We start from the raw sequence: 72,089 nt of genomic DNA, 5'->3' as shown, positions 1-72,089 counted from the left end.
GATTTCACTGGTCCAGATGTAGCTGGAAAAATATGGGTTTCATTGGTTCAAAATTGTGAGTAAAAAAAAAAATCCAATGGTTTTGAGGCCCTACAGGACATGTTCTTCTCTTCTGATACAGACATCCCCAAGATGGATGGAATATGCCAGTATGCTGTACAGACCAGATATTGCCTAGAAAATTTGTCTAGGCCTCAGCTTTGAAGCCCAGCTCAATCGCAGCCTGTCTTTCATGTGGAAAAGGGCAAGACGAATAGGATGTCATCAATTCAAATCCTCTTGGTGAGGCTGCTGAAATTTTCCTCACCTGATGGTTAATCTTGACCTCTTTCTCCATGGTTTCATTCTGCCCACCTTAACCAGAGAGAGGAGGATAACAGATTGGGCAAGATAAGACCATTGTCCTGTGCAGGCCTCCTGGAGCTGTGCAGCCCTTAGGACATCAGAAAACGGCAGGAAAGAAAGGCAGAGATTGAAAACAGAAGCAGTGCAGTATTTGGTTATGGTTAAGTTTATTTATAGGCCGCCCTTTTCCCTGAGGGGACTCAGGGCGGCTTACAACTTATATAGGAAGGGAAACATACAATGACATATAGGACAATACATAATTAAAAGAATAAAGCAACATTCATTCAACATTCGGCAGGGATGGATTATAATCTTTACCCCCAGGCCTGTCGGGATAGCCATGGTCTTGAGGGCTGTGCGGAAGGTCGGGAGGGTGGTGAGGGTACGAATCTCCATGGGAGATCGTTCCAAATTTCTCTCGGTTTGTCAGCAAACCGAGAGAAATTTGGCCAGGGCACTTCTAGAGCAGCCACTGCCAGCCATGTCAGCAGTGAGTTAGCAGGGCTGGATTAAACTGTGACAATGTATCAGTGTGGAACATAGATTGCACAAAATGCCTGCAAGGCTGAACGTACCCAGGGCTATAATTTGAAGTCCCCTTAGAGAAGGTTATTGGAGACAAAAGTGTGACCTTGTTTTTCCAAGTTTTTGGCTTTGATTGTTTTTTTTTTGTAGAAATATCTGCAGCTGCACCAGGGGAAGTTTATGCATTTATATGTGAATCATCATAAATCAATAGCTGTCAACAGAATAGACACATTTCTTGATGCATACCAGCACAAAATGAATTACATACAGTACATCTGTGCTATCAACTTTTTTCTAATTTGAGAATACATAACACTATAGAGAAATCCTATACACTCCCTCAAAATTATTTTCCAGTTTGAAAATGAGTATGCATGCATGTACTATACGTACAGTATATACTGTACACACACACACACACACACACACACACACACATTCTCTCTCTCTCTCTCTCTCTCTCTCTCTCCAGAAAGCTTCAGATTCAGTGGAGTTGGTTTACAGATAAGTAAGTTCAGAACTGCAGACTCAAATGATTTTCAGCGGTTTATTTTTTGCACTACCTGCCTAAAATCGAAGGGGAAAGATCCCTAAAAGATGATTTACAATTTTGTGCTGGTCTGTGACTCTACTAGATGATTAATATCTTCGATTTTTTTTCATAAAAGGCTAAAACTAAAACAATGGTTTACTGTCTCCCCCGTTCCTTCTCCCCTGCCCTCTGGTACTGTGAACCTTTTATAAACCATTGATTGAGGCCAAATGTTTGTAGAGACGGTGGAATAAAGAAGGTAGTTTTTCATGTCATAAAAAAAACAAATCCAGAGTTCTGATAGATTGTGTCAAAGAATGGTTTAAAAATTAACTTTAATGTTTTACAAAGAACCTTAGTCCATTGTTAAAAATATTATTCTGATCACAAAATATATGTACACACAATATTTGTTGATTTACATTATGAAAAAAAGATGTTGAAACTATATGGAATCCATAATTTCTTAAATGTTCTATGGCTGTTGACATGAATTGCACAAAATGACTTATTTCCTGATAACAGGCCTCAGATGATGCATTCTTGAATTGCATAAAGAATTCTATTATCACTAATGGCAAAATAATACATACTATCTATTTGGTGATTGAAAGATGGAGGCAGAGAAGGAAGAAGAAACCAAATATTAAGTACACTGGCTTGTGAACAACACATTTCAAGAAGAATTAGACCGATGGAATATTATAAAAAGGAAATAATTTATCAAAAGAAACCCTGAAATATGAATGATTGATAACAATAACTAAAATAATTCCAGATTTCAATAGTTCTAGAGGGATCAGGTGAACTTTCCAGAAAAAGTCTGAGCAACCTCTGTAACATTAAATATTTGAGATACACAGCTTTTTTTCCTGAAAGGAGTGTGAGTCAAGTTAATCCATTGTCAGTACCTTGACCTGATTTTGTTAGTATATGCAAATATGATGAGAATCTATAACAAATAAAAAAGTAAGCTGAAAACTCCCTCAAGCCAGGCTCAGCTCTGGGTCACTAAAGGAGATAAGAAAAGCTGATTGATAATTAGATGCATAATTGGCTAGTAAGCAGGGAGGGGGAGCTGTACGCTGATCTGAGAACTGAAAGAACTGTCCAGAATATTCTAGAAGGCGATAGAAACCATAGTTTCCACAAATATTGTATAGGCATCAAATTTAGTTTGAGAGAGTCCTTTTACTTATGTTATTTTCTTCAGAAATATTTGAAACGAATGAACATAGTATAACCCTTGACTGAGTTGGCAGAAGATGGTGAAACTAACTGGATTGATTAGAGACAATGGTTTGGACAAGTTTATGAGAGATTGGGAACCATTTGTGGAGTTTCTGTGAAGTGCAATAAATAAAATATAATAATGGATTGTTAACAGAGGGCTTTGAAATTAATTTTTTTAATATAGAAGTGTTAGTAAGCTCCCGTTAGGAGAACGAGTGGTGTTCAGAGAAGTAGTGTGAGAGTGGTGTTGGAAAACACACAAACCAGCATACAGACGCTGCAGTTTAAATAGGTTTGTGCTTTCGTGGAAATAGAGGTATCAGAGTCCATCAAACAGTCCAAGTCATACATGGTAAGACAGTCAGTCATCAACGTATTTCAGTTAAGGGATAATCCAAATAACATAGTCCATAATCAAACAAACAATCCGGTACCAAAGTTTGCTAGCAGTTGCACAACTTACAATACTTCACGCTGATCACTATATGGCACTTCTAACAGCCAGCTTCCAAACACTCAGATCTAGATCAGCATCTAACAGTGATTCTGGCTCCATCTTATGGCCTATTGAGGAAACAGCAACAATCACATTTTAACAGCATGATTTAAAGAAACTGGTACAGCATTGTTACATGATTTATATATTGCCAACCCAACCATTAGATTATATTCCTAACAGGAAGGGTTAACAGTAACAGCTTTCTATAGTAAACAGATATGTTGGTCAATTTAATTAACAAACAATAGATTTGTATATTTGGAATATTTGTTAAGATAATAATTATGTCAAATAGTAATTAAGCAGCATAGATGGAAAATGTTATAACTATCTGTAGACCCATAATGCAAAGGGTGGGAGACCTATTAATTTTGTTTGAGATACAAGTATCAACATAAATTAGGCTGGAGGTAATATGTTTACTGTTAATTTTATATTTGTTACACACAGATTTTTTCCTTCTTCTTTTGTATCTTGTTTGTAATCCTGTTTCGTTGTTTCTTGTTTCTGTTTTTATTTTGCGTTTTGTATTTATCTTGAAGAAAAAATTCAAAAATTCAAAAAGGAAACCATAAACCTTCAGTCCTAGAGAAACATAGGCAGATTATTCTTTTCTTTTAAAGCAATATGGGAATTTTCGGTTTCTACATATATATGTCTATTGCTGTTCCATTAAGTGCTCAGTTGTCAATATCCAGGATTTGGTCTTTAATAAAGGGAACAATGTAGTCAGACTTGGCAATGGAGCCCGAGGCACCATTTAGCTCCCCAGCTGTGACACTCTTCCATGTTGGGCTCACACCCTGGTGTCTTCAGGCTTGGACCAAATGTTAACAATGTATCCCATTTGCCTTCCCATCCTGAGAGTCTTGTGACTTGGGTTAGAATTAAAAGAAAATATCCCCCACTTGAGAAAAGCAACAAAGAAATATGAAGTAAGCCACAATGTTGTCAAAGAGTATACATAATAAGGAAAGTGCAGACAAAAATATGTGCATTATTCCAAACATGTACAATAAGGCATACCTTTTACAAGGTGGATTGCGTTCATAACTGTATCCATCAATAGGCATTTTCCTGGGGGCCAGCTTACCTCCAGAGTCAAAAGGAGCTTCTTCCTTGGAATATTGCAGAGATTCCTTAAAACTTGATCATTCTTAAAGGTTGTGAGGGACCTAAAAATTGAAAGAGAGACAACATCACGAATGAACATTATAAGGGTTGTTTTACATCTTCTGTTGATATTGCTTTGTCTATTGTTTCTAATGTATTGCTAGCCAGAGTTGCAACTGAGAGTTAGGCAGCCATATAAATCAATTTCATAAATAACCCAAATCAATATTACTGTTTTAATAAAACAGTATAAATATAAATTATTCTTACAATGCCTACATTGTATATTGTGGGATTGTGGCTGCACTATAATCAAGGTGGTATAAAGTCTCATTGAGACACACATATGTAGTCATTTTTTTAATTTTACCCTTTTTATTGCTAAAATAGTGAAATATAAAAGAAAAAAGATTCTACTGAATGATGATAATGGAGTGGAAAACCCTAAACAGTTCATGTAATCAAACTAAGTAAACATAACAGAAAAAATTACAAAAAGAAAGCTCCATAAGGTACATGCTTACTGTGGAACAATTGAATTAACTCAATTGTTGATCTTATCATTAAAACTGACCATTTAACAGCACATAGCTAATAGTTGACTTGAGCTTCCACAAACTTCCTTTGCCTACAATTTCTTTTTCTGCCTCTGTAGAAATTTCTTGAGTGCTTCATATCAGTAGTGTTCAGAAAGTAAATAAATCTTTCAAAATTTGGTTGTGGTTTGACTGTTATTTATCCCTAAAATATATAGACTGTGATTTCTATGCATAAATTTATATCTGTTTTGCAATACAGTAGGGCATAACGAGTTGGAAATGGCTCTAGAAATCAAACCACTGTTTTGCAAACGTAAAGTATCATTTACAGTGATGGAGTAATTCAGTAATATGTTGCTTAATGGACACAATTGTACTGTAATGTTTTAATCAACATATTAAGCAACAATAAGTTTGCTCTCCTTGACAACATAGCACTTTCTAGTTCTCAGTGGTCTTATGAAATTGCAGATACAGTAATATAGCAAAATTTGTGAATTTTGTTCCAAAAACATTTATCAGAATGCCATGTCCCGATAAAGCCCAAGATGGAGTGAAAAACTTCCTTCAATTACCCTTTTGGTACCAATTTAATGGCACTCTGCTGATGAGGCAGGCTGAAGCCAAACTAGGTTTATGAAAGTTTTCCTTGCCATCATGGCTGAAAATCCCAACTCACAGTATATGGAAGAATCTTCAGAGGTTGATGACCTCTGCACTCCAGTTGGCCCCTCAGGACTGCTATGGGACTGTTTCCTGCACTCTGGCTGCTGAGAGGGCAGGAAACAGTCCCATAGAGTCTCTGTCTCTATGATCATGGATGTTTGGCTGTCAGAAAGACTAGAAAATTAAACTCCTCTCCTCTAGAAAAGAATAAAAGCTAAGTTTTGGCAATTGCGGTCATGTGATAGCAATATGCTGCATTTATAAAATGTGGATCATTTGGAACTGGGTCATGAGCAGTGGTGGGATTCAGCCAGTTTGCACCACTTCGGGAGAACCGGTTGTTAACTTTCTGAGCAGTTTGGTGAACTGATTGTTGGAAGAAATCATTAGGGCAGAGAACCAGTTGTTAAATTATTTGAATCCCACCATGAGTCTTTTGGGTGGTCTGCTAAGTGACTGGTCATAGAGGGTATAGGCAACATGTATAAGACCTCTCCTCTTCCACTGCTTAAATGCAAATTATAAAGTCTTTACATCTTGCAGGAGTAAAGTATAAACTCTTATAGAACACTCATCCCCTGTGATTGGAACAAAAGCATGATGCATGCATAGGCTCTGCTTCTCATAGAATTCAAGTGCCTTCATTCTGTTCTGGGTTTTGGGTCTTATCCTCGTCCTCATTGTTTGTTTTTTATTTTAGCTCTTTCGTTGGATTTTGGATTTGGATTTTGCCCAAATGAAAGAAGAATATTACATACATTCTAGTTGAAGCTTAGTAACATTTCTCCTGAAGTATGGCTTTCAGGAGAATGGCTGCATTCAGCTCATACTCAAGTGTCCCTTATTGAGAATTAACTGCAAACCTTAGCTTCAGTTAGAATAGAATAGATAGAATAGAATAGAATAGAATAGAATATAGAGTTGGTAAGGGACCTTGGAGGTCTTCTAGTCCAAGCCCCTGCCGAGCAGGAAACCCTACACACTTCAGACAAATGGTTATCCAACATCTCTTAAAACTTCCAGTGTTGGAGTATTCACAACTTCTGAGGCAAGTTGTTTTGGCTGATTAATTGTTCTAACTGTCAGGGAATCTCTCCTTGAACTAAGTTGCTTCTCTCCTTGATTAGTTTCCACCAATTGCTTCTTGTTCTAACCCTCGGGTGCTTTGGAGAATAGCTTGATTCCTTCTTCTTTGTGGCAACCCCTGAGATATTGGAACACTGTTATCATGTCTCCCCTAGTCCTTTTTTTTTTATTAAACTGACATACCCAGTCCTGAAACCGTTCCACATATGTTTTTAGCCTCCAGTCCCCTAATCTTTGTTGTTTTTTTCTGAACTCTTTTCTAGAGTCTCCACATCTTCTTTACAGTTTTGGCAATCAAACTGAATGCAATATTTGAAGTGTGGCCTTACCAAGGCATTATAAAGTGATATTAACACTTCACATGATCTTAATTCTATCCCTCTATTTATGCAGCCTAGAATTGTGTTGGCTTTTTTAGCAGCTGCTGTACACTGCTGGCTCATATTTAAATGGTTGTCAACTATGGATTCTAAGATCCCTCTCATAGTTACTACCACCTATACTGTACCTGTGCATTTTGTTTTTCTTGCCTAAATGTAGAAACATTACTTTTTTCACCATTGAATTTCATTCTGTATCTTAAGCCTATTTTCTGGAATGTTGGATACTCCTGCCAGATTGATGTCATCTGCAAATTTGATGAGTTCCCCATTTATCCCTTCATTCAAATCATTGATGAAGATGTTGAAGAGCCTTAGGGTACTCCACTGCATACTTCCCTCCATATCAATGCACTTCCATTGAGGACAACCCGTTGAGTGTGGTTGGTCAGCCAGTTATGAATCCATCTGATGGTGATGTTGTCTAACCCACCTTTTTCTACTTTATCTAGCAGTAGGTTATGGTCTACTTTAATCAAATGCCTTACTGAAGTCCAAGTAAATTATATCAACAGCATTGCTCTGCTCTACTAATTTTGTCACTTTGTTAAAGAATGCAATAAGATTAGTCTGGCATGATCTGTTTGTGACAAACCCATGTTGTGATTTTGGTTATTACTTTGTTTGCTTCTAGGTGTTTGCTGATTTGTTGCTTGATTACTTTTCCAGAATCTTCCCTGGTATTGAGGTCAGGCTGATAGGTCTATAGTTTCCTGGATCTATTTTTTTTCTCGCTGTTTTTGAAGATGGGAACCACATCAGCTCTTTTCCAGTCCTCTGGCAGTTCCCCGGTGCTCCAGTTCATATCACGGTGATCCTATAGCTGAAATAGAAATTGCCCTTGTTATTTTTCTGTTCATAAATGAAAGCATAGGATGTACAGTATATCTACATCTGCAGCATAAAACCTAAGACAGTGTTTTCTAGTTGCTCCAAGTATTTATGGCTATCTTATTATATTGAATCAACATTCCTGCAATAAAAACCAAAAATGTAAACGTTATGTTTCAGCTGACAGGCCAAACCTGGAAATCAGGTCTTGTCATAGAAATAAAATTATGGAAGTGATTTGGACGTGTACAGGGCCCAACTGCTGAAACATATGCCCTGTTTTAATTTCTGGGCTAGAAATTGTGGGGAAGTGAAAGGAGTCTGTCATAATTCAGAGGGGAAAATGTCAAGAAAATAATGTGGGTAAATAATTTAGCAGAAATATTTGTAGAAGGGGGAGGGTTAGAACATTATTCTGTGTACAACTGATTAGCAGGTGCTTTCAGCACTTCTGGTGGTGGTCATCAGTTGTTAGACTACCTATTTTTAGAAATGTAACTTCTGTTAACTTTTATATCCAAATCTGTATAAAATATTTTACAGGGTGTGAAGTGAATCGGGCTGGAGAGGTGGAGCAAAGCGTTGAAACTAGCTCCAGATTTTGTGAACCCACAACATTGTCTCTCCTCAAGAAATAAGCTGATTTATTTTTCAGCTCAGCTCAGTGTATTTTAAACTACAACCCTGCTAATATTTTCTTTTACAATAATTTAAAATGGTGAGTTGTAAATGATCTTATTTTTCCCATAAGTAGGTAGGACCCACTTTGCTCATCCCACCTCTTGTCTCCTAATTCCCAGACCAACTATTTTTAAACATACACAAACACACACACACACACACACAAGAGAGAGATCCAGTTTAGAGTGTATTTTATTCAAGGGGGTTCCATTTCAAGGCAGCCCTCCCCCCCCAAAAAAGTTCCAGTAGCAGCAGCTTTGAACCAACATGAAGGAAAAACAGACGTAAATTTGCCATTCTTACCTCAGCATGCTCTTTGGCCTGGGCTACTGTGCAACTGGGAAGAATTAGATGGACATGAAATGGGGAAAATAGCTTGGATCAGTCCCCCATGGCACTTCTCCATTTCCATCACAGCAGTATAAATATGGTAGAAACTATTATGAAAAGAATAATGATTGTAAATGCATGCATAGCTTTATTTTAGCTACTGAAATAAAATACTTAGTATTTCTCAGTAATAACAATGAAGCCTATGAAATCTAAAAGAAAAAAGAAAAGTCTCTTAAAGCCAGCATTACCCAATACAATACCATAATATTAAAAAGTTCAGATTTTTTTAATAGGAACTCTAATAGTAAAACCTAGGGCCAAATTTTAATAGAATATAAATGCTAATATGCTAGTTTTTCAGTTTATATACTTCAATGTGTTTCATAAAAAACCCTTGAATTATAATTTTTCAGCTAGATAAATTATCCTAATACAAACTCTCCTATTGTTATTTTTTGGCAAATGGCCACAACCATATGACTATGAGAAGCTTTGATGGAGCATTTCATTTTGATGAATATTTGACTGGAAGCTCCTTTTGAAGTAGCTCAAAGAAAAGAATTATTTTATAGAGTGAGGAGTGAGGAGCAAAGTAATTGCCTAACTGCTCAAGGAAACATGAGGTGCTCAGATGCCACTGAAGCTACTTCCTTCAAATGAGGATGCTGTTGAGGCAAATTAGTCTCATCTCCTTACTTTTAAGCCAGCATTGAAACGGAGGCTGTTCTTTCTCCTCAAGACATACGATTGCTTCTGTTGCAGAAATACAGTATTCTGAAACCTATTGTAAGCACCTAACATGGGCTCCGAAATGTGGGATGGAAGGAGTCACTAGTCTGTGACTTTTCTAATGTTTTTTATAACATGGAAACAATGGTAATTTATTATTATTATTACTCTGGGAGCTGCCTAAAAGAACAGGGACGTTGTGTTCCTCCTCTAGATTACCATAGAACAGGGCTGTGAAACTTACATTATTATGGTGGCGTCACGTGATGTACCAGGACTCCCTCCCCTTTTTTAAACCCAGACATGGGCATGGCCAGTGCATGACACATCTGGCCAGCGGGCCACAAGTTGACAGACCTTACCTAGAAGGACAACTGACTACTACTGATCCTCTCTGTCATTCTCAGCATTTCGTCCATTCTCGCATTTCAAGATCAAAGCAATAGAGCAACCAGATGTGGATGCAAATTCTGTAAATGTAGCAGTTTTCTCATTTGTTGCCTACCCTGTAGTTATTAAGGCAGATGAGCCCTGCTGGTGAAAAATGGTGGCAATGCCCTCTCAAACTTACTCTTGGTGAGTGTTTTTTCTAGCTCAGCTACACTACACAAACATAAATCAAACCAATCAGCACTCTTGTTTTCAAACATTTCACATCCGCTTCTGTGCAAAAGCAACTTTGAGCAACTGTTCCTGATTTTTGCTTCAGCTGACTTTAATTTTACTGCATTCTTTCCCCCCCAAAAAAGTACAAATGTGCTTATTAAAATAGATTTTCTGGTAATAGGATACATGCACATCTTCATGTGCTCCATGTCTCTTGTTACCAAATGCTGCTTATTCAAAAAACCTGTTTCCATCAAAAATACACAGTAGCCTCCACCTTGGTTCAAAAATGAAAAACAAAGGCGGGGGGAAAAATTTACACCTTTCTGCCCTGATCAAGATACAGTACAAGAAAAAGATGTGTTATAAAAACATATCAGGAAAATTGTTACGGCACTTTTTTGGGTTTCTATTTTCCCCTTTCACACCTGGTGTAGAAAATAAGGAAGATAATCTTGATGAAGATAGACAAGATCTGTTATCAAAGGGACTTAGGGTGACATGTACCTTAGGTCCATATGTGGGAATAAGTTTTGAACATAATTTACAAGCATATAACAACAGGACAAGGCACAGCAGAATCAACTTCTATTAGCCACTTTGAATAAAAGTAGTTTTGAATAAAAGTAGTTTTAGCTTTCCTATGGAATTAATTTACTGGTCAGGCCCACCTAATGAGGCTGACAGTTGGTTTCCCCAATTAATCTCCTTCAAACTATTGAGTTACATATCTTGAGCCTTTTTCACTATTATTTTTCATAGGCCACATCATCTCAGGACAGTCATTCTAAAGGATACCTGAGAGACGCGCCTCCTGCCGATTACCTCCCATAGACCGGTTAGATCTCACAGGTTAGGTCTCCTCCGGATTCCATCCACCAGCCAATGTCAGCTGTCGACCCCCCGGGGAGAGCCTTCTCTGTTGCAGCTCCAGCCCTCTGGAATGATCTTCCCGTCGAGATCCGGACCCTTACGACCCTCCCGGCCTTCCGCAAAGCCACAAGTCCCTGGCTGCCTCCAGCAGGCCGGGGGGCTTGTGAAACATCCAGCCCCACGAAATTGTGAATGTTGCGGTTTTTGTTTTTAAAGTGTTGTCTTTGTCCAGTTTTCCCCTTCCATTGTCTATTGTGAGCCGCCCGGAGTCCTTCGGGAGTGGCGGCATACAAGACAAATAAATACAAATACAAATACAAATACAAAATCATACATACCTTACCTAGATAAGATTTTTGTAATGACAACATTTTTGGAGTGCAATTTAAACCCACTAGCAGCTTTATATATGGCTTTATATTATTTTTATATCAAATATCCAGAATCCGGTCATGTTTTCCATGAAAAGCCTCATTCTCAGCCCCAGAATCTTAAAGTGAAATTGTTGCCTCCATCCTATCATACTTAGCATTAAAATATGATCATTTCACCCCCATGTAAGTAGTTTAGTTTGGAGTCTAAATGCTGCATTTGATGGAACAAGGAGAAGGAGATCATCAGCTCTACACTGCAATAGACAAATTGTTTCTTCTTCTAAATTGGCCTAAATTCAATTTATTGCCCTTACTTCCTCTGTGCAGTTGTTAGTGGGCAGAAGACAGCAACAACCAGTATTACAAATAGTAGCTTCCCACGTGAAGCAAATGGCAAATTTGCCTGAGCCCTTTCTGTTAGGATGGTAGCATAGGAAGAATGAGTTTAAGCCTCCTCATACATCTTGATAGCCTCTTTGTCCTTAAAAGAAGCCCTTGATGGTTGGGCATTTTATCTTGCTTTGGATCTGAAGGCATTCTTCATTTTTTGAAAGAATTGTAATTCAAATATTTTTGTAAGGCATGTAATTATATGATGTAATTTTATTGATTTATATTTCATATTTCTTAACGCCCATTTCCCTCAGATTTCACACTTTGTTTGTTTGTTCCATGCTGCTGCTCTATATTATTTAGCACAGGCTAGATGAATCATCACATTAATAAGTTTTATTTACAGCAGCGGATCAATATTTAAAATCTAGCAGGAATTCATGTACCGTCCAAAATCTCTCTCTCTCTCTCTCTCTGTGTGTGTGTGGTGTGTGAGGAGCGGAGAGAGAGAGAGAGAGAGAGGAGAGAGAGAGAGAGAGAGAGAATGAATAACTCATGGAATGCAGTGTTTCCACTACAAGAGATATTAAAACTCATAAATCTGTTGTCTGCCTGCATATCAGGGGAAACATTTCACAAAATCTACTGTCAGTCATCAAGGGCTCTGCTGCCGAAACTACAACTTGGGATTTATGAAAAATAAATACATAAAGCCATTAATGCCTGCACAATCTCAGCGAAGTAGCATCTGCTTTCACCTCCAAGTTTTCACCTCCAGGCCAAACACTGTACTCCCAACAACCCAGGATAATTGCATGCAGCTGAAATTCCATGTCAGGTTCTTTAGGTCGTGTCACCTGACTTCAGAATTTTTCTACTTATTATCAGTCTGATGTCCATTTGAAAAGTAATGCAGGCTGGATGCTTTCTTGGGGATCTCGGGGATCTAATTTTGGGTATGCAAACATAGGGCAGGACTACAATATTTTTAATTTATTTATTTTATCTAGAGGTTTTTTATCTCTCTCCTTTATTGTATTTATCAATAACTGAAGGCAGCAAACATGCATAATATTCTTTCCTCCTGTTTTTCAACCTTGTGTAACAACCTTGTGAGGTGAGTTGGGTTAAGAGAGAGTGACTGGCCCAAAGTCACCCAGCCGGCTCTCATGGCATCATATCTGAGCAGGTTAAAAATAGCAGGAAGAAGAGGGCTGGGCTATTTCTTGGAGCTCTGCCTCTAGTTATTTATTTGCTAGATTTGCATCGCCTTACCTTTGGAAAGTTTTAATATGGTGAGCTAGATAAATTGATACTCTAGCATCGAGTCAATCCAGATATAAATCCATTCTCAGCCAAGGAAATTCACTGGGGGACTTGGGATCAGCCACTTAGTTCACAGGAATATCACTGTGGGCCAAGGAAATGAAAGATCTTTGCATTCCTTCAATGCTTTCTACAACTTGGGAAGAATAAGCTTGGTAGAGAAATTGCAACTGGTCCAAAGTCGCCAATAAGCTTCTATTATTGAGGGTTCACATCTAGGAGGCCTTATACTCATGATTCTATTTGACCGAGTACCCTGCTTCTTCACAACGTTATATGACGTTATTTATTCTTATGCAAGAAAATGTAAAGAGATGCTTTCTACACTCATACTTGTTCAACACAGAGAGGTTGGAGCATATAAGCTTTTTCTTAGGTGTTTTTGAGGTTGCTGTGGCAATAATAGTTTGCAGAACTATAGCTCGGAAGCACATCAATTAACCCTAAATTCCCATGACACCTCTGCAATTTGTTTTGCTTCCATACAAAACTTGGTAGTGATCTTTGAGTCAGTGAACCAGAATTTAAATTATAGTTTTACTCTGGACACACCTATTGACTATCAGATCAATGCCCATGCATTTGTTAAGAGTTGATTCAGATCATTACAGCATATTCATAGGTGCCATAAAGCTATGTTTAAAATGAAACATTGCACAAGAATCAATTAACACAATTGGTTCCCTCCTAAGTCATGCACTTAAAATCATGAGAATGCATCTCTTGGTAGCTAGCTGATTTAAATAAAATCTACATATCTGAAAATGACCCCACATTATTCAAATTATTATTATTTAATTGAACAAACCAAGTATAGTTTACTGCCATATTTCTTCATGAGAACCTATCTTTTGACAAGTAACATACAAGTACACCTTGACTTATGAACACAGTTGGATCCAGAATTTTTGTTGCCACCATTGTTAAGCAAATCACAGCAAATATTAAGTGAATCATATGATTATTAAGAGAATTCAGCTTCTCCCATTGACTTTGCTGGTTGGAAACTGGCTGGGAAGATTGCAAACAGCAATCACATGACCCAGAAATGCTGCAACTGTGATTAAATACATGCCAGTTGCCCAAATTTTGATCACACGACCATGGGATGTCACAATGGTCAACATGTGAGTGGCAGACATAAGTCATTTTTTTCAGTGCTTTTGTAACTTTGAAAGGTCAAATGGTTGCAAATTGAGAAGTGCCTATACCTTTAATTGACCTAAGCCTGCAAATGTATTTTTCCACTGCAGGGTTACATTCTATGTGATATCATAGCCAGAATTAGTTTCTCCCATCTCCATGCTTGGCAAAATAAACATAAACATTCATATATGTAATTATTCACTAATCATGTGGATGAGATTCATGCAATTTATTTGATCAGAGCATTTCTCTCTAGGAAATGGATCTCATCTAGTTAAAATCAGCTACTACATATATAAGGGAACAAACTACATTTTTAGGAAGTCTGGCCCTAGTTGTAGAAAATCCCACAATTTTCAAGATGAAACATTCATTGCATCTGACCTAGAGTGTAATATTGGCACTAAATCCAGAAGCAGAGAGCTAACACTAGCAGGATGTCTTGAGTGCACCTGTGCCAACTTGAGAGCTCCTTGAGCTGGCTTTAAGAAGGACTTGGAGAGGAGCCAGGTGATACAATTAAGAGTAACAAAATGAAGCACTTGAGTCAAGTACATACATCTGCATGGTTTGAGAAATTTTTCACACAGAGAAGTAAATGTAGCCAGTACATTGCTATAGCTTTCTCTTCAGTCAATCTCAAAATGTCCTCTGCATATTAATGGTGGCCTGTCAAGTAGGAAAAAACTTATAAAGGTAAAGGTTCCCCTCGCACATATGTGCTAGTTGTTCCTGACTCTAGGGGGTGGTGCTCATGTCTGTTTCAAAGCCGAAGAACCAGTGCTGTCCGAAAACATCTCCGTGGTCATGTGGATGGCATGACTAAATGCCGAAGGCACACAGAACGCTGTTACCTTCCCACCAAAGGTGGTTCCTATTTTTCTACTTCCATTTTCACATGCTTTCAAACTGCTAGGTTGGCAGAAGCTGGGACAAGTAACAGGAGCTCACTCCATTACGCGGCACTAGGGGTTCCAACTGCCAAACTGCCGACCTTTCTGATCAACAAGCTCAGCATCTTAGCCACTGAACCACCACCTCCCCCCAAAAAAATCATAGGTAGCTATTAATTTTTATGAATCTGATCTTGTTGAAGCATTGGAGAGAAAGATACCACATGCAATAATATTCACAGATTATCAGTTTAGTGTTTACCTGGGGTTAAGATTATAGGATAGCATATGGTAAAAGGATTTACATCTCTATGGCTTTTGCATGGATACATGTTCCAGTTTAATCCAGGTATGGATTCAAGTTTCAGCACCATATGCATGTGGAAGAACTATCCATATTTCTTTCTTTTTATTCCTAGTAAAATGCAATGAATTTTTAGAAAGGAAAAGGAGAGGAGAAGAGAGGAGAAGAGATAGAGAGAGAAAAAATGAAAGAAGGAAGGGAAGGGAAGGAAGGAAAAAAATTCCAAATAGGAAGCCCATTTTGCTGAAGATTCCCAGGCTATTTTCTACAAATAGGATAATTTACAGGTTAAAATTAGATAAAGGGAAGAGTCTCTAAAGTAAGGGTAACACCTTCATGAACACGGCCTTCAGGAAAAATTGCTTTAGGTTTTTCCTCATTTTGGTTTCATTCACTTCTCCTTTTGTTTCCAATCCTTCTGCACATATGAATAAACCCATAAAAGAAAGGAATGAAATAGTGGACTCATTTTATGTAGCAACAATCCAAGAGTTGCTCTTTTTTTCAGTATAGCAAGACCTTTCTCCTTCATCGCCACAGCTTTGAATAATGCCTTAAAGGTTTTTTCTCCCACAGATTATCACCTCGCTCTTTCCTCTTATCTTTTCCTTTGCAAAAAAAAAAAGGAATATTTAATAAACTGAGATTTAAGGAATGTTAATTGTGTGAATAGTAGTTCACTAAATGGTCATTGTCTGACAATTGTCTAAGAAACCTGCATGTACTGTACTTGCTTTTTTACATATCTTGTAACTTTGTCTATATACTTTTCTTAGAACCAAATCAAAGATGTCTGAATGGCATATGAAACTACTTTCTTAAAAACTCACCTGTGTCAATTTCTCTTGTGAACCATGTGATTTTTTCTGTATGGATGTTAACATTGGCAAAAAATTCCCAAAGAAGCAAGCAGATGACTTAATACTTCTGCATTCCAGGGCAGCTTTCTAGAATCCATTTTCTCTTCAAACATGGTATACAACACCACTCTGCCCCCACTAAAATCCATAAAAGGAAGTAAGTGAAAACTCTTTATTCTGCCAAAGGACCAGTATTTCATTCCTCAAATATATCCGCGGTAACTAATTCACTTTTTCTTCTTAGAAGTGCAAGTGTCACCAACCTCTAGCTTCAATTTCCATGCCCAATAGTGACGAGAATAACTCAAGATTAGAGATGGATAAGGATTTTGTTTGGCATTATTTATTATTATTATTTTTAATCAAAAATTGCAAAAATAGGAAAACCTTCCCCTGTTCAAGATGATAAGAATCTGAGTTTCTAAAACTAATAAATGTATTCATTCAGACTCAGTCTGTTTACTTTGCAGAAAGCTATGTGAATCTCCAGGACTATGCTTATTACATTTTGATCTCTTTTTCTAGCAGGTCTTCTTCACTCTTTAATAAACAAACAAGTAATGTTTTAACTCATTTGTTTAATTGGATTCTCTTTATCTATTTTTAAGGCTTGCTTGAAAAACAGATTACATTTTAGATTACCGATATATTTATAGCCAACAAATGGACAGCAGTAGCACAAACAATATGGCATCCAGCTCTCTGTTTCATCAGAGGATCCAATAGTAGTGTGTAACTTTTTCTTCATTTGCTTTCAAATGCTTTTGTGGAAATACTTTTTTAAGTGTTTTTCCCATCCCGAAAGGGAATTTTAGGGTGCAATTATCATGGCCAAAGTGCAAACCTTTATCTTTATCATAATCAAGGGGTATAAAATTGAAACATGTCCTATCTTTCTTTGCACAGATCTTTCTCCTATGACTTTACAGCCATTTGGTTTCCAGCTTGCTAGTAAAATGCAAAGGGAAAATATAATGCAGGAATTCTTTCCATGAGTCTTATTCAGATCAGGGAGTTTAATTACCCAGAAAGACAGCAGTGGAATGGAAAAACATGTAAGGTTTGTTTTAAAGCTCCACATAATAATAAGCTACGCTTCAAATCTGCATCAAATGAAATCTGAAAGAAATTCCAAAGCAGTGAAAAACAAGTCATTTTCACATAAACTTTGGGACGCTGGAAGAGAGAGTTGGCACAGTGTTAATGCTCTGTAACCGAAAGAGAGCAATGGGCAGTAAGGTAGTTAGGAAACTTGGACTTCCTCTCCATCTCTGTATTATTCTGAAAAAGAGTCCGTGAGGTCAGAGAGGCTTTCAAGGGTTTAAAAATTTTGGATGCCTTCCAACTCCTGAGATTTCTTGAAGCCAGGTTGTCCTAACACCTGCCATAGGACACTTTCCAAAATATGAAAGAGAGTCATTCAATGGTCTTGTCTCCTTTTCTGCTGTAGAAAAATAGTGGAATCTAATATGAAAACTGATCCCGGTACAATTGTCTACTGCAGGACAAAGTCCTTATTTAAAAAGCAGAGATTTTGCTCACATGCCAAGGATAGTACATTCAGAAAAATTTTCTCATCTTTTTAGTACTAATTGTTTATATATTATTTATTGAATGAATGTATCACCTTCCTTCCAGGAGTTTGAATACTTCATGGTCCAATTTTATTCCCACAAGAAAAATCCAATAAAACCCCAATCTCTTCTTCTTGTAAAGTACCTTTGCTTCCACTATGCCCATGCACCTCTTAAAACTTTGCCATTTACGCTTAAAATGTCTCAGATCTTTTCAATGTTTTTTCAATTCCATCCAACCATGACATTCTTAAGCTTACTTTTTCATTCATTTCCTCTTCCTTGATTTCTTTTATGCTTTGATTTCTGTCCATTCTCTTTTTATTACTATTATGTATTTCTTAATGTATTTCTGTCCTTTCTGTATTTCTTAATTTATTATTTAATGTATTTCTGTTCTACTCATCATTGACTTTAGCGTTCAGTCTGTTTATTAACTACCCATTACTTCTTGACACTATACCGTACCTGGTTTTTATGTATGCCATTGAGTCAGTGTTGACTCCTGTCTGGCCAATCCCAGGCAGTTTTTAGTAAGGTTTTTTTGAAAGTGGTTTGCCATTATCTCTTTCCTAGTCAGGTATAGATGAAATTAAACTAGGAGTGGTCCTCAACTTACAATAATTCATTTAGTGAACATTCAAAGTTACAACGGCACTGAAAAAAATGACTTGTGACTGTTTTTCACAGTTACAAGCTTTCCAGCATCCTCATGATCATGTGATCAAATTCAGATGCTTGGTAACTGGTCCATGTTTATGACCTTTGCTGTGTCCCAGGGTCATGAGATCCACTTTTACGTCCTTCTGAAAAGCAAAGTAAGTGGGGAAGCCAGATTCACTTAACAATCAGGTTATTAATTTATCAACTGGAATGATTCACTTACAACAGAGGCAAGAAAGGTTGTAAAATGGGGCAAAATTCACTTAACAAATCTCACAACAACAGAAATCTTGGGCTCAATTGTGGTCATAAGTCAAGAACTACCTGTATACTGGTGATGAATGGTTTGCTCTTACATCAGAAGCAAATTGGCACCCCCATAATAAATGTATGAATATTCCATGTGTTCATTCATTGCATGGAAGAAGAAATCTTTATATTTCTTGATTTGAAGAAACTGTACGTTAAAGTGAATAAACTTGAATTATGGAAAGTTTTGCAGAACTGTAAAGTTGAAAGTTGATTTTTAAATGTGATAAGAGTATTGTACAATGGAAATAATCATGCCTGAACAGGGAATAATAGAAGGTTGAATTATATTTAACTCATTTATTGATCAATGTATTGTCTAACCTCCAGAACTTCTCATCACCCTTTGATTTTTTCCAATTATTTCAATCTTTCAAAATAATCAAATCAACTATGCTTTTAGATTTATATCATTTTCTCTTCTGCGTATAGATGCGAACATACTTATGCTTCTACTATACATTTGGGACAAACCTTATTCCCAATGGTTATTCCCTTATAACCACTGTTATTCATTCTTCAATCCCCAAATCCCCAAATCATATTTTCCTTACTCCCTCATCTTATTTTCTTTAGGAAATATTTAGGAAAAGAATGGCTTACTAGATATACAAAAGAAATTGGCTGAAGTTTGAAAAATTAAAGGGAAACTACAAATGAGAAACCAAGAGAATGACCTGGGAAACGTTTTCTTATTGGATTTATAAGAGACTTGATAAAGCCTTGGAGAAATCTGTACAATGCAATAAAAAAGAATGGAAGAGAAATCAAAGTCCAAATTAATGTTTAATTGAATTAAAGATTAATACTGTTCTAAGTAAAGAGAAGTAATATAAACTTTGTTTATTTGATCAATATAAGATTTTTTTGCAGTATTCTGGTATGGATTTTTTGCTGTCACCAGGATTAAAATTAGGCTTTACCCTAAACTGTAAATAGAACAGACATGTAGATTCTATTCAGATCGCAATATTTAAAGTTTGCTGCCCAATGGAGTAATAGAAAGTTCAAGTTCACACTCAGCAGATCTAGAAATCTGGGAAGCATGTTCCACCAGGTACAAGGCATTCTGGCCTCTAGAGTAGACTTCTACTCTACTATAATTAGATATAAAAGCAATTTCTCTTCTCCACCCCATGGGTGGTATGTGTCTTTCTAAATCTCAGGTCGTCTACCACAGTATCCGCACAGTATTTTAGTTGTTCCAAGTACTGTACTCTTCTGGACAGAGACCTCTGATGTTGTTCCTGGAATCTATCAGAGTTGCTCTCCAGCTTAGGTGTCACATAATATGGTATCTCTTGATACATTTCACCATTAATTTCTATTAGACCCCCATTTCTCTGAAGTTCTGCTTCTAGACTTAGTACACAGCAGTATATATCCAGGAAAGATCAAAGATATATTAATATAAATTTTCCATTGTATATATTATTCCAAATGATGGGTATTGCCTATAAGGTCCCAAAAGTCGGACAACTGAATGGTAAAAACAACAATAAGTCCATTCCATTGCATAATACACAGCATGCACAATGCACAAACATTATTTCATTGTTTTATAATCTTCCTACTTAAATTTATATATTCCGACCTTCACATAACTGTGTTTGCTCAAGCAATATATAATTTATTGCAGTATTTATGATTGCTGACACCTGCCATTAGTTTAGACCACTTCAAAAATTAATGAGCAACTCCACCCAAACGCACAAGTCTTAGCGTGAGAAACTGAACATCTAGAAGATGTTTCCCCCGAGGATATTAAATTGAATGCTTATTAATCCCTAGTGAGTTTTAAGGAGAACAGCTAGAAATCCACCCAGTTCCATAAATTTTATGAGTAACATATATGGAAAAATGTAGTTTTACTTCAAGTGACAAACCTAAAACACATACAAAACCCAGTAGCTTTTCTTTGATGGGCTTTTAATTCCATTTTGCTAATCACACAATATGAATATAGAATGAGAAAATAACAATAAGAAAGTGAACAAATCACCCTATCTTCTTTTTCAATTTATAAACACCACTCTTACAATTGTTCTAAAATTAAAAGTGAAAATTAGATTTTTATGTTAACATACGTCTTTTTCTCCAGTATCCCACAATCATCTACATATAAGATTTTTCTCAACATATGCTGGGATGAGTCACAAGTATCCATCTTTCACTGTTATAAATAGATACATTGATTATCTATCTCTCCAGCCAGCCAGCCATTTGTCCATCCATCTATCCAGGATATGTCAGAGGTCAGGCCCCTAGGTCAACTATAATATGTTTTGTTAGTATTTTTTCAGAGAAAATGTTACTCTTTTAGGAATGCTCAAAGGTCATGCATTAAACAAGTACGGAAATGTTTATAAGGAAATGATAACCAATGTGACCATTTAATATAATTTATATAACAAATTCTCTATGGGACCTGACTTCTAATAGTCTCTATATTCTTCCCATTCTACATTTTCCCTATTTTAAAAGAACTTTGTACTCCTATTAAAGACATTGAATTAGGCAGCTACTTATAGCACACAAATCCTTTGACCTGTTTTTTTCATTTTACCATGGATAAACAGTGAACTGCTTCAGTACGAATTTTGGATCTAGAAGTATAAAAGAAATATTGCAAAGCTTCTTCTCCGGTAATATCGTACTGAAAACTAGGGCATACAAAACCTTTGTTAGACCAATTCTCAAATACAGCTAATCTGTCTGGAATCTGCACTGTATATCGGACATTAACACAACTGACCAAGTCCAGAGGTATTTCATGAAGAGTACTCCACTCCTCTGCTAGCAACAGAACACCTTATGCCACCAGGGCTTGAAGTTTTGGGCTTGGACAACCTAGAATTACGCCACCTACGGACTTAAGCGTAGTACACAAAATTATCTGCTACAGTGTCCTACCTGTCAATGATTACTTCAGCTTTAACCGCAATAATACATGGGCAAACAATTGATACAAACTCAAGGTAAACCGCTCCAAACTCAATTGCAGAAAATACGACTTCAGCAACAGAGTGGTCAATGCCTGGAATGCACTATCTGATTCTGTTGTTACATCCTCAAACCTCCTCAACTTTAACCTTAAACTGTCTACTGTTGACCTCTCCCCATTCCTAAGAGGTCAGTAGGAGGTGTGCATAAGCACACCAGCGTGCCTAACATTCCTGTCCTACTGTCCCCATTTATTTGTACCCATTTCCTGTGTTCTTATTCATGTTTATTCTTATTCCTGTTATCTTCTACATGATTGACAAACTAAATAAATAAATTAAATAAATAAATAACTTTCTGCATTAATCTTTAAAGAGATTTCTACAAACCCAGAACTCAATAGTAAGGAATATTAAAGACCTGCTTGTCTTTAATATGAATCTTGCTTTCATTCCAAAATGGGTTTGTTCAGAGAAAGTTGAAAATTAAATCAATGAAAAATGGAAACATTAAAACTGAAAGAAATCTTTTCTCCTTTGCTGCACACAAATGGGACAGGCCTCTTAGCAACTACGTCGCAGAATGAATCACATACTCACATAGTGTGGGAGATCACACTGCCTCTTCTCTGCCCAAGAGAAAAAAGTGGTCACTAGAGAAGAGATAGAAGTCCCTGCAGATGGATAAACAGTCTATGAACCTGCAACATTACAAAGACAGAAAAATGTTCCATTAAATTGGACTCCAGTAATCTGATTCTTTCACCTCATTATTTAACAACTTTAGCAAGGCTACTAGAAATTAATCAGAAATGATGTTGTGTTTATTTACTTACAATGCTTACAGCCTAACCTAATCAAAAGTTTATTTGTAGTTTATGCCCAATGACCGAATTTAATTTGGCTTTCAGTGGCAGCTGAATTACTTCTGGAAAAGTGGACTTCTTGTATCCAGAGAAATAAAAGAATGGTGTTAAGTTTCCTGGAATAGTTGAGTTTTGAATGATTTATAAAAATAATAGCTCAGAAAGCCGAGCTGTATACCCTGGAGAGAGACAATCACAGTGCAATCCAGAAATTACACAACAGTACCACAGTGATCACAATGGAGGTAGGAGAAGAACTCCTTTCCTCTTTTGTTCTGAAATTTTAAAACATGTATTTGACAGAATCAAACTGTGGTTACTAGACACACCCTTCTGGCATAATTAAAAGACATAATTTAGCACTTTTAAACCAGCTTTAAGGAACATTTCAACAGATGAATTACATGTTTGCTACAATTCTTGGGCCCCATGATCCATCACTGTATGAAATGAAGCAATGTTTAGGAAGGAGTGCTGAATCATGTTTATATATGCAGAATTAGAACATGATTGCAGCTGCCAAGAGTTTAGCAGATACACCTTGCGATAAGATCTTTATCATCACAGCTAGGAGCAGAAGTTCCTTTCTGTTCCTTTCTTTAATGCTCCACAGTCAGCCTACTTCTTTCTTCTGTATTCCTTCTGTAAGTAGCTGTTTTATTGTTTTGTGTACTTATTTTATTCTTATTTAAGTAGTAAGTGCACAAAATAATACATTTCCCTTTTTTATATCTTCTTTTTGTAGGTCATTCTTTGGGGTAAAGAATTCAGTGACATCGACTTGACCACTCCCACCCAGTCACACAACTGCCAAGCCACTCCCACTCAGTCACATGACTGTCAAGCAACTCCCACCCAGTCACATGATCACCAGGCCACTCCCACCCAGTCCCATGACCACCAAGCCACTCCCACAAAACAGGCCATACCTACAGAATACGTTCTAAAAAATTTTGAAACCCACCACTGTTGTGGTTGTATGAATCTATAGGAAATAAACCTTGCCAGTGCACTTAAGGATTCTTGAGGATTTTCTGTCACATTCTGAACACATCTCTTCACAGGTATTGCTGCTTCACTTGCTCTTTTTGAAGGGAGAGGCAATACATTTGCAGAGTCCTACAGTGCTTTTCCATAGCCCCTGTGGTGATTGTTCCTTGTCCAGGGGCAGAATTATAAGCCACATTGAGGCCATGAAATCTGCTCCTCTAGGACCATGATGACAAACCTATGGCACATGTGCCAGAGGTGGCACACAGAGCCTCTCTGTGGGCACATGCGCTGTTGCCAGCTGCTCTTCTGGGTTCCGGCAGCTGCGCTCACATCAGAATCCGGAAGAGAGCAGCTCTCCATTGCACATATGCACATGCATGGGCCAGCTGCTCTCTTCTGTGTTCTTGCACTCCAGCCGCATGCAGGAGTGTTGAACCTCACTGCTCTAGGATATAAAAGCTCTTCTTGATAGGTGTAGGACTTTGTACTATATTAGTCCATCCCATCTTGTCTCCATATATCTTTCTTCTACCTTTTCAAAATAAGGGTGATCAGTTATGATTAGAACCAGGGTATTCCTCCCCCCTCAAATAATAATCATGCTAGTATACTCTTAAGAATGAAAGCCACATTCAGTTGGCTTCTGATATGCAAGATATGAGACTATATCTTGTAATGTTTAGGGAAAAGGAGTAGAACCATATCTATTTTCTAGCTTTTTCAGATGAAACATGAAGAAAGAAAGAACTGGGAGAATTAAATGATTACAAAAGTATCTGTAAGAGAAACAATTTTTCCTCAAAGATCAGTTTCATGAATTGTGCATGCTACAAAAATACAATAATCTAAAAAGTGGGCCATGATATCTGATGCCCCAACATTGATATTAACAGTAATCTCTTCTTTCCTTTGACAAGCAATTTCTAAGAATTTGAAAAGAAAACACCATATAATTTTCTTTTTAAAAAGGTCTATGGAGATTCTTAGTCATCCAGGTCATAGTTGTCCCAAAAATGTTTTTTCAGGAGGCAACTGGACTTTCTTGTTGTTTTTTTTCTTTTGAAGATGTTTCAGAAACACGGGAATGAAATGTCTTCAAAACAAAAACAAGAAAGTCCAGTTGCCTCCTGAAAAAGCAGCTTTGGGGCATTTAAAAAGGTGTTTCAGTGGTGAATGGATATGTATTTAGCTTGATTAAAGTAATGAATGTTTTGTTGTGATCTTTACTGTGCCCTGAATAAATCTGCTTCTTTTGCATGAGACCTTTTAGTCATCCTTCTTAATATTAAATTATAGTAACAGAACTGCCTTCACATTTTGCATTGTGTATGGTGAAAGTCCATGGTTACTAGTCAAGTATAAATATTTAGATTCTCTTCCCAAGCAAAATAATGTCTTTGAAAACCACACCTATGAATATGAAGATACACACCCATTCTAGGCGGGAGCGCATCAACCTTTGCACGTTGAGTTTACAGACAAGAGTTCATTTCTTCACAAAGTCAACCAATTATATTATACTGATAGTTTAATTTCTATTGTGTCACATGCAAAATATTAGAATGGATTATATTGCTACAAGTTCAGAATACTGATACCCTTTTACATGTTTCTCAGCACCCTGGTACCTATAGGTTCTTGCTTTTCCCAAGAAATGTCAGCCAAGCCAAATCTAGGTTGAAAAAGTCAAATCAAAGTATACTCAAAATGGCTTTCAAGAGGAACCAAGATGGTGAGCAGTTCCACATTTAAATTCCTCCCAAATCTTTTTAAAATCTTTTTTAATCTTTTCCTTTTTATTCTTTTGTCATATACATTCTCTCCAGAATTTCTACTGACATGGATAAGGACATTATCCAACATATTATTCAGCTAGTGGGTGGGAAAAGTCAAGGTTGTAAATTCTCAAATTATGTTCTACCCAAAATTAAATGATCTTCACTGTGCTAGATAGCCAAAGTGTACTTCTGTAAACACTATTACCATTGTGCAATCAATTTGCTTAGGTGAGTACTAGCAATAAGTTGACGTTTCTAACCACTCCCTTTTTATCATATTAGAATTAACAACTAAATCTATTACGGTTTCTGAGTCATTAGTATTTTTCATGGGGCGATTCTTCTTCTCTCTGAAATATTTCAGACTTGAGATTTCCCTAAGCCCATGATTCAGTTTGTGTCCACCATGAATCCTTGATTCACTGTCCTTTCTTCTCTTGCCAATGCAATAAAAACTGTCAGCACTGATAATTGTCCCCATGTTTATATTTTTAAAAAAAAGATAAATATGACATTGAGCTGACCAATTCTCTTTTTCCTCCATTTGTTCTTTTTACACTCATAGGTTTCCCTTTTCCTTCCTTTTCCTCCTTCTTAATGAAAAGCCTTCTAGCTGTTCATTTTGCTGCTAATTTCCTAGATTTCCTCAATAAAGTTCATTTTCTGTAATAAAAAAACGCTACTGTTTCTATCCTCTACCAGTCAATATATTATGATGGCTGTTTACATACATTTGGCTTTCCGTGTTTTATTTGAAAGGTACTAATTCTGGGACTAGGGAAATGGGATCACCCCTTCTGTTAAATGTAACAGCAATACAGTGGCAATTAAACTTAAGATAAAAAATGAACACGCATCAAGGATAATCCACATTAAGCAATCTAATTACCCATCTTAGAATATGGTCTACAGTCTTAATTATTTTTGCTTTTGTTTTCTAAACTGTGAATAGACTTCAGTGACCAATAATGTAGTACTTGCTAGAATAAGGTTTTATTACGAGAAAAGGTATCATGTCACTTTTTATGGGATGGGCAGCCATATAACTTTGATGTATTAAAAAAAACAATGTATATCTGCAAAACCAGCAGTAAATGCTTGAGGCAACAAAAATGTTCAGGATCTTAAGGGCAACAATTTAGTATGCCAGTGTTTGAAATCAAGGGTTAAAAACATAGAAAGAATCTAGTACCAGTTTCTAAGTCAGCTGGCTTTGCAACTAATAACCATGAAAAGTCTAGGAGCTTAATCTGAACAATTCAAAAAAAAAAATTAACTTATCAAAATTCACAGCAAGGCAGAAGCCTGAAAATGAAGTAAAAAGCAATGATTTGTCTCCAGAAATTCAGAGTTATAAATTTCAGGGTGAGACTGAAACACATATTGTATGATATGATCCTGAAAAAGAAAGCACCTGATCCTACAAGATCTTCTAGAGGGCATTGCTGCACATTTCAAGTCAGCATTTTTTCCCTTAAGCTCAACTAGTTCACCTGAATCAATTGTCACATTTTATAGCACTGCTTAGTTTAGCTTCCTCTCCATCTGGAAGTTATGAATATTCACTACAGATTTCTCCTGGACTTGATTTTCCGCTTCCTGCTCTCTTTCAGATGAAAAAAAAAACTTGAGAGGAGACAGACCAATACTATAGTGGGTCCCAGACAGGCCCCCGTTTTTGTCGTTCCAAATGAGCAAGTTAGTCTCCTGTGCTGAATGAGTCTGTTCATATCTTTGGGGGATTTCTGAGGTCATCCCAACATGGACAGGCAATGATTTTATTTCCAGATATTGTTCTTCTATATAGGGTTCTCCAAAGAATCTTGATTCTCTTGTTCTGTATTGATATACTTAGATAAGGACAAGCACAAACTATAAGGACAAGCCTGATCTACCAAGAAGAAAGCAACTTGCACCAACGCAGACAGGATAAGCCACTTAATGAACACAGAACAAACCCCACTCCCTTCTAGCACTGAAGATGTTATCCAGTTGGGTAATGAAATGTCTGCAAGTAAACAACCAACCTCAGAAAGCACAAAGAATCTCACAGACATGCACACAAAAACATTAATTTGCTACATGAATATATGATGGCCTGATTGCACACATGTGGAAAGGAAAACAATACAAAACACATCTGGGGAAAGTCAATTATTTCCAGTGTGGCTTTCTGAAATTATCTAGAAGTTCATAATTGAGTAAAGAGAAGAAAAGCCTTACTATCCTGAGACATTCTATTGCTGCCAGCAATGAATGGCAGCAGTTTTCAAGCAAGGATAGTTGGACTCTCTTTCTTCTGATGTTAAAACTAATGAAAGCAGATTTTGATGACAGAAGTGTAATGATTAAATATTTCCCCCCCTTGGCAAAACAGTTAGTGAAACCAAATTTCAATTGTTAAAATATCAGCAGCAGAAATAATGGAATGCTGCATTTGCTCATGTTACAAAACATGAAGAAAACTGTGCTGGAACAAATCAAAGATCTATCTAGCTCAGCATCTGCTTTCTAATGAACCCAAACCATGAGTTCAGCAGCACCTATCTACCTATGTTTTCCAGGAGGTGACTCTGCAAGGTATAGGGCTTCTAATCCTGAAGGAATTTGCAGCAATCACAATAATTAATTAATGATTTTATCATTAATCATTAAGACAGATAAACCAGACATATTGTTAGCACAGAGTTCTGTTTTGTAAACAGCCAAATATCTATTCATTCGCTAGTATATTCATGGTTTAATTTTCACCATTGGGCACTGTCATTAAGAAACTTATGTCCCAAGGACAAATTCTTGAAAAGAATAGCTGAAAGGAAAGTTCACTGGAATAAATGTTGGGCTTGTTATCCATTTCAGGGAGGGAAAGATTGAATGGGTATGTTTTTCATTACGCTCTTCTTTCAAGAAGAAAGACATTAAGTTGCAGTTATTAGTAGTTATACAGACTTTGGCTTGATTGTCATCCAGTTAGCATTGAAACACTTTTGTTGAAAACAAGAATGAATGAAACCAACATCTGTCAATATCTACCAACTGAAAAGAATAGTAACAATATTAACAACAGGAATACAATACTGTTTTCTATCTCTAGGGAAACATCACATAGCATTAATGTCTCCATAATAGTTTAGGAGAAATATCCAAAATGATTGTAGGAAAATCAATGTTTAAACTGAACATAAACTTTGCTTCATGGTAAGAATCCTCCAATTCTTAGGAATAAAAATATCAATTAAAAGAAATTAAATTAAAAGATTTTAATTTCCCCTAATTAAAAGAAATTAAGCCAAGCACCTTACTATGAAAAACACTTGTGATATAAATTGGTATGAAAGTTATGGAAAAACAATGTGAAATGTCTTATTGGATCACACATAAACACAATCTGAAGCAACAGCCTGCCTCCAAGACAGCTACAGCAGAATAGATGATGATGATCCAATTATTATATATTTTCTCTTCTCTTTTCCATTCCTAAATTTGGTGTCTACAGCTCCTTCTATTAATAGTCAATCTCTCAGCCTAGCACACTTTTAACATCTCACTGTGGGCACAAAATAAGAAAAACTGGAAACTTAGATTTGTGACTTTCTGCTGTGGACTCTACTCATTACAATCTAAAGATCTTCCACCTATTGCATTGTATTACAGATGTCTGCAAAACAGGGCAGGTTTCCCAGCTTGGAAAACTATGTACAGCCACAACTCTGAACACAGAATTGGTCCTGGATTCAAGAGCTGAATCCCTAAGAAATTTCCCAAGCAGAATCTCTTCCAGTTCCTATAACCATGATGGTGAACCTGTGGCATGCATGCCAGAGGTGGCACGCAGAGTCCTCTCTGTGGACACATGTGCCATCACCAACTGTTATTCTGGTTTCTGGTGTGCACATATGCACTGGACAGCTGGTCTTTGCAGGTGCCAGGGCACTGGAAAACGGCCAAAAAAACCAGCCAAAACCCAGGCCATTTTCGGGGGTTTCTTGGGCCATTTTTTAGGACTCCTGCCTATTCCATATTTCTTCCTTCTTTCTCTTATGCCTTGTCTCCCTATTCCTCTTTATCTCACCCCAAGTTGGAATTCCATCTGCAGTGCTGAGCTAGCTTGCTGTCTTTCTCTTCTGGAGAACCGGTAGCGGAAATTTTGAGTATTTTGGAGAACCGGTAAATACCACCTCTGACTGGCCCTAACTCCATCTATTCTCTGCCTCCCGAGTCCCAGCTGATCGGGAGGAAATGGGGATTTTGCAGTATCCTTCCCCTGCCACACCTACCAAGCCATGCCCACCAAGCCATGACACACCCATCAAACCACAGCCACAGAACTGGTAGTAAAAAAAATTAAATCCCATCACTAGTGTGATTCACTTCCTTCATCCACAGCCACAGTGAGGACCACATTCTGTTTGCACATTGATACCTGATTTTCATCTTTTGATTAACGAGGTCCGGCTGCACATATGATGATGCAAATACAATAGCACCCAATGGATGCCAATTATCCACAGTGCTCCTATCCATTATGCAAGCAGCATTATCTGAATCCCAATAATCAACCTGGATATAAGTGAGTTCAAAAGGCTTGAATATTGTTTAGGTTCCAGATATCAAACAGGCCTCCTCAGTTCCTGTCTCAGATGTTTGTCTTCACTCTCTAAGTAGAGTACCTTAGAAGACATATTGCTTCACAGAATCTGGATTGGTTGCCATGATCCTATTTTGTGATTATTATTTTTTTGATACAGGATAAGCAGAGAGATAGTGAACCCATGAACCTAACGCTATAGAAATTTGCAGATAAGTCTCCTTGACCCTTCACTTCTTTGGTAGTTCCTGCTTAGGCTGTTCTGCTTTTTCTTTCCATGTTCACCATTTCTGGATGGAGCCAGCAAGGGGACATAGTGGCTCATCTATTCTGTTTTTGAATAACATTAATCACTATTGAATAAATAATAGTGATGACTTGTAACACATTTAATCCCAACCAAAAGCAAGAAAATAAATCACAAGCAGATTTGTCTGTTGTAATCTCTAAATTCATATGCTAAGCCTGAGAAGTAGGACATGATTGTTTCCTTATTTCTTTCCCAACCCAGCCATCCTTTGGAACCTTGCAGGGTTTAGCCTGAATTTTTCATGTCTTAATTTGTTTTTTTCCACTAAACTATGTACTAAAAAAACAAGACAATAATTTGATGGTCACTAGGTGAGTTTTGTCAGATCAGTACGGGATGCATTTCATTTGCATGTTTGCTGCCATGACCTCTGACCCTAGAGTGCTTATTTTCTGGGAGAAGCACACACACAGTGAGAGAGGCACACATGCATACAGACACAGACACAAGCACTTGAAGGTACAGAAGAAGCACGTCTTGGGAAAGAAGGAAACACAGAGATTTGCATTAATAAGCCTCAAGGATATTCAAGATGTTCCAAGCATGTCAGCAGCACGTCTCACATGAGTGGGAAACATGCTGGGGAGGGGGGGGAATGGATACATCATTCATTATATTCTTTGTGCGTGTGGTATGCATGTACTCCTTAAATTGCCAGCTTCAGACATTGGAAACAATATTGGATTCTGAAAGGAAAGCTCTCATAGTCATGTAATTAATTAAGAAGGACAGCCCATTTTTTCTGGTTTCCTTTTGCTGAATAATTAATTCATGAATGTTGACTTATCAAAATCACTCTTTTTCCATGCTCTGTGCTCATATTCACTACAAACAAGGGAAAATTGAATTCATATACAGGCATGGTTTATGTGAGTAGAAAAGGGTATCTCTTAACTATTCTATACCATATGAACTTTTATTTTGCACTACCTCTGATATTATCTTGGTAGATGACCATTTCATCATGACATCTTGATTAATAAGCCAGTTAAGTGAATGATGATGAATTGGGTAGGTAGATAATTGTACTCAAAAAGTGCTCATCAAAGGCTTCTTGTGGAACTGGGTAGAAATATCACCTGGTATGTCTCAAAGTTCAGGCTTAGATGTCCTACTCTTTAATATTTTTATTAATGACTTGGAATAAGAAGATTGAGGAAATGAGAATTGCAGATGGCTGAATAATTGGCTGGGAGAAAAAACAGGCAATTTTAGATTGGAGAGAGTGGCTGAAAGTAATTAAATGAAATTTAACAGAGTTAGATGAAAAGTTCTTCCCTTAGGAAATAATAATAATCAAACACACATGTACAGAATGGGGAATATCTGGTTTGGTAGTGATATCTGTGAAAAAGTTCTTAGGATAGTTATTGATTACAGCCTGAATTTGAGCCAGCGGTGTGTTCTGCATGCAAAAAAAAAAAGACAAATCCAATTGTGGGTTGAATCAACAGATGTACTATTTCCAAACCACAGAAAGTAATCATTCCAGTTTATTCAACTTTGGCCACATACTACCTGTGTTTTCAATGCCACCCTTTTCGAATAATTCAGAGAAATATGAGGAGGTTTGGAAAAATGCAACAAGAAGGATGATCAGCAAGTTAAAATGCAAGTCTATGACAACAGATTGAAAAACTGGATATATTTAGAAAATATGACTAATAGGGAATATGAAAGCATTCTAAAGATATAGCCTGTGAACAAATGTCATGCAGAAAAAGCTCAAGACCTGTTTTCTGTTATTAAAGAATATAAGATATAATGGGGTTAATTCAGGCAGATTCCAATGGAACACAAGAAAAACTTCCAATAATAAAAATAGTTCGACAATGGAACCAATTCCCCCCCCCCTCAAAAAAATGATGGCCTTTCTTTCACTCAATTTGTTTACGTGGGGGGGCTAGATAGCCAGATGTTTACAATTTTTAATTTGTATTTCTACATATTGAAGAGGTTGGACATAGTGGCCTAAATGACCTTTCACCTTTAGAAAACAAGCCTGGTCCCCCCCCCCCCCCATTCTTTTGTTTTCACCTGCAACAACCCAGAGATTCTCAATGGGTTACAGCACAATACCTATTCAAGCCACAAAAAGTTAAAGACATAAAGCAAAAATTATACAAAAGCCAAGCAAATATAAAGAATAAAGATGGAATCATGAAGCACTTGCGTTTTTTCCCCTTCCATTTTACTTTGAAAGTAGGTTCTTGTTCAACTGGAGCACCACAATACTTAGCAGAGAGATCTAATTTTTTTTTAATTATTTTAATTTTATCAATTTCATATATACATTCACAATGATCTCATAACTGTTATTAATAATATGTATTTATAACAATTTTTCCCTACTGTTGACAATGTACTTGAAGATTGCTTTTTTAACATTCCATAGATCCATCTTATCTTACAACGGTCCTACTTCTTCTTCCCTCCCTCCCTCTTTCCTTCCCTCGTTTCTTCTCTCCTACTCCCCTTCCTTCCTTCCCTCCTTCCCCTTCCCTCCTTCTCTCCTTCCCTCCTTCCTTCCTTCCCTCCTTTCTTTTCTCCTTCTCTCCTTCCTTTCCCCCTTCCTTTCCTCCTTCCTTCCCCCCTTCCTTCTCTCCTACATTCCCTCCTTCCTTCCCTCCTTTCTTCTCTCCTTCCCTCCTTCCTTCCCTCCTTGCTTCCCTCCCTCCTTCCTACCCCCTTTCTTCTCTTTCTTCTCTCCTTCCTTCCTTCCTCCTCTCCTTTCCCTTCTCTCCTTCCCCTTCCTCCCCTTTACCCTTCCCCTCTTCTTCCCATTCCAGAGAGGTCTAATTTAAACAGATCACAACAAGGAATTTGATTTGTAGGATTTCAAATAGTAGCTACTTCCAGAATCAACCAGATTCTGATATCCCTTTGGTACTGAAGTTTCAAGAAGAAAAAACTAGAACCGGGGAAGTTGCACTTTCACTATAGAGCACAATTTTCCAACTATTTCAGGCAAGTGAACCTGTTAGTTGAAAAAAAAATGGAATTCCTGATCAAGACATAAATCAAAACATAAGTGATCATCAGTTACAGACCTCTGACTCACAATGTGAGGCAGTCTCTGACCGGAGGTGGGCAGACTTTCTTGTCCCCTTCATACAGTCCCATGGTTTGCTCCAACTCTAACCAGTAGACATTAAATTATCTTCAGTGTGCTTCCTACAAAAAATGACATCATGTAGATGTCGAAGACTAGAGAAACATATGCTTTCAATCACCACTCCCACCACAATGACGTGATAAAGTGTTTACACATAGGGAGATATTTCATAGGGATGGCTTGTTGGTGGAATTCCATTTCTAATAACCACTGAAATTAGTCTCATGTTAGCATAAATAAAAAAGACAGATATCCTGCACCAAATTCATTCATTCATCTAATTCAACATGACTCCATCAAATCAAGCTTGATTACTGAAGAGTTGATTCTTGGCACAAGAATGGAAATGGTTTTTCCAATGCGTCCTTTCTAGGGTGGTGGTTTTTTTTTTTTCAATTTCCCAGTTCAGCTCTGAGATTTTCTGGTGATCTCCACACAAGGTTAGATTGTTCTAGATTGTAGGTTGTCATCAGCCAAGTCTGATAAGTGTTGTTCCTGCCCCCAATTTTAGTGGTGGTCATTATACAGTGATAATGCATTGCAGAATCTGCAACACAGTATGCTTAGATTTCAGTGTGTGGCAGAAAATGCAAGGCCCAGAGCTGCACTCTTTAAAAGGGGAAATGCCAACTAATTCACTATCCTCTCTGAAAGGAAGCAGGTTGCCTGCAAAACTTTGAAATATTTCCTAACAATCAAAGCATCAATGTTATTCTGTGCTAAATTCTGGAAGCTGCCATTCACACTTAAATCCTATACTGTTAGGATCACTTGTATTCTGAACTCTCTCCAGCTCTGTGAGGTTAATGCTATCCTTTCCTCCAGTTTTATCCTCAATAGGAGCCTTGTGAGGTGCATTGACCTGAGAGCCAATGAGTTTCCCAAGAGTTTCAGCTAAAGGGGGTTTTCTGACAGATTGCACCCAGGTTTCTTTGGGGGGAGAAGGTGGAGGTGGGGGAAGAAGGCTTCCTTTTCATTCCGTCTTTCTCACCTTCATATTCTCTCCTTACATTGTGAGACCCACGAAGATACTTCGCTGCCTTAAGCAGAATCAGCTATTTTTGCCCGCTGCAAGTCCCTCCCTTTGGAGGGGGGAATTGCGAAATTGTTGAAAGTAACTGAGTCTATCTGCATATTAATGAGTCAGAGGAAAAGGGCAGCAGGAGCTGTTTTAAAAGAGGAGGAAAGCCTCCGTGCTCAGGCAGAGAGGAGCTGAAACTGGCGGGACGTGCAGGAAGAGACATAACAGAAACCAGGAGAGCAAAACCGGACGAGTCAGTCACGATCCGTCCTTTGGCCTGGCATCCCTCAAACGCCATCTGACCTCCTCTATCTGAACAATCCCGGGGGCAAAGAGAAAGCAGGTTAACCCAGTGAGACCTAAGTGAACCCATTTCTAGGCTCTTCAGGTCTTACTATGAAGCTTTTGACCGCAGTTCTCCTCATATTGGTCCTTGTAATCTGCTTTACCAGCGTAGAAGGTAAGTTACAGGTTCCTCACTAACCACCGTCTCTCTCACTCACTCTGGCGTTTTTCCCTTTCATCCCTCACCAAAACAGCAGATTGAAATACAATTGTGGTCCTTGGAAGGATTTGGAAAAAGAAAAATGACAAGAGACCGTAGAATATAGGTTTGCAAAAAATGAGAAATTTTTGCAAAGCTCCCATGAAAAGCCATGGGTAACCCTGGTTCGCATTTAATTTTTCAGCCAAAGTTTACTTCTTGCAATGATCAGCTTTGAAGGGTGAACTCATTCCAGGTTTTGTACAGTGGGAAAAGTGAACAGAACTCAAACAGGTGCAGGTATCAAGAATTTTTTTTAACATTTTGGTTTTGTTGGAAGGCTTGAATTGCTTGTGGTTAAATTTCTCTTTGGCCCAGCTTGGTACTGTGTTATTTTTTGAAGTTTGTTGAGTGTAAAATGATGAATTTGGAATGCTTTTGGCAAACTCTTTTAATATGTATCAAAAGGAAAGAAATTAACATCCGTGAAAGTCATTGGTCATATTGTTTATTTTCCTTAAACTTTTCTTTGTCATTAAATTTCAACACAGCAGGTGCGTAATTAATAAAATGGGGTTGTCACATGGCTTGTTATACACAAAGGTTGCAATCCAGTGGATTTACTTGGGAGTTAGCCCTACTAGATCTAATAGATCTAATTTCTGTATATAAACAGACATTCACACATCTTCCGTCTACTTCAACTGAATGTAAACTGCTTAAGCATATGAAGGATTGAAGCGATATAAAAATGTTTACAAATATAGCACTTGTTTTTTAAAGTGAAACTATAAACAAATAAGATGTTTCTGTAGATTTTAAAATAATATCTGAACTTAGTCCATACACAAATGGACACATACATTTTGTCTTATAGGATCAAAATGCAAATGCTTAAGAAAGGGTCCGAAAATAAGATTATCTGATATTCAGAAACTTGAAGAGCGGCCAAAATATCCATATTGCAAGGAACGAATGATCATGTAAGTTTTTTTTAAAAACGGTGTTATATCTAAATCTAATTTAAGTCTGCTTTTCTGCAAATGTTAAAATGATTAAAATAATCTGTTTATTACAGAAGCATATCATATTTAGTGTAGCAAAATAGCTGGAAACTTGTTTTTTCTCTTACATTTAGGAAACATTGTTGATTTGTTAAGTGTAAACTAAAAGTGCAATATGAAGTTAGAAATGCAATAAATCTTTTCAGTTGTTTATATACCTGTACTTATTTATTTGTGTATGTCTGGGCATTAAGAGTTTTCATACTCTGAATCTTAATCTTCACAGAAGCAATTAACGCAAAATCTTTATTATACAATGCTGCAAGACAGCAACTATTTCAATCCCATTCTCTTAAGTGACTAAAAACCTTTAACTGTAATGTAATATTGAGTATATTTATTTTTTAGTCCATTAAGCTCAGTGAGATGTACTGCTAGTAAAGATTTGCACTATACATAAGGAATATCTCTTAGCTGAGTAAAACTGCTGATTTCAGTACCCAAAATCACCTCTACCACTTTGGGAATTTGTGCTAAATAGAATCACTTGCCAAGTCATTGTTAATCATGCCAACTTTATATAATACTCACCCCTTTGACTTCCATACCAAAAACATGCTAACGAAATCTTCCTTTTAAAAAATCCCACATAGAACTTTTTAAATGGGCTCTAAAACCCACGTAACAAATGTAAATGAACTGGTCCTACTTTTAAAAAAAGGATAGTTTTAGTACATCACAGCTCACTCTCCTCTGTGTCAACTGATGCAAAAAACAGAACCCTTCTGCATAGGCATTTAGCAATATTTCCTTTTCTTCCAAGTGATAAATCAAATATGAGAGATGGAGGAAAGTAGCAATAGCTACTTTCAGATCACATAACATCTTTCTTGTGTATTTCAATAGTAGACTCTTCCCCCCCCCCCCGCACCTGAAAAATGTTTACTAGCTAAAGTATATAATGCGAAATATCCGGTGGCTTCTTTCATTTTAGACATGCACCACAATGATATAACTCAGGACATCACAGATATTAGTTCGAAAAAGTTGGCAGAAGTTGGGGAAAAGGCTCTCTTGTAGAATTAAGGTTCACCTGCTTCATCAACTTTGAGGAAAGGAAGTGGCCAGAATGATGTTTTTTCCATACTGGATACTACCATATAAAAACAGTTTCAACAGTAAAGATATTAAAAAGAATAATTGCCTGCTCACTTTTATCACTCTCTTGTGACTCCTCATTGAAACGATGAGTGATCTATGAACCGAAAGGCACAGCTTATCCCACTATTGTGTTGGAATGATGGCAAAAGCAAACACTACTCCACTTCTTAAGAAGTATTTTTTCCCCACACTGTCCTTTTTTTAAAAAAAAACAACACATTGATTCTTTTGCTCTAGCAGGAAGAGAACAAGTTTGTCCCAGGAAACAATGTTCTGTAAGCCAAGAAGGATTTTATTTTTCATTGCCATTGTTTGAAAACTCCAAACAACACTCTTCCTTTTAGTTTGTCTTCGGAACCAGTTGTATTTCTTTGCTAGATTTAATTGCTGGTAATCTCAGATTTTTCATATTGATAACTCCAAATGTTTCTTAGGCAGACCCATATATTACATGTGGTTCCAAATTTATTAATCTTTAAGGCTTAAAAAATACTGAAGTATGAAGAAAGACAAACATAAAAAAGAGTCTTAAGATTTTCTTTCACTGAACTTTTTCTTTCTGAATCCTTCTGGTTAGATATACAAATATTTTCTAAGGCTAAATCTGTTGAAGAGTGGGAAAATGGATGAATTCAACACCAATACAACTAACTTACAATAATAATTAAATATTTCATAAGATACTCATCAAAGAAATATACTAATTTGTAGTCTGTTTATTAACTGACTTCTGTAGTAAAAAAAAAAACCCTGAGCTCCTGCATCCATAACAGTTATTTAAAATGGTGCTTTTATCATTTCTGACATCTTATTTAATTTGTCTTCATTGTTCTTCATTTCACATGCATTTTCTATAATGTGCCCACCCACTCTTACCAGGACCGAAATAGGGATTAACAGATGCTCATTTTTTTTATAAATTGGCTTTGCACTCTATTTTATTATAATCTATTAGGATCATTCCTAAAATTAATTTTGGAACTGGCATATACACACATACGCTTCATCACAGTTCAAAGTTCAGAGATGGGTGATATTTGGATTATTCATGCGCTGTGCATCAAACTCCTTTACCTCTGTGCTCATTCAACAATCGTGAAGCACTTCTGCACACAGCTGTAACGAGTGAGAGGAGGAAAAAAGCTAAAATGTTCAGATTTTAGAGGATAATGTATGCCTATAGAGATTTATGCAAAATCAAGAAATTAAAATTAGAATTGCGGTGGATTGTTAATGTATTGTTTCTTTGCAAGCAATATCAAATTGTTTAATATACACCATAAAAATATTTCTTGTAGCAAGGAAGAATGTGCCTTGCCAAAACAATTTCTTCCACTCTGCTCTGAATCACTATCATTTCTTTCTCAGCTCTGTACTCGGTCTGGTATATATGGCTGTTACATAAGTTGATCGTCAATATTCAATATTCATAACAATCAAATTATATATTCAGTCATTTGGAAGTAAATCCCTTCAATTCATAATTTCTCAGTAAATTTGAAGGCATTCAAACATAGCAGATTCAAGATTTTCTGATATATTATTTGCTTAAAATAATATCTGCCCAAAGTTCTAGTTGAAGCTATGTAATAATAATAATGCATTACATCCATAAAACAAAATGAAGCTAGGGCATAAATTTGATTCACCTGAATAAAAAAGCCAAAGTGAAAATCAGTTTTATGGAAGGAGCGTAGGTCAATAAAATAAATAGTTAAGTGCATAGAGAATCTTTTCTGACCAAAAACAGGTCTTTGCATAAATTAATCCAATAGCATAGGCTTCTGGGAAGAATATTAACCCTATAACTTTAGGCTGAATCTAGCATGTTGTTCCACAATTCCTTTTACCAAAATTGTAGAATTCAGAGTATGCTCTCTCTGAACTTGATCCTATAGTAGCCTTTCCTTAATCTACCCCCCCCCCCCGAAGTGCTGCAATTTTCCTTTCACAAATTCCCAGCCACCAGAAATAGTCTGGGAATTACAACCATCTGAAGAGTAGCAGTTTAGGGATATTTTTTTGTGTGGCTGTATTAAACATTCTGTGTTTATTGAGAAAAAAACAAAAACAGGGATATATCTATGCATAACTGTTCAAATCTGCAATACACAGGGGTGATGATCAACTGAGAGTTAATGAACATGGATATGGGATAGGGAGAAGGGAGGGGAGTGGAATTTCAGAACTGCCTTGCCCTGAGGTTGTATACCCAGCCTTTGTGGGCAAGAGAGCTGAGAATCTGTGATCCAGACACCAGTATGCTAATATGATAGTAAGTATATGGTAAATGCAATATTATATTTGAAGACCAGCCACAAAAATGTAATGCATCCATCCAATGCATCTATGGCCAATAATCTTAAAGCAATATTCAAATGTACTATGTGCATAAGTTGACTTACTCCGTTGCTAATACACAGCAATGGTAATCACACAAAAAACTGGCACTTAAGAAATAACAGAATCAGGGGTAAAATTCAGCAGGTTCTGACAGGTTCTGGAGAATCGGTAGCGGAAATTTTGAGTAGTTTGGAGAACCGGCAAATACCACCTCTGACTGGCCCCAGAATGGGGTGGGAATGGAGATTTTGCAGTATCCTTCCCCTGCCATGCCCTCCAAGCCATGCCCACAGAACCAGTAGTAAAAAAAAAAATTGAATTTCACCACTGAACAGAAATATATTATAGAAGAATCTATATAAAATTTTGACAAATAGGGCCAGTGCAAAAATGTGTGCCCTACCAACTCTGCTTCACAAGGATCATGCAATCTCCCAACAAGAGAAAGTTGTCTTTAGAAATTCTCAGAAAGAAAGAAAAATTGGCTCTCTGAAACAGCGATTCATTGGCATTTGTTAGTATGGAATCCTCAAGAGCTGAAATTTTGGATCAGAAAATGAATGGCTTGGCCATCCAGGATTTGGTGGGGTGGAGAACTACCTTTTATGAGAAATAAACTCAGAAGATAGCTTCATGGACAGGAAGGGAGGGTGTCCTCCTCCCTTGCTCCCCCTCCGTATTCCCCAAATATCAGCTTTCATTTGAAAATCAGGAAAGGCCTGTTCCAACTGCTTCTGTGGTCCAGTGTGCCAGTGACCTCCTTTTTCTGACAGGTCCTGAGAAATGTTCAAACTTCCAGAAGGTATGGAGGTAGCTCTTTCCCAGTCCGCCTGCATAGACAAGTTATGTCTCCATTACATCAGTGACCTGAAGCTGACAAAAGGTTCAGAAACGTGCATCAGCATAACAAAAGCAGTGCGAGGCTTTCCTGCCTGAACATTGGCTGCCAAGGACTCGTCTGGGCTGCCTGATGGGAAAACCAAACAACAGTGTGCTCTCACAAACAAAATGCCAGTAGAAGTGGGATGTTGGAAGGCCAGCAGAAAAACAATCACAAGCTTTTTTTAGGATGGGCATGAGGGAGCTGTGAATGCCAGACTTTTAGAAGCTTGGCCAGATCTGGCAGTTGAAGGGAAAAGGCAGAAGTTCTGAGGTAGAAATATAACTGAAATCCCTATTAGAGAACATTTTCCCTGTTTGCTAAAAACAGCAAAAAAAAAAACCTCTCACAATTAAGCCTCTGAGCATGCAGTCTTAAGATCCCTTCTATTTTTTTCTATTTTTCATAACACAAAAGCACTTTTTTAAAAATTGGATCATCCTAAAGCTTAGTTGCCTACCAGCCTGGTACATTTTCTCTTTCTTTCTGTTTCTAGTTTTTTCTTCTTCTCTGTTGCAATGCAAACCTTGTCTAAACAGAATTGTTTTGAATAGGATGTATAAGGTTGCAATCTCAAACTAAATTCAACAAGACTTCAGAATTGAAAAAGTTAGGACTGTTAATGCTTTTATATGTTAACTCAATGTCATTGTATAGAGTGGATAGATAGATAGATAGATAGATAGATAGATAGATAGATAGATAGATAGATAGATGATAGATAGATAGATAGATAGATAGATAGATAGATAGATAGATATAGATAGATAAATAGATAGATAGATGATAGACAGACAGACAGACAGACAGACTTCCTATAACAAGTAATTTAAATCACAATCAGGGAGAAAAATATTGTAAAATTTACTCTATCAGGACTTCACAAGTTAAGATATGTCTGTCTTAAAGGCATTCATGTGATATGTGAATACAATCAATCCCTAGATTGATTAATTCTAGTTCATTGAATAACCATGATTAGTAATTTCAGGCAACCTGCTAATCTATAAACCAAAGATTATAAGATACAAAGAATGAGATAATACTGCTCACTATGCGTAATGGAACAAAATGACTTTATATGATATGAAGTATGAGCTACGTTACTATCACTCATGAATAAGAAGCTCGACAGTTGCTCTTTTTACAAGCACAACTGAAACATTCTATGTGTGTATATGTGTACATATACATAAAGTGCTGGGATTCATGAAATTTTTTTAACAAAATGATTGTTTGGTATGGTTATGTTGTTCTAACATTTTACACAAATTTAGAGAAGAAGGGGCCAAGAGGAATGAGGCCATAGTGCACCAAAGAAATCCATGAGAACATAAGTAGGCATTTGGTGTGACAGAAAAAACCACAAGAACTAGAGTTGCAAATATTGTCAAGGTGGTTGCTACGGCAAAGATTAGGAATGTTATAGTAGCTTTTTTCACTTTAAAGTTATGCTGGGATCTGAGAGCCACAGATTACTAAAAATATTCTGGTTCTTAGGAAGTTTCATTATATAGAACAGCAAGATACATATATACAATTTTCCATTGCTGACCTGTTATTTACATGCACCAAAAATGAATGTAATGCATAGGAGAGCTTGTAGGGTATAAAAATAGACCCACCTAGCATCTGAATCTTGCCAGGGGTGAGCCATGCTGCTTTAGAGATTTGTTTTTTTCTCTACCATTTAACAATTTGTTTAGTTAAGAGCTTGATTGCCAGAAAGATGAACCAAGCACATCCAGACTTTCTATTACTCCAATTCTCTAACAGAATTTTAACAGCAGTAATGCGAATGACACAGCAGTCTGTTTACCAGTGAATGAACTATGACTTACTTGAAGTGGAAGGTTCTGCCTAATACAAAATCGCATGCAACAATGCAATAAAGGTTTCAGGTGTGGAGAGAAAAATAGAACATGTACAGCCATTACACAAAATAGCTCTTAAGAGAGTAATGAACTACTGTGATTTTCCAGATGTCCCAATACTCCATATATCACAACAGTCCCAGTCAACATGGTCAGTAATAAAGGATGTTTTGAGAAATCTAGATTAGCAACACCTGGAAAGACAGTTTGCCCAATGCTTGTAGTAGAAAGAGATAGTTAACTAATTATGGTTGTCCAAAGGTGCTTGTTTCAAGAGGACAACTGGACTTTCTGGTTTTTCTAAAGACATTTCACTTCTCATTCAAGAAGCTTCTTCAGCTGAAGAATGAGAAACTAATTATGGTGTTAACAAATCTTGTTTGTTAAAATTGTAGGAGCCACTCCATTCTGTACTCACAAATTGGTTTTTATTTCAGAGTCACAATGAAATCACGATTCCGAGGTGGCCATCAATACTGCTTGCATCCTAAACTCCCAAGTACAAAAAGATTACTTAAGTGGTATACAATATGGAAAGAAAAAGAAAGGTGGGTTTGATTGATTATATACAGGTGACGACAATCATATAGCATTATTATAACAAGAGGGTTTTCTTGTTAACCAAATTTGCTTATTTAGAAAAAAGATGTCTCTGACATATGTTTGATTCAGTATTACAGTGACAAGCATGCTAGGTGTCACTCTGTAGATACAGCCTCAATCTAACTTGAAAAAACTTATCCTATTGAAAGAGTGTAATACATTAAATGACAGATTATCTATATTTCTGCTGAAGTAGATTTTCTTTAGAAAGCCAATTATATCTAGGCTAGAAACTGTGGGAGACCATGAGTTTTAGCGTTGCCTTAGATCCAAAACCAGTTGAGTTATCTTAACCCCATCACTCCCCCACCCCTCAACTGGAGCAAGGAAGCAATGGCAAACCACATCTGAAAAACCTTGCCAAGAAAAATGGAGGACTACTCCTGGAGTCACCTGGAGTCAAAACTGACTCAAAAACATACCCACACAAACAAAAAGCTTCTGCTTAAGCCTGGAGCCAGTGTGTTAAACATTGCCTACCTACCTTCTTACTGACTTAATATGCCACTCCATATTTTAATTATTACTTAGATCCAACAGCAATTTATGATAAAGTGTTGATATAAGGATGATCATTAATGTTTTAGTCATGTTTTATGCATGCAATATGAAACATAAATTATGCTTGTCTTTTCCTTGTGTGTGTGTGAGTGTGTGTGTGATAAGTGGTCAATGTGTAGGGAATGAGCAGGAAGCAATGTTTATTATTTTTCAGAAGCCGTTGCAAATGCAATGCATTCTTCATTTCTACTTCTGCTACATAATTCTGTTTCACAAGACTAGTTTTACTACTCTCTTGCAATGGATGCAGGGGAGGATTAAACCAAAGATTAAAGAAAAAAAGAGTTCCGCTCAGTTTTAATTTTTTTTGCTACCCATTACACAAATAGAGTCTCAACTTTTTTTCCTGAGAAGAAGACGGCCCTGGGGAGAATTTTTTTAAAGAAAATAAAAACCTTCTGGGAAACAGATGTCTTATCCTTTAAATTATCTTTCTTATTATGCTTGTGTGGTGAATTGAAAAAGATCCTCTGCTTATTCTTTACTAGAATCCTTTAATAAAATCAAGTTCTAAAATTTAGCTACAACCCTGAGTTAGGCTAATCATAAGATCATTTCTGATTCAATCATTTTGCTTACAGATTATATTATGCACACAGCTCAGACTGAATTCAAGTTAAACAGCATGCTTCAGGAAAGTTCACCTATATCTGAAATTTCTTCACCTATAAACAAAGCTTTAACCTAATCAAATGTTTTAAAAATCTCTCCATAATTTAGTAATTTCAGATGTGCTGGGCTATTATTTTCAAAGTTGCCATCCATTTCTTCCTAGTTGTGCGGTAGTTGACCAGACACATCTGATGGGCATTGATTTTGGCAAAGCATTGTGACAATATCTAAAGATGAAAGCAAAAGTTAAAACATCTTCTGGGTCGATCTGAACTTTATAATTATGTTACAAAGCAAATTGCTTCAGTGCTCCCAGCAACAGGTTTAGAGAAGTGGTTCCCCCACTTCATCCAGAACCCTTTGGACTAATTGGCATAATCCTGCTAGAGATAACATAGTTACAATCACCAGACCTGCATCACATTTGGAATCCTGAGAGAAGCCATTTTCTTAGGGACACAAAGCTGATATTAATAGGCATATATAGCCCCTGAACTAAATGATTTTATAAATGCCCTCTAAAAAGGCACTTCGGCAAGAACTCTCCTTCTCTCTAATTTGGAGGGGGAAATTATTTGCCCATGTGAAACATTATCAGCCTGAATATTTAGAAAGTCTGAAATTAAATTTCTTAGCTAGGATCACATAGAGGGCAGTAGAGCAAAGGGATATTCTTTAATTTCCTTAATTTATCAGTTTGAAGTGGCCATTCTAATTAAAAGCATAGGAGCAGAACGTTGTTATAAAATCTGGAAAAGTCACAGAACTGGGACACGTTGTTTATTTTTTTTAAGTATAATATCATTTGTCCAAGGTGAAAAGGAAGTCCTGACTAATATGGATATTCATATTGGGGACATTGTTTTATTTAATGTGATCTACCTGGTGTGCTGTTTGGCCAGTTTCTGCAGAGATCACATGTTTTGGCCATATCTTACACATTGTAAATAAGTTTTATTTATATCTGACCAAGAACCAAGATTTGTAATAGGTTCAGCTTTGGCAAAGGATAAGAAGTTTTGAATGTTCAGTCTACGTGCCTGAAATAAATAATAATAATTACAACTATATCCCTAAACATGAGGAGAAAACCTGTTTATTATACAATATACACTAAGGATCTGTCCTTCCATTCAGCTACTGCAGAGCCAGTCAATTATAACTGCAAGTACAATCTTTTAACATTAGAGTTCAGGTTTTCTGGAAAATCCTAAAGTTCTACTTTTAGAATTATGGCATGTTGCATCTAGAACCACGTCCTAATATAGAATTGTGAATTAGAATTGAGATTAGAATTGTGAGTTCTGATATCATTTTAGGCATGAAAGCCAGCTGGGTGACTTTGGACCAGTCCGTCTCTCTCAGCTTAACTTATCTCACAAGGTTGTTGTGGGGAAAATCAAAGGAGTATTAAGTATGTTCTTGATAACCTTGAGTTATTTACGAAAAATAATAAAAGCACGATAAAAAATATAGAAGAATTCTAATACTACATCTATTTACTGCATCTCTGGCTTAGCAATTGTGCACCAGTATGATAAATCTTTGTCCAGCTACCCAATGTAACATAAGTATCTTTCAAAAACACCTTCCTAGGTGATAGCCCCAGGATCACACAACAAAAACCCTTGTGGTTAGAGAACAAATTAAATGCCTGTTTCCCAGGTGAAAAGGCCAGAAGATTGCTTCTCTGTATAAAAGAGATGAATAGAGACTTAGGTAAACAGCTATTTCCTTCAGCATTCTGCTTCAATAAACTTTAGCACACCTGCCCTGAGGTGAAACAGCAGAAGCAGATGAACTTCTAGGAACAAAGGGCCTGCCTGATTGCCTACCTAGTTCCCCTTTGATAAAAGCTCAAAATACAAGCAAAACACTGAAGGTATTATTTGGAGAATATACTCCTGCTCCCCAAAAGAGAGGAGGGTTTTTTTTTCAGCAGAAGTTGGACAGAGCCCAACAATTAATGTTTAAATTGTATATTGGAAACTTTTGAAGGTTTTAAGGATCTGCAAGTGTCATATCTAGAAATAATCGATAATTTTAAATTATGATTTTGCTGCTTTTGTAAATGGATAAATGTAACAGTGGGAGGTGTGTTGTAACAAATTTGCTGCTTTTTACAATTTAGTCCCACTTATAAGGTAAATAAGCTCGCATTTATTACCTCACTTTTTAAACTAATGAACAGCAAATTTTGGGTCCTTAATGGCATTTTTGGTGTGCCTTTCTGGACCAAAAATAGCAGTTACATAGTCAGTGCTGAATTCTATCAGATGTGTCACAGATTATTGATATCTGTAGTGTGAAAGACCTTGGGAGACAGGGCAAAGAGATGCTGCCTAGTTAATAGTCACACAAGAGGCAACATAGCCTGCAGCTGCATAGTGGGTGCAACAAAGCTTCAGAAGAGACCCTAAGTATTCTACGGGAAAATTGTACTTTCAGACTTGTAAGATTCTGTTAATATTTAGCAGGGATAAACGTGTATTGTGTCTGATGGCTTACTTGAAATGTGTCATAGAATATAGTTGCCTCATTGTCACAATATGTGTGGGAACATCAAATAGGAATGGTTGACTTGGTCAATTTACCCCCTGAAGCATAAGGTCAATTCTAAATGTGTCCCATGAGACACAAATGTAGAGTAATTCCAGCCATGGGAAAAATTAGTAAATTAGCCTGTTTTGCATATCTTCTCCTTTAAATAAAGAAGTGGAAAGAAGGAACACCTGAAAAAGCAATAATATTTACAACATTCACTCACAGCCAAGGCCTAGCCATTCAAACATTTCAACCAAATGCTGATTACCTGTCGTGGCCAGGCCCAAAGCTGTCTGCAGGAAGAGATTAAAGCAGCATTATGCCATTGTAACATGAGCTCTGTCCCTTCTTTATGATGTTGTCAACTCATACATGTATATAAAGAGAATAGAGCTTGCATCATATTCGTGCAACAATCCTTTGGTCATTTGGACAAAAAACATCTAATCTTGTAGATGCCTCTGACTAAACCATACCTATTGTTGCCTATATGACAAACAAGGAAGGGCTGGTATCATCCAGATTGCCCTTACTCTCCTGGCCCTCCTCAGAAAAAGTGAGTGGGGATTTGAGATTCTCATATAGACCTGCCAAGAGATTTGGCTGTGGGAGTGACCGACTGGGTTAAGGACATTGTAGGAACAGAGCAAACAAATCTAAGAGACAATTCACTATGAATTAATACAATAATATATGAAAGGAGATCTAATTCCAAACACTGAACTTGGATTCACAGCTATATTTTGTACAGTATTTACATCTTTGTTTTATTAAACATTTTGCCCATTCTCAGTATTTATAGGTTTCTGATATGAAAGGAGAACTAATTCCAAACACTGAACTTGGATTCACAGCTATACTTTGTACAGTATTTACATCTTTGTTTTATTAAATATTTTTGCCCATTCTCAGTATTTATAGGTTTCTGATCTTAAAATAAAAGCTATAAATTACAGCAATTGCCTATAAACAAGCAGACTTCTACCCTGAATCAACTGCTGTTGAACCTAAAGAGTTTAATTTTGAAACACATGTCCAAGCTTCTTGAAGATATTCACAAAGCAGCTTCTAGATCTCTTCCTATATTAAATCTCGCATTCTGTATTTCCTAATGTATTGTTGTCCAACTGTTTACATATCTTTCAAAACAGTTTAGATATGCAACGGCAAACCACAGCAACATAACAAAACTCATAATTAACCCAACACTGACAGAACACAAAATATTAGCATTGCCTTAAACATATATAGAAAGCTAATTTTATTAAACACCATTTTAAGACGCAATATGCCACTGAATAGTACTAACTATTGAACAGTAATAGTAGTAGACAATAGTGGGAACTGATATTGCTGTTCACAGAATCATCATATATCACTTTTCACCATCTAGTCCAATCCTCTACCCAATGCACAAATTTACTTCTATAGCATCCCTGGCCAATGGCCATACAAATTCTGTTTTAATGCTTTAAGTTGATTAAGTAGCATAAGATTTAGAAAGAACAGAAGATGTTAAATCCCATCTGTCCAAGAAGGCTGAAGGATCAGTGCTTTGAATTTTAGTTTACTGAAGAGCTTGTGGGGTTGTTTCACAGTTTTGTCAGGCTTACTTTTATATTTCCTTTTGACTTTTTGCTTTTATATTTTCAGAGTTTATGAAGAATAAGAGAGTGACGTCTAGTAGAAGAAGTGGGATTGATTAATTGATGGGCATAAGAAAGATGGACAACAAAGATCACTTCTCACAAGACACAACTCAACATCTATGTTAATTATAAAGCACTTTTCTTGTTACCAAGGATCACTTTTTACATTTTATAGCTGTAAAAAAAGCCACCAGATTTCGTAAGTGTCTTTATATATTAGATCCTATACATGGCTCCTTTCTAGTGAAAAATATCATGAATCATAATCTTCATTTAAAATGTATTTGTATAATCGTAATTTCATAACCTCTGTTCCTATGACTCTATATTGGGCTTTATAAGCTCATAAAATGAATCTTAATTTCTTAAAAACAAAATCTAGAACAATCACTCTTTTTTAGCATGGGGAGGGCAGGTTTCTAGTCCACAATAAACCTTTTTGGTGTGTCCTTTTCTATGGAGTGAGAGGGGCTAAATTAGGGATTGTTCTGTACTTTGATATCTACTGCTGTAAAATTTGGAAATAAGATTTCTCATTACAAAATTGATAAAAAACTGTTTTCTAATCCCTGCAGATGGGACAATATAAATATACTACTCATTCTCTTTTGGTGGATAAAAATATTTCTAAAGCAGTTTAATATGGGAAAGACACTTTTTCTTTACCTGAAGTTCTTCTGAAGTTTGCAATTTTGTGTTGTGATATCTTCAGGTATATTGTGTATGATTTCTTAGATTTGTAGCTTAGAATTATCCAAAAATGTACCTTATTATTGGGAAGGGATAAAGTTTCTGGTGGGAGAATGGACATTTAACTTTTAGTCATAAAGCAGCAATCTGTTATTTCGAATGTAATCGTTTCACTGGTAAGCAGTACATTTCTCTTTATAAAAAATACAAATAACAAAACTACCTTTTCAATTGTAAATATACTATAGGACATTTCCCTATATTACCTTTCTGTATAATGTATTGTACTGCTAAATTATCATACACTATTTAAATGTTTGAAATATTTAGGGAGTTGCATGCAGATTTCATATTTCTTTCTATGACAAATGAAACTTAAGGAATAAAATACATTTTAAAGGCTGGTGGCTAATTTTCATTGGATTCAACATTTCGGGCTCCAATAAACAATTTCTGGATTAGGCTGTTGTAAACATTAAAGGCTAATATCTTACTATTAATGCCACTAGAATTTGGAGAAACCCCCATATTCACAAGAAGTATCTTGCATTTAAGTGCACTTACCCATATTTTTCAAAAAGCTATTCAGAACATTAAAAAAGAATGCCATCAAATCCCAAAGTGGAATTCATATATTTTTTAAAACTGTTATTACTCTTTCATTCACTTGTTCTCTGGTTTGTCTTTGCCTTTTACAACGTTTATCTAGTCACACAAAGGAATTTAATAAAATCCTCCTTTTTTTTTTGTATTCCACGTGATGCAAATACTGCATTTAGAATAGAATAGAATAATAGAGTTGGAAGGGACCCTGGAGGTCTTCTAGTCCAATCCCCTGCTTAGGCAGGAAATCCTACATCACTTCAGACAAATGGTTATCCAATATCTTCTTAAAAACTTCCAGTGTTGGAGAATTCACGACTTCTGGAGGCAAGTAGTCCCACTGATTAATCGTTCTATCAGGAAATTTCTCCTCAGTTCTAAGTTGCTTCTCTCCTTGATTAGTTTCCACCCATTGCTTCTTGTTCTACCCTCAGATGCCTTGAAGAATAGTTTGACTCCCTCTTCTTTGTTACAGCCCCTGAGATATTGGGGCACTACTATCATATCTTCCCTAGTTCTTCTTTTCCTTAAACTAGACATACCAAGTTCCTGCACCGTCTTCATATGTTTTAGTGTTCAGTCCCTAATCATTTTTGTTGCTCTTCTCTGAACTCTTTCTAGAATCTCAACCTCTTTTTTACACCGTGGTGACCAAAACTGGATGCAATATTCCAAGTGTGGCCTTACCAAGGCATTATAAAGTGGTATTAACACTGAATGTGATCTTGATTCTGTTTATGCAGCCTAGAACTGTGTTGGCTTTTTTGGCAGCTGTTACACACTACTTGCTCATATTTAAATATTTAAATGGTTGTCCACTTATATTCCAAGATCCCTCTCAATATCATTTCACAACATCAAGTGGATAATGTACAGTTCATGTGGAGTTTCCTCTCCAATAGTGGTAGTAGTAAGGCAAAAGTACACACACTTGTAACCTACAGGATCCATGTGTTCAGTGTCACACTATTCAATAGAAGACCCTCTCTGAAGCATATAGGAAGAAATGAATCTATTGGGTGATATTGGCTTTGCTCTGCCACATACACAAGTGCTTATAAATTAAGAGGAAAGGGAGAACCCAACAGAGTAAAAGCAGTTGGGACGGCAGGTGAAAGGAACCAGTGAGGAACTAAGATAAAATGAGGTTGGAATACTTGAGGATCTGCAGGCATTTGTGACGTAAAATTTCTTTACTAACAAAAAAGTTTGGTATCAGGATAAGAACTGGCAGGGGCCTCCTGGCTTGATCAGAGTCCAAGGCTGGACTATTATTCTATCAATGAATATTGGTCTGTCCACTTTCTTCACCAGCAGCCTCTCCTCACTAGGGATCCTTAGAGGTCATCTGCGAGTTACGATTGTAATGGAGTCTGCCCATTATAATTGATGGTTATGGCCGTTAAGTGAACCACCCCATTTAACACACACCCAATCCCTGCTCCCCACAAAGCATTTATTAAATGTGTGGGTCATTAAGTGGAACACGGAGTGCCTCAGGTGGTGAATGCTTAGTGCACCTAGTGCAGGCCCACCTGATTTGTGCCTCCCCTCACACCCTGAGATACGCACCCCCATGCTCTGTTTCCTGCCCCTTGGGGTCCACATAGCCACTTAGATCTCCTCTCTACCACATCCCCTGCCACAATCGCACATACTTCTCAAAGAGCTCATGAATTTGTGGTACGGAAGGAGGACAGGCTGCTCCATTGTTAGGCCATGTGGTACAATCCCAAAAAAGTGGCCATGTTTCTCTGAGTAAAAAATAATACTGGCAAACTAAGACTAGCATTAGTGAAGGAAATATTGTACAAACAGCTGTATAAACTGTTGTATAAACAAGTTATATGCAGGGTTGTATAAACAGAAGCATAGAATCAAGATCACAAGAAGCACTAGAACCACTTTATAAAACCCTAGTAATGTCACACCTGGACTACTGCAACCAATTTTGGTCACCACATTACCAAAAAGATATTGAGACTTCAGAAAAAGTTCAGAGAAGAGCAACTAAGATGATCAAAGTCCTGGAGACTAAAACATATGAGGCTGCAGGATTTAGATTTGGCTAGTCTAAAGAAAAGAAGAATTAGAGGTGGCATGATATCAGTATTCCAGTATTTGTGGAGCTGCCACAAAGAAGAGGGGGTCAACTTATTCTCCAAAGTACTAGAGGGCAGGACAAGAAACAATGGTTGGAAACTAAACAAAGAGAGAAACAACCTGGAATTATGGAGAAACTTCCCTAACAGTGAGGACAATGAGCCAGTGGAATGGCTTGCCTGCAGGGATCATGGACTCTCCATTGTTAATGAAGCTAGCTCTAGTGAAGCTAAATGCTGGTGGAGCAAAAGCTAGGATTAGCAAGGGAAAAAAACCCTCAGTTTTCCTTTCCTCACTAATACTAACCTTAGCTTCACCAGCATTATTTTTCATTCGGAAAAATACAGCCACTTCTGGGATTGTGCCACCGGCCCAGCAAGGGAGTGGCCTGTCTTCCTTCCCCACTGCAACCTCCTGAGCTGTGCAGATCTTCGAAAAGTAAGTGTGCAATTGTGACATGGGGGTGGGTGGAACATGTGAAACCCAGTGGGGTGACAAAGGAGATCCAGTGCCTGTGGGAATTCGGAAGGGCAGAGTGTCAGAGAAACAAGCAGGTGTGTATGTACACTGCAGAGTCATTGCAGTTGGTCATGACAGCGAACGACCACAGAGGTTGGAAGTGATGTAACTTTGCAACTGGGTCGTAAGTTGTTTTTTGGGGGCTGGGTCTGCCGTAACTTCGAACGGTCACTAAGTGACTACCTGTAACTGCTATATTGGGATAGTATCGCAAGATAGTGAAGTGCTGTACAGAACCCTGGTTGCTGTCCAGGCATCTAAAGAAAATGTACTGTCTTCACTTATAGGAAGAATAAACAGGGAGCCAACTAATTGACGAATAACCAATTGCAGGTCTGTTTGGCAGAAGATAAGGCTGATAGATTTGTGCTGCAAAAATCCAGGCAACCACTAGATGGCAGCAGGGAGATACAGGAGGTCTGCTGCTAGTCAGTTTCTGGGGTTTTGCAGGTCAGGTCTTGTCATATTGTTAAGGAATAATAATGCCAAGGTGGCGCAGTGGTTAAATGCAGCACTGCAGGCTACTGCTAGATCAGCAGGTCAGCGGATCAAATCTCACCGGCTCAGGGTTGACTCAGCCTTCCATCCTTCCGAGGTGGGTAAAATGAGGACCCAGATTGTTGGGGGCAATATGCTGACTCTCTGTAAACCGCTTAGAGAGGCCTGAAAGGCCTATGAAGCGGTATATAAGTCTACTGCTATTGCTATTGCTATTGCTATTAATGTAATGTAATAATAATAATAATAATAATAATAATAATAATAATAACTCCGCCGTTGCCGGTCCCAAGCCCGGATGAGAAAGGAGGAAGGTTGGGATCAGGTTGGCATCTGGTCCCGTAAAAAACCCCCCGCCAACCCATACAATATGGTGAAAAAAACGAATAAGAATTCCATACCGCATCGGTCGTCGCGCGGGTTAACAAGGGCCGCGGCGGATGTTGGGGTCCCTGGACATCCGTCGACAAGTGGGCTACAAGTGGACCAGCCAACAAAACGACAAAAATATAGTGCAGATGAAAACCGTGCCATAATGGCCTGTTACTACAACTCAGAGCCAGAAAAAAGAGGATATTTAAAGCGAATGTATGAATTATGGAAACAACAATATCCAGATTCAAATGTTAGTGAACAACGACTAGCAGATCAAAGGCGATTTATTATACGGAATAAAGTGTTTAGTGAAGTTGAACATGAGGAAATTCAGGCAAATTGCAAAACCCAAAAAACAATATCACAAGCGGAAATAACTGATATTCAAGACACAACTAAAGACACTATAGTAGAACTCCCAGAAGAAGCTCTCGGGGAGGAAATAACATCACCACCACTAGAACCAGTTATCATTGAACCAACTGATGAACTAACTCAAAAACAAAAAGAATTGAAGGATAAGATCATGGAGCATTTTCTGCTTAATGAGGAAAGGCAACGTTTACCATCACTAAAAACTGTGCCTAAGAAAATTTTGGCCCCTATCATGAAAATGGTTAATGCAGTGTTTTCAACAATTGAACCGGGATCCATCTTGGAAACAAACCAGTTAATGTACAGCGCAGCTGTAATAGTCACTAATGAACTAGGCATTAAAATTAAAGTACCTAGTCACACAACAGAAAAAGCATCAAAGCCAAAGTGGAAAATCCGTCTAGAACAAAAAATCAAAAAATTAAGGGCAGATGCTAGTAACTTAAAGAACATGCATGAGCAACAGCTTAAAAACAACAAAATCATAGATCGGCTAATCAGAAGATATAGATTGGATACAAGAAACATCAATGAAGCTGTAGAGATTGTAAAACAGCAGATAACAGCAACAGCTAGAAAAATTGAAAGATATGAGGCACGAATCATCCAATATAAACAAAATCAGCAATTTCGATCAGACCAACGGCGTTTTTATCAAAGTCTTAATGTGAATGGTGACACCAAAAGTGAAAAACCAGAAAAGCAGGCCACAGTTGAATTCTGGAAAGAATTGTGGGAAAATGCAAAGGACTACAACAAGGAAGCAAAGTGGATACATGACTTTGAGAAAAGCATTGGCAACAAACAAATGCAAGTATTAGAAATAACAACTGAGATGATCAAAAATCGAGTTAAAAGGTAAAGAATTGGACATCACCTGGAAAGGACCAATTACATGGTTTCTGGCTCAAATATCTGACCAGTTTACATGCAATATTAGCCAGGCAACTGAATGAAATTTTACAAAAGGGCCAAATTGATGAATGGTTGACAACTGGAAAAACATACTTGATTCAGAAAGATCCAACTAAAGGAACAACACCTGAAAACTATAGACCAATAACATGCTTACCAACAACCTTCAAATTACTCACAGGCATTATTGCAGATAACATGATGGATTGTTTGGAAACAAACAACATCTTGCCAGTAGAGCAAAAAGGCAACAAAAGAAGGAGCAGGGGCACAAAAGATCAGCTTCTAATTGATAAAATGATATTAGAAAATTGTAAGAACAGAAAAACGAACTTGAATATGGTCTGGATTGATTACAAAAAGGCATTTGACTCACTGCCACATAGTTGGATCATAAAATGCTTAGAAACAACTGGCATTAGCAAAAATATTACATCCTTTACTGAAAAGGCAATGAAACAATGGAGAACTGAGTTGGCAGTAGGGAATGAGAGCTACGGAATGGTTAATATCAAGCGAGGAATTTTCCAGGGTGATTCACTTTCACCTCTTCTCTTCATCATCGCAATGATCCCACTATCAGTAATCTTAAAAAAAATGAAATTAGGCTACCAAACAGCCAAAAAAGCTGAAAAAATTTCGCATTTACTATATATGGATGATTTGAAACTCTATGGCAAGTCAGAAATAGAAATCCAATCATTGACAAATACAGTCCGAGTATTCAGCACCGATATTTCAATGCAGTTTGGCATGGAAAAATGCGCCACTGTATCCATAAAAAGGGGCAAAATCACTGCATCTGAGGGAATTGAAATGCCCAATGGCCAACTAATTAAATGCAAAGAAAATGAAGCCTACAAATACTTAGGCATTCTGCAGTTGGATAACATCAAGCATGGAGAAGTAAAAACTATTGTCAGGCGAGAGTACACCAACAGAGTTAGGAAAATTTTGAAATCTAAATTGAATGGTGGAAATACAATCAAGGCCATAAATACCTGGGCAATACCAGTTATAAGATACACAGCTGGCATAGTTAACTGGACACAAGCTGATTTGGACCTTTTGGACCGAAAAACCAGGAAACTAATGACAATGCACTACAGTTTACATCCACGTGGTGATACTGATAGACTATATCTGCCCCGAAAATCAGGTGGCAGAGGATTATTACAAGTGAAGCAAACAGTTGAAGAAGAAAAACATGCACTGGCTGATTATTTAAAAGAAAGTCAAGAACATCTATTAATCGAAGTAAAGAACAAAAATCTACTGAAGGCCCAACAGACAAAACAAGAATACAGAAAAGATGTGATAAAATCAAGAATGGAGAGTTGGCAGAACAAAGCACTGCATGGTCAATTTCTGGAAAAAATAAAAGATAAAGTGGACAGTGAACAAACTTGGTTATGGTTAACAACAGGTACATTAAAGAAAGAAACAGAGTCACTAATCCTGGCTGCGCAAGAACAAGCTATCCGCACAAATGCCATTAAGGCCAAAATCGAAAAATCCTCTGATGATGCCAAATGCAGACTTTGCAAAGAAGCTGATGAAACTGTTGATCACATACTCAGCTGCTGTAAAAAAATCGCGCAGATTGATTATAAATTGCGGCACAATTCAGTAGCACAAATGATCCATTGGAATTTGTGCAAAAATTATAATATTAAAACAGCAACAAACTGGTGGGAACATCAGCCTGAAAAAGTCACCGAAAATCAGATGGTCAAGATCTTGTGGGATTTCCGTATACAAACCGACAAAATACTGGCGCATAATACACCAGACATCACACTGGTTGAGAAAAATAAGGTCACAATCATAGACATCGCAATACCAGGTGATAGCAGGGTCGCCGAGAAGGAACATGAAAAAATCACAAGATACCAGGACTTAAAAATCGAAATTCAACGACTATGGCACAAACCAGCAGTGGTAATTCCAGTGGTAATTGGCACACTGGGTGCTATTCCAAAAGCACTGGAATTACATTTAAAACAGTTAAAAATTGACAAAATCACCATCAGTCAAATGCAAAAAGCTGCACTGCTTGGATCTGCACGCATATTACGAAAATACGTTATGACGTCCTAGGCCCCTGGGTGGGGCCCGACTAGTAACCAATGCCAAATCCGGCGAAACAACTGGCCGCTGTGATACAATTGTATAATAATAATAATAATGTAATCATCAATTTCTACAATCATCACTGTGTTTCTTCAGTTCCTCAACCAATGCTTTTGCCTCTGGCTCATTGCTTTTATTATACTACTCACACAGAAGCAAATAACAAGAAACAAAGTTGGCTGGTTGTAATAAGGTTCAAGAGTTTTTATTCTTCCTGACCCAACATGATGTTGGAAAGAGGCTATGCACAGGGGTAGAGGACTCTGCCCATCTGCCCATCAGCATGCTAACGCTCTGGAAACTGAAGAGCGCGGGACCAAATTTGATGTGGAGGTAGAAGCTGGCAAAAGAAAGAATTTGAAAATGGGCCAGATCTGGCTTGAGGATTCAGAGAAAAACATTAAAATTGGATTATAAAGTTTTACGAAAACTGCTCATTGAGAGCTAGTCCTTAAGAACCACATTCAACACTAAAAACTAAAGTAATCCTCTCTCATCCCTAAACAGGCGATGGATGCCCAGCCCAGATGTCTTGGCTGTTTTGCTTTGGCATCTGGCCAAGGAAAAAGATAGAAATTTCAGAAATAAAGGGGAAAGAATTAAGGGGATTAACTAATGTCTAAACACCCCACATTAGTACAGGAGTACCCATACTACATTTGTCTTGTTGAGGTACTCCTCAACTTACAACCAAAATTGGAACCAGAGCTCCCGTTGCTAAGCAAGGCATTTTTAAGTGAGTCACATCTATTTTGATAATATTTTTGCTGCAGTCGTTAAGCAAATCTTGTGGTCATTTGTCAGAAGCTGGTTGGGTAGTTCACAAATGACAATCATGTGACCTTAGGATTCTGCAATTGTTGTAAATACATGCCAGTTGCCAAGTGCCCAAATTTTGATCATGGGGATGTTGCGAAAGGGACCAAGCTCAGAGAGCACCAAGGACTCCATACTGAAAAAAGTGGTTGTTTTTTTCAGTACAAAGTCCTTGGTTTTCCTTGAGCTTGGTTGTTTTTTTAAATAGATGTTTCATTATCCATCTCTCCTTTTAGAACACATTGTTTTTAAATTAATGGTCATAAGATGAGGACTACCTGTAAAGCAGGGGTCCATTGTAACTTTGAACAGTCACTAAGTGACCAGTCATATGTCAAGAACTACCTGCAACAAATATAAGCGACCCTTAGCAGATTTAAACTAACATATGAATATCCTGTATAGCAAGGATTTGTTCTTTCATTCAACTTTTACAAGTCACAATTGCATTTGTAAGAGACCAAGTACTCTTGATGGTTAGAACCATCCAAGGGGCAATGGCAAGGACATTGCCCTCATTTTAATATAATTTAAGTGGTTTTCAGGACACAGGAATGATTAATATATACATTCTAAACTAGCTTACTTTATGTATGAGTTCAATGAATTGTTCCCCCCAGGAAAAATTATACAGTCCTTCAGAGGACAACAGTTTCCTGGAAAACATTCTCAGGTGAAACTGTAATATTGTATTGACATCTCTTAAATCTGAAATTGCAGCCAATTTCCATACGCAGCATAGGATAGGAATGTAGACGACTTTGCTTTTTCTCAAATCTCTATAAATAAAAACCTAATCTAAATCTCATTTATAGAGTCAACAAAAGGCAGACATAACAAAGACCAGAATAGCAAGTCTAATTACCATTAACTTGAAGAAAACCAAACTGCAACTAGACCAACAAAACATAGTCATTTTGTTAAATTATACTTTAAAAAGGCTACAGTATTTTGTGCACTCTTACTAGAGATTAAATATTGCCAATGAAATGCAACAGAAATATAATATTTAGTTGTAAATAAATTGTAAATAAATAACTGTAAATTCAGATAGGCAACAGGGATAAATGCTAATTCTATTTTCATATTTATTTTGGCAGTATTCTTAATGGTTTATCTCCTAATGTGATATAGGCTATCATTTGATGCTCAACTGAATTAAACATTAGAGCAACAGGACTATTTGTACAAAAGAATAGTAAAGTCTCTTGCAAGTTGAAATTTACTCCTAATGGCTTTATATAGAGATTGAAGTCTTGGAAGAGTTATAGACACTGTTTACCATTCCCTTCTTCTAAGATTTTTTATTGTTGTTGTTATCTTGCACTAGTGATTTCCTGATCATCTCCCTTTCATAATTAACCAGGTTCATCTGTGCTTTGGTTTTTCAAGATCAACTAGTATTGACTGGATACTGCTCTGATGTGCCGTCGAATAAATGGACACAAATATAATATCAAAAATTCAAAGTTTTTTTTTAAATAGTGTGGAATCAGCTCCCAAAACTTTTTGTTACCTTAATCCAGCTACTTTTCACATGAGAATTTTCAAAGATGATTCCAGTATCAGTCAACTTGTCTACAATTCACCAAGAAGTCCACCTCTATCTCTGTGGCTTAAACAGGGACAAAAATGTATCTGTATCATACTTGGGCCTCATCACTCAGTAGAAATCTAGAAGAAAGATATTTACTTATTATATACAGGGTATAATACATGTTGGGTTTGTTTGTCCTTCTTTTTGTTTTTAAATTCCAGGGATAGTAACTTCAACAGGCCGGATCTACAGATGTAAGAAAGAAGGGAGCTCAACCAATTTTGATTAAATAAATGTGGGACATGTTCAAAGTGTTGTAGCTTGCAGTTTTGATAGCAAAACTATCTACACAGTGATGATATGATCAACTCTTCAATATGAATTCATCTCATTCCAAAATGCCATTGCTTTTCTTCAACATCACAGCTCAAAACTTCTTTGGGCTTCTGGCTTATTCTTCTCTGGCAATTTTGTTCTACTGAATTTCTGGTTTAATTAAAAAAAACCCCACACACCCCCTACCCATGAAATCTCCCCCTCCCCAACACATTCCTAGCTGCCTAATGAGCCTCCGTTGCTTTTATTAATATTCACTCTCCCAGTTCTTTTTTTTTCCTTTTCAAATAGTTACAACAACACACACACACAATCAAAAACTGAACAATGGTAGAAAATGGAAGAAAATACAGCAGAATTTTGCTTCCTCAATTCTATTTATTTATTTTGTGACTATCATTTGTTCATTACTCACTGTTTAGATAATAATCTAAGAATCTTGTTTTGGACAAAATAATTTGGAAGCTTTATCTGATTTCATTAATCCACTTTTTCTTAAAGAAATAATATTACATTATGCAAAATAGTTCACATTAGCCTCTTAAGCGTTCTTCTACAAAGCCATTCAGGAGAGCCAAAAATATATGAAAAGGAAGCTCAGTTGTGGAGGGAAGGCAATAAATCAAGCCATTAAAATATAAGCTACATTTATAATCATAGGCCAATTGCACATTGGAAATATTAGTATTAGTGTCAATAGGTACCTAGATTCTGCCCCAGTGCCTGGGCATTCTGCAGATTTGGATAGGAACTGTTTTTGATCCAATTCTACCTATACTGAATTATTATGAATGCTAGGCCACCTAAACTAAGGGGTGTTCTGTCTTTGACCTTGGATGGGTTAACAATTCCCCATTCAAAATAGTACATTGTGATTCAAGATGCTGGTTAAGATTTATAAATCCCTATGTGGAAGAGAGCTTGATTGTTTAAGGAATCACCTCTCTGTGTAATATCAGCCTATACAATTCAATCTGATAGAGTTGATGAGTTCAAGTTCCCTTCAATCAGACAGTGCCATTTTAATCCAGGCCGTAGAAGTGCCCCTTCATTGTTGTGGCACTTTTCTCCTGGAATAAGGATTCCAATTCCTGAATCCTCTGAACATTTATTTAGCAGTGTAAGAGCTAGTTTTGTATCAAAATTAAACTACCAGACTAGAAATTGGGAACCCATGTGTTCTAGTCCAACCTTGGACACAAAGCCACCATGGTGATCTTGGGTCAATCACTCTGTCTCAGCCCCAGGAAGGAGACAATGGCAGATCGCTTCTGAAAAACCTTGCCAAGAAAACTGCAAGGCAGACATCAGGAGTGAACATTGTTTCAAAGTCTCACACCCACACACGCACACACAGATAGAGATAGGGAGGGGGAGAGAGAGATGACAGAAGGTAGAAGGTAGACATATAGAGTATCTCAACTCACTTCTCTTTGTCAGAAGATTGGGCTACCTGAGCTGGATAATTACTAGAGAAAGAAAGGAGGTAGAGAAAATTCTATTTCTTTGCTGGTCATCCTTGTCTGAAAGCCCAATTAGAGATAGAAACTGCTTTATTATTTGTAATAGGCATAAGTAAGCAGCATCAAAGAAGTACCCATTCATTTCTAAACATTTCCAAGAAAATCAGAATTATTTTTAAAAGTACTTACAGATTGAAAAGGGAGAAAAGCAGGGGAGGGAGGGAGAGAGGAAGGAAATTAAAGATTTATAAAATAAAAAAATAGGAATTGAAATAAAAAGGAAAAGCCTTCTACTATTACTCTTACAAGTAGCATTAAATTGGAAAAGATAATCATATACAGTATGGCAAGTTAAGAACTAGTATTAAAATAAAGCAGAAATTGACAAAGCTAAGAATTTTTAGTTCAAAAACTAAAGAATTACTAAGAATTTGTAAACTAATCCAAAACAGTTCATCTTTACATTACATTCTATCAGACAGAACCTAAAGTTTTAAAACTTTACCTTAAAAGAAGCTTGTACTTTTAGTAAGCACTCTTGAAAAAGAATAAGGGGTGTAAAGGAATAGAATCACTTTCTGTGAAGTATTGCCAAGAAATGAGAATGTCTCCCAGGTCAATAATGGGTCTGTGCAAAAGACTGAAGCCTCAGGCTGAAATTCTATAACCCTAGATCTGACAACAAGTACCACCAAAGAGCTTCCTTTGGAATATGATGATTGCAGTGCTGTTTGAATTATCTAATAACTATTCCAAGTCTAGAAGGTGGCTCCAATTTCTACACTGACTGAGATGACTTGAAATTTAGATCAATTAACCAGTGAAACAACTTACCTCTAGAAGTTGTGAATTATCCAACACTGGAAGGTTTTAAGAAATTGGGCAACCATTTGTCTGTAAATGGTATAGGGTTTCCTGCCTGAGCAGGGGTTTGGACTAGAAGACCTCCAAGATCCCTTCCAACTCTGTTGTTGTTATTATTATTAAATAACATAATAATAGTTCATATTTTTTTCTTCAGTGGAAGAAGAGTGAAGACCCCTGCTAATATAAAATTGATCTGTTTTCTCTTTGGCATACTCTTTTTCAGCAAAGTATGTTATAGTAGAAGAGTAGAGTCTCAGCAGACCTTTTCGCAGTGAATGATCTCTTATTAAACTTTTACATGCTGCTATACTACACTAGTTGAACTGTGGTCCAATTCCAATTCAACATTGGATAATATCATATATTCATAATGTAAAGCTGTATGTGTGCAATTGTTGGTGGGACAAGAGATTGCACTTTTGATAGAATTACAAATGAGGCTGCCAGGAAAAAAAATAGCATTTAAAAATTGCCATTAAATATGCTCATACATCTCATTAATGTTTACTACCCTAATAATATGTTAAATGCTTAATATTGCCCATTCTGTCACTTTAAAAGTTATCATTGAGCAGCATCTTTTGAAGACCAAGACCATTTTTTTTCCTTTTGGGGGGGTTGGTACACCTGCATTCAATCCTTTAGCTACAAGTTGCATATCCCCAACAAAACGTTAGTTGAACACGATACTTAATCTTGAGTTTGTATCTAAAGTGCAATGCCTTTATTTGAGCCCAACAATGTATCTTATTATCATATTGTACCCATTAAAAAATTAAATTTATATCTGTCCAAGGTCTCAAGCTCCAAAGCAAGAAAGTTAAATATGTAAATAGGAGTCAAAAGCCAACAGGTTGAAATCAGGCAAAAATCTAGAGATTAAGACAGTTAAGTTTCAGAAATCAACATTCAGATATCAGCAAGGGCGTGCAAAGGCAGGGTTTTCAATGAAATCACAGACTTCAAGTCAAGCACAAAGATACACTATTCTTCTCTGTAGAAAACAAGATAGTTTGCCTCTGGTGTCTAAAAGGCAACAAAGTGGGTGGCAATAGAAGTCTTTTTAGGACAGCTATTTTATGCGAAAATTCAGACGTCATTACACAAAAGGTCATCTACAACCCAGGATGCTCCTTTGTCTGTAGATCTCCCACAGCCTTGTCTGTAGATCTCCCACATCTTTTCCATCTTTAGAAAGGAAAGCCTTGCAATATTCTGAGGTTTGATCCATCAGCGTATAAGATTCTAGGCATTGCGGGTGCTACAAAACTGAAGCCACCAACTGCCTTCTAGAACAGCAAAATATTTAAGAAATTCTGGACTCCCTGGAGAATGGGAACAACCCTGACACAGGGAACAAACTGACACAGAGAAGGGGAGTCCCCACAGGAAATGCCTGGGCCCCTTCCCATCATATTTTTGACCATTGGAGATCTTCAACAGGCATCTTTCTGTCCGCAGACTGAATGAGCAGCGTTTATGTGGGATGGATGATGTTAAAGATAACCTAGGCTGAGTCATGTAGGGCTTCTTAGAGGATAGTTGTAATATTCAATTCTATTTGAAAACATATTGGTAGACAACAGCTAAAGGGAACGTCTGAAATGGTGGTGTGATGTTGTGGTCATGTAGGTTTATGCAAGCCTAACAGAATGCAGGCCCAATCACATATCATTTTTAGAGCATAAGACCGTCTATGTTTACTCAGAAGTAAATATCTACATGACAGGAGATTTTGAGTGGCATGGGGGTGAAGACCAGTGGTGGGTTTCAATTTATTTTATTACCGGTTTGCTCATGCACATGTGCTCACATGTGCGGAAGCGTCCGGGCAGGTGGACAGAGCCTCCCCCCGCCACCATTACAGGTTCGCCTGATCCGGGACGAACCGGCAGAAGCCCACCTCCAGTGAAAACCATTTGGAAGGTTGAGAGTTTAATCCTAAAAGTAGCAGTTTTTCTCCTGGGGCACAAAGGAAAAATATTTGCTGTGAACTCCTTGATGGAAGGGCATCCACTCATAAATGCTGAGCCCAACTCAACCCTGAATTAAGGGATTACAGGGTTATAAAAAGGGAGATTTTTTATCATTATAAAACCCTTGATTATATGTAGAATATTAACATAAGCATCCTGCTAATGGATAATAACTTAATAAACTCCATTTCTTTTGCAGAAGAGACTGCTTGCCATTTCTGAAAGCGAAAGGGCAAAAATAGTTTGCAGTTAAGTAGTAAAGATTGCCATCTAGTGACTAATGTGTGCAATTTCTAATGAAATAGACAATATTTACTTACTTATTTATTTGTTTATTCAATTTCTATAGCCACATATCTCAGTCAATGACTCTGGCCAGCCTAAAATTAAAAAAAAAATGTTACAATTAAACACTAAAAACATTTTAAAACAATAAAGCATTCAAAATAAATATACACAGCAACCAAAATTTTTGATTAGTTAGCAATAAAGCCAGGATACCGAGCCCTTGATATATTCAGCACTCCAGACACAAGAAGATAACCAGGATTTTAGGGCTTTTCAGAAAGCTACCAGGGTTGAGGCCCTTCTAATCTCCAAAGAGAAGGTATTCCATAGAGCAAGGGCCACCGTGGAAAAAGTCAGTCTTCTAGTCCATGGCAGCTAACACTCTGGCTGGCAGAATCTAAAGTATGTCCATAAATGTCTCTTCTTCCACAGAGCAGAGATGAGGGAATGGCATACCCAAGGTTACTACTACATGCAACTCCTGTAAGAGTAAGATTCTAGGCCATTTTAAGATTTATATTTTCAAATCTTACTAACCTGCCAGGTGCCAAACTGCCGCTGTCAGAGCCTGAGAGAGACACTTTCGTGTTTTATCGACTTCCCATATCATTTTAGAAAATAACTCAGTCTGTTTCCAGATGGATCCTAGCAGTAGGCCTGGTTGCTCTCTGCTTGACATCATACTGAGATCTGTCAGTGATTGCTTCATTTGAAGCTGTGATCCATCCAGTCCGTTAAAGTGTGTGCAGAATTTACAGGGAATTCATTTTGCCCCTGGCCTTTTATGGTGGCAAATAACTTGATTGTTGTCATTAAAGCTACAAAAATAGAATGTTATAAATGTTTGGGCTGTGGGTGGCAACAAATTACGTTTCTCTTTTTTTCTAGCAACACATTTATTTTATTTTGTTTAAGCAAATACAGAAATAGAATACACACAGAATGAAAGTCAGTCAGACTATATTTGGTGGGCATAGGGGAAGGGGGAGGCCATCCTGCAATGAATTTAGCCAAGTCCTGAGTTTTAGCAAACTATTCTGGGTTGGGTTTTCTATGACTTCACAAAGCAAAGCAGAATCCCCACATATGAACTGACCTAGACTGAATTGGTGCCATCAAGGATCTCCATGGACAATTCAGTGCTTCCAAACTTAACAAAAACACAGGGTTGTTTTTTTTAATGTCTGAAAGAAAAAATTTCTTTCCTCATAAATGATGTGAATGGTAGGAATGTTATGGAGCATATATTTTTATAATTTAAGAGATTTATTATCAGGAGATCACTCCACAATATCTATTGTTTTATAAATACCACCAATCAAACAATGACAATTTTTCACCTCACTGCTTGTCTATTTCAATAAGTTCGATATAGAACCCTTGATTCCGGACAACTATTGACCAGTTTTTAATTTTTCATTTTGGGGGAGGGTTGAGGAGAAGGTGGTTTAATGGCCATTGCAGAGGATCTTGGAGGGAAATGGATTATCTAGACTTGGTCAGTCAGGTTTCAGACTGGGTATAGTAAGGAAATAGCACTGGTCATGCTCATGGATGACCTTTGACAGATCCTTGTGACAGATGGTGTATCTACCCTTGTGCTGCTTAATCTCTCAGTGGCTTTCAATACCATTGGCTTTCTGAACTGGCTGCGGGGCTTGGCAGTAGGATATACTATTACAACGATTGCCCCCTTCCTTGGTTCCTGTTTGTGTTGATGAGAGAGGAGAGATAACATACATAGCCCTTAACTTGTTGGTTGCTTCAGATTTTGATGCTTTCCCTTCTCCTATTTAACGTTGTGTTAAACTGATGTCAGCCCTTCCAGATAAACAGAAAACACAACAATTCAACTAATTTTTGTAACTCTACATTAACGGAATCTTGCAAGTCTGAAAGGACAAACTTCCCATCTCCACTTGCTCGATCCATTAGGACAGGTCCTTTTAAAGTTTATTTACTGACTGTTAAAGCCATTGGAAGTTCCTGCCTCTCTTGTCGGATGTTTCGTAGGCGTATCTTGTTCCTTGAGGTCATCCACGTATTCCATTACGTAACCCGCTTCATACTCATCTTTGCTTTTGAGTAGGTTGTGGAATGTAAGAACAAAAAAGGTGACAGCTGCCACTCTCTCAGGAATCTGCTGATCAACCCCTCACACTTTTTTATGCCTGATAAGTCTAAGTATAATCTTTATTCTCATTGTACTTAAATACAATGAAATTGGTTGATGTGGAAGGAGCTGAATCATTCCCCTCCCCGCCCCCCTGGTCTATCTCTTGGTATCCACAAAGCTCCCTCTATCCGATGGAAGAGTTTCTGTTGCTTGTTTTGATCGACACTTGATTCTGGCAAGTTTGGTAGCTTCCTAGGATGGGATTTGTTGGGATATTGGTTGTGAAAATGGTGTGCCAATGGTGGCAATGAATATCTGTTGCTGCCACCCATTATGTCTCTGAGTCTGGGTATCCTTTCCTGTGTACAAAGTACTCAACCTGCTTCACTCTGTGCCTAACACTGCTTTTACCTCAGAGTCTTCCTCCCCATCTACTGGAATAGGAGGGGGAGGGAGGAGTGCAGGGAGAAGTTAAAAAGAGAAGTGAAACTTCTAAGAGGGTGAGAGACGACGGATAGAAAGGATCCCTTTTTTAAAAAAAACAAGACTGGTTGTATTAAAAATTAGAGTAGATTAAGAAATTAGGAATAGGGGGAATATTGTTATACATATTTTTGCCTAATACATTTAAAGTGAAAAGTAGAGGTTAAGATCAGATTTTGAAAAAGGGTGTTATCAGGTATGTTCAAGAATTATGCTATTACTATTAGAAGGGTATAGCAAATATTGAATAACTGAAGAATGAAGGATTATGTGCTGACATAAATATGTATAATAACGTTAGAACCATGTAAGTTTGATTAATGTAGTAATTCTCATTTGTATCAATATTATTTTTGAATCAAAATGAATGACACTCAGATGCCACATTCTCCTTGTAATAATGTTGCTGTATCTTTAAAAAAAACATTATGCAAAAAAAGGAGAGGGAGATGTTATCTGTGGATGCAGAGTGCATCAGGAGGGTCTCTTTCACAAATGATGATCAATAGAATAAAGCTAGTCCTCAATTTACAACCACAATTGAGCCCAGCATTTATGTTGGTAAGTGAGAAATTTGTTAAGTGAGTTTTGTCCCATTGCAACTTTTCTCACCACATTTGTTAAGTGAATCACTGCCATTCTTAAATTAGTAACAGTGTTGTTAAGTGAATCTGGTTTCCCCCTTGATCTTGCTTGTCAGAAGGTGGCAAAAGATGATCACATGACGATGAAACACTGCAACCGACATAAATGTGAAACTGTTGTCAAGCATCCAAATGTAAATCACCATTAGAATGCTGCAATGGTCATAAGTGTGAAAAATGGTCATGCATCACTTTTTTCACTGCTGTTGTAACTTCGTATGGTCACTAAATGAACTGTTATAAGTTGAGGACTACTTGTACAGGGTGAACATTCACTGATGCTAGCAACTGCAAGCAAAATGCTACAGGGTTTGTTTGTTTATTTCTTTATTTTGTATGTAGCCATGAGTTTGAGTTATTCTTTTAAGAGGTTTTGTGCTGCTTGCTTCTTGTGCAAGATATCTGTGGTGCAAGAAATAGCACTTTCTTGTCTGGTTGTTGGTAAAACCCATGGGTGGAATCTATACATAGATTCTTCAGAACTTATGTACTTATTTCTTTGAAAATAGGACAAAATTCTGTCACTCAAAAAATCTAAATAATGGTAGTGTTGTTTTTTTAAAGTAATATTTTAAATATTCTGCATTGGCCAAGTAGTTAAAGAACGTGGCAGAAGACCATTTCAAAATGTCAAAACACATTCTCACAGGTTTTCTGAAAATGCCAAAGGCCAAACTTAAATTTGGTTGATTTTATTATTAAATGCAAGCTATTGGAAGACCAACAGATGGCAGTGTCCTCTGCCAAGTAGAGAAATGGAGAAGCTGAATTGTGCCCATATCATTAGGTTAAAGCACATAAAACTGCTTTGGAATAGCAGCATATTGGATCTAACAGGTGTTTTACTGATGATGAAAAGTTACTGACATTTTCATCATCAATAATTCCATAGCAGTGAGAACATCACTCAAGCACAGTAACTACACAATCTTTTGACTATATAGAAATGCTGACAAAAGACCAATATGAATTAATTGATAGATTAAAAACAAGCACCTTTGTTTTGATCAAGTGACTAAGGCATTGTCCTGTTGGAAGAGGCTCCATGTATTGTTTTCAACTCGCAAAGCACAAAGCATATAAATATGCAAGCTTTGGGGAGATCGAATGATCTCTGTGGGATCTGCCTAATTCATTGTAATCTCCTATCTCATTTAGGAGAACTTTTCCAGTCTCTGTACAAATCACAATGGGACATGAGCAAGATGAGATCCATTGTCTGAGGAGAGGTGGGACCAGATATGACATCTTGATTTGATGGCAAGTTTCGTCCCCTGAAATTTTGTATTTACTAGATGGTGACAAGTTTCTATCAAATGAGAATTAAACTCTATGAATCTGTTGATGTGGTGTCTTATTTATGTCATAATGAATATGTTAAGATTGCAAAAGGATGTGCTGGTTCTGCTGAATCATAGATCTAACATCTCTATTCACTGGAGAGTGAATTATCATGAGTTATTGTTATGAGTAAAGTGCTTGAATTCTCTCCCTCAGTAGCAATTTTGCAATTGTAATCTTTAGCCTTCAGTTCCTCTGTTACCATCTTGATCTGAGATGAATCAAAACCGGATAAATGCTACAATTAAAGAGGAAGTCTGCTAGGGAAAATAACAGCAGCCAGGAAACAATATTTGCACCTTATTTTAAAGAATTGTGATGAAATATTCAAAGTTTTCTTCCCACTTCTTTCTTCTTCAAAGAATCCCCTCTGCTGTAACCAAGAATATAACATTAATAGTTGACTTGTTAATTTAGTTTTTATAGCCTAAGACTTCCTCCTCAAATCTCAATCACCTCAAATCTTCCAGCTTTATTTCTTCTGTTTGCAGCCACTGACAAAGTTGTTTCTATTTAAGCATCTCCCAGGGATGAAGGCAGAAAAGGAGAGTATGGGGAAAGGCCTTCACTGTAGAAGAGAAACTAAAAATGGCTTAGCACTGCATTAGAGGACTTCTCAGAATTTGCTGCAGAGATTGAGGGAGTGGGAAGGAACCTTACTACTTCCTGCAAACTTTTCAAAGAAAAGGAAGAAAGTACTGTACCATTAGCTTTCCAGAATTAGTAGCTTGGATACACCAGTTTTTGTTCAGACAACTGGAAACAGAACATCCAAACATCACTAAAAAAGACTTTAATCACTTCATGAATATCCATGAAGCAATCTAAGATCTGGAAGAGTGGACTGGTTCCCTTTGGGTCCCTACTCCAAGATGGTATTGCTATCAGAAACCACAAAGGTGGGAATCAGGGGTGGGTTGCTGCCAGCATTATTGCCAGTTCACTTTGCGTGCGCCTACCCACCACACATTAATTGTGCATACATGCGCAGAACATTATAAAATGACTAAAAAGCATGCCGGTAATGGCATGGGCGACCGAGGAACTGGTTCAGGAGTATGGCCAGCCTGGCGTCTCTACCAGTTCGGCAACCCAGTCCCAATTTCCACTACTGGTTCATCTGAACCAGTGCGAACCAGTAGCAACCCACCTCTGGTGGGCATCTTTCATTATTGTCCACCTTATATTGGAACAATATTCTCCTGGAATTAGACTGACACCAATCTCATTGTTATTTAGGAAGGACCTAAATCCCAGAAGGTATTTGTAGGCTAATAGTATTGGAGTCCCACTTTCAGCAGAGTTATTGATTTATGGAATGTATTTTAGTGTGGTAGCATAAGAAAAAATTATTGTGATGTTCTATTAAACTTATTGTTTTATCTCTTTCAAAGCGTTACCTATTTAGAGTTGTTTGAGGCTGAAATAGCATATAAGTTTAAACAAAGAGAGAGATATTTTATTACACCCTTAAAAGTCACTATTTTTGAAAAAAGATCTTCGAAAAAAACCATATGATTGAACACTTAAACCTTTCTTTCCATTTCATCCAAGACCACAAAAGCAGGGGGTTTTTTTTGCAAACAAATTTATCTGAACTGATAAATGGAAAAAAAGCAGAGGAAAGAACTACCGTATTTTTCTGCCTCAAAAAGGGGGTGAAAATTGGGGCACATCTTATACACTGAATACAGCATTTTTGGCCTCCTAAAACCCCACCCCTGTCACCAAAATGGCCATGCATAGCCTTTAGGAGGCTGCCAGAGTGCTGCTGAGGGCTGGGGAGGGCAGAAATGAGCGAAAAAACAGGCTGGTTTTTTTGCTCAATTTTGCCCCCCAGACCCAAGGAGCACTCTATAAGCCTCCTAAAGACTATTTGTGCCCTTTTTTGACAAAAAAATGGGCCAATTTTCGTGGAAAACAGGCCGTTTTGGGGGATTTGCAGAGCGCAAAAACTTTTTTTAAAATTTGCCTCTTCAAAATCTTTGTTCGTCTTATACTCCAGTGCACCTTATGCTCTGAAAAATACGGCAATTCAGAAATGCACTTGTGTGAACCAACCCACAGTGAGTACTTCAATTTCTATCACTGTCATGGTGATACCTCCAAAATGAAGCAATCACTTCTTCCACTCAGCTTTATAAATCCTAATGCTACATCATAGAAATGCTTGCTGCTTTCTAGTTATTTCAGCCCTTGGTCAAGTGGTCCCCAAAAGTTTAGGAAAAAACTGCTTGACGGCACTATCATGTCCAGTTCTTTTCTTTGAGGCTGGTCCTTTGTCAGAGGAGCTCAGTTAGTGAAACTTCAGCATTAGACCCTGGACAGCACCAGGAGCCCTACAGGAGAGCTTCTTTGTCAGAAAGGTGAAAAAAGACCACCCCTCTTTTTCCTTGCCAACGATGGATGTGGAATGCTTCCTTTGAGTAGGTGACACACAAACAACAGCTTGCTATTATTCACTTAGATCTAATGGCACCTTCTTCTCTTTAAATACCCCAGAGGCAATAGAAGGATTGTTTATGACACATGCTGTCCAACTGAATGCAAGCAAAGATGCAGCTATAGGAAAAGGTGGTAGCTTTTGCTTCTACTGATCCATTGGTGGCACTTCATTTTTCTGTACAACTTCCATAAGGATGCTTCAATATAGGGTTATTGAAAAACAATTCATTCATGTTTAGTATTATCTTTTATTCTGCCACGATTTTTCAGATCTTTTGTATCAATTGTATTTCAGGATAAGGAAGTTTGTTTGTTTGTTTGGTTTGTTGCTAGAGCATACTAATAATGCTACTGGTTTGTGTTCCCGTGTAGGTCATTCAGATATAAAATGCGCAGGAAAATGCATTAAATACAAAAATGCATTCAGTCTTGATTAGACACACTGAAATCAGTGGGATTTAATTACATTTTTTTCTTTATAACATAGAATGCTTTCAACACAGAGATTTAATATACTTTTATACTTTTAGATCCCATACGAGCAGAAGAGACTCCTCTCTGGTGGCAAGATATTAAATGGCATTCCAACAGCCTTCATGCCAAAGAACACAATCTGTGACTATTAAATAAAAAAATCACATGCCCATATGAAAGATCATATGCATTGGATCCATAAAGATACAAAACACTTTCTGATTTATATACCAGTAGGAGTTGATATTTAACACCAATGAGGTGTACATGAAATTGGAGTAGATAATGGAGATAATGCCTGAAGCTTTGCCAGAAACTAAACCTTTTCAAGAATCTCTTTCTCTCCCCCCCCCCCTGCTTCTCAAATGCAAAGCAAGTGGACATATGGCTCATCTCCATCTTGAGAAGGCGGGTCCCTTCCTCGCAAAGTTTCGGATTGTATGACAAATCACGTCCTGGGGAGAGAGACTCTCGCACCAAGCAGAGGGTTTGAGGCGTGTGCCTCATTACCCCCAGACAACGGCTTCATTAGACTGGAAGGGGGGCCTAAAGCCCCACCCGCTCAGCACCACTGACCTCTCCTTCTCAATTTCGCTATTGTTTGTCCATTCCTGGTTCTTACTCTCCATACCATATGGTTCAGCTGAAGATTAAAAAAAAAATAAGTATAAAGATCCACGCTGCCTGAATTGGGAATGTTCCAAGCCTCATACACAATTTAGATCTGCAAACACACTGTTACTGCACAGATCTGGTGTCACTTAACACAGAGAACCTGGGGGCTCCTTTTGTCTGAAGCTGTCTATCTCTATAAACATATGAACCCTCCCAATATTACAGTGGTGGAGCAAGTATGAAAACTTTACAAACCTTGCAGGAGTTTAGTAGGACAAATATATTTGTTAATCATCCATTCTGATGCTTATTCTGTACAAAATCTATGTTTGGCAATTGTTGAGGAACAAGAATGAGCAACGTTGCAATTTGGAGACCCTGCCATTAATT

General features: G+C 37.2%; 1 protein-coding gene across 1 annotated transcript; it reads left to right on the top strand.

The window, feature by feature from the left end:
• Positions 1–34,511: 34,511 nt before the first annotated feature.
• Positions 34,512–48,629, top strand: CXCL14 (C-X-C motif chemokine ligand 14). Its single transcript, XM_032211055.1, has 4 exons — positions 34,512–34,832; positions 35,734–35,839; positions 42,556–42,666; positions 48,092–48,629. Exons 1-4 carry the CDS (start codon positions 34,769–34,771, stop codon positions 48,105–48,107), a joined length of 297 nt encoding a protein of 98 aa, XP_032066946.1. The 5' UTR covers positions 34,512–34,768; the 3' UTR covers positions 48,108–48,629.
• The last annotated feature ends 23,460 nt before the right edge of the window (positions 48,630–72,089 follow it).

This window comes from Thamnophis elegans, chromosome 2, assembly GCF_009769535.1.
Source record: "Thamnophis elegans isolate rThaEle1 chromosome 2, rThaEle1.pri, whole genome shotgun sequence".
Classification (NCBI taxonomy): Eukaryota; Metazoa; Chordata; class Lepidosauria; order Squamata; family Colubridae; genus Thamnophis; species Thamnophis elegans.
This window is presented reverse-complemented; position numbering and strand designations above follow the sequence as displayed.

Coding starts and splice junctions, on each gene's coding strand:
- CXCL14 (XM_032211055.1), top strand. CDS start 34,769: ATGAAGCTTTTGACCGCAGTTCTCCTCATATTGGTCCTTGTAATCTGC. Junction 34,833..35,733: donor CTGCTTTACCAGCGTAGAAG/GTAAGTTACAGG, acceptor TTTGTCTTATAG/GATCAAAATGCAAATGCTTA. Junction 35,840..42,555: donor TGCAAGGAACGAATGATCAT/GTAAGTTTTTTT, acceptor TTTTTATTTCAG/AGTCACAATGAAATCACGAT.